General features: G+C 31.5%; 2 protein-coding genes across 6 annotated transcripts; both read left to right on the forward strand.

Annotated features, from left to right (window-relative positions):
* The first annotated feature begins 23,770 nt into the window (after window positions 1-23,770).
* LOC143058915 (uncharacterized) lies at window positions 23,771-45,208 on the forward strand. 5 transcript variants are annotated; one of them, XR_012973289.1, is made up of 9 exons: window positions 23,771-23,893; window positions 30,357-30,435; window positions 31,815-32,123; window positions 33,432-33,743; window positions 34,021-34,142; window positions 35,710-35,887; window positions 39,470-39,543; window positions 41,712-41,837; window positions 42,750-42,821. XR_012973289.1 is itself a non-coding variant. In XM_076232388.1 (9 exons), exons 2-9 carry the CDS (start codon window positions 30,366-30,368, stop codon window positions 45,006-45,008), a joined length of 1,245 nt encoding a protein of 414 aa, XP_076088503.1. In that variant the 5' UTR covers window positions 23,771-23,893; window positions 30,357-30,365; the 3' UTR covers window positions 45,009-45,208. The 5 variants fall into 5 exon arrangements, 3 of the variants coding, with proteins under 3 accessions (XP_076088503.1, XP_076088505.1, XP_076088504.1); XR_012973290.1 differs by having other exon boundaries at window positions 41,712-41,843; window positions 42,750-42,815; XM_076232388.1 differs by lacking the exon at window positions 39,470-39,543 and adding an exon at window positions 44,959-45,208 and having other exon boundaries at window positions 41,712-41,843.
* A 3,392-nt stretch (window positions 45,209-48,600) lies between these two features.
* Window positions 48,601-64,033, forward strand: LOC143059134 (uncharacterized). Its single transcript, XM_076232621.1, has 7 exons — window positions 48,601-48,777; window positions 51,255-51,321; window positions 54,351-54,662; window positions 55,311-55,745; window positions 60,833-60,940; window positions 63,066-63,131; window positions 63,619-64,033. Exons 2-7 carry the CDS (start codon window positions 51,264-51,266, stop codon window positions 63,660-63,662), a joined length of 1,023 nt encoding a protein of 340 aa, XP_076088736.1. The 5' UTR covers window positions 48,601-48,777; window positions 51,255-51,263; the 3' UTR covers window positions 63,663-64,033.
* Window positions 64,034-72,089: the final 8,056 nt, after the last annotated feature.

The following is a 72,089-nucleotide window of genomic DNA, read 5'->3' on the forward strand; positions in this document are numbered from 1 at the left end:
TTCCATTCTCAATTTTATTACATCTAGAAACTGACAATGAGGGTCGGTTGAAAACAAAACTTTACGACAAAAGAGATGATTTCAGCTTTCCAATTGTGAACTTTCCATTTCTAAGTAGCAACATTCCAGCAGCACCTGCATACGGGGTATATATCTCCCAATTGACACGATATTCCCGTGCTTGCATTTCCTATCATGATTTTCTTGATAGAGGTTTGCTGCTCACAAGGAAGCTATTAAACCAAGAGTTCCAAATGGTGAAGTTGAAATCATCCCTTCGTAAATTTTACGGACGCCATCACGAGTTGGTTGACCGTTATGGAATAACCGTTTTACAAATGATATCGGATATGTTCCTTACGTCGTAACTACAATCCCCTTCCCTTTCATGAATATGACCTACCGAATTAGACTATTTACCGGATTTGTAATCACTTAAGCAACACGACGGGTGCCACATGTGGAGCAGGATCTGCTTACCCTTCCGGAGCACCTGAGATCACCCCTAGTTTTTGGTGGGGTTCGTGTTGTTTATTCTTTAGTTTTCTATGTTGTGTCGTGTGTACTATTGTTTTTCTGTTTGTCTTTTTATTTTTAGCCATGGCGTTGTCAGTTTGTTTTAGATTTATGAGTTTGACTGTCCCTTTGGTATCTTTCGTCCCTCTCTTGTTAACTGATCTTAACAATTTTCATGTACATGTTATTAAAACCGATGTATAAATGAGAACAAATTGAATGTGAAACCAGTGTTCATTACATGAAACTAATTGTAAACTATGGTCGGGTTGTTGTCGCTTTTACACATTCCCCATTTCCTTTCTCAATTTTATTACAGTATGCAACGTTTGGTGTGAACACGGCCTTATAAGAGCTAACAAATGACATATAATGCGAAAGATGACAACATTTTTGCATAAACTGAAAAAACGTTTAAATCTGATATATGTTCTTTTAGAAAACGAAACCTCAGGAATCGAACATAAAGTTACAGTTAGCTTTCTGAGCACTTCAAATATTCCAGAAATTAACAAAAAGACAACTAATTTTCAGGGTAAGCATAATTAAAAACATTTACTTTTGATCAAATAAACGACATGCAAAATATAAGGATTAAAGTCATAAGAAACGAGTGAGTGGTGAACATAATGTTTATCCAATTTTTGAACCATTGCATGTATATATCATAAACTTAGTCCTCTGTGCACGATTTTATCCTTTTTTTACGCAAGTGCATCGTATAATCGTCAATTGTTTTTCTCTCTGTCTGTTATGATTTAACAAATATGGCAGCTCATTAAATGCCGTGTTTTGAAGCGAAAGTTTACCGATTGTCACCATATAGTAAACAAATAACAAAAAGAATTGGTATTGAGCACGTGTTTAACATGTATAATTAGGTTATTGTTTATTTTAATGACAGATCCATGCATATTGCGATCACCGGATTTTTACGAGGAGGGTCACGCTCAGGTCACTATGCATACGGAAAATATGTCTGCGAATTGCTTCCTGGAAGCAAGCAATTAAAAATAAGCAAACGTCTTCCAACTTAAAGAATTTTCCTCAGACAAAAGTATATGAACATAAGTTTATAATGAAAACTATCCATTTAGTTATAAAAAAACATATGCATATTTTTTTTTAATTTGAGGTTTCATATGACTTTAACATTATGTGATGCTATATTCAGAACGTAAGGCGCCCACTTTTAGTTTTCGTCAACAGTTCGAACGAAGATCCCTATAAATGCTATGTACAATGACTTGAAGAAAATTTCATGTCTGAAACAAGTCTTGAATATTTATTTCATGAATTCTTATGTTGTAGATCCCAAAAACCAGGAGTCTAATCTAGGTATAATGCTAGTACTAATTGTGATTTTTCTGCTTGGATGTTCACTTACAATTCTCGGATGTGTTGCAAGAACAAAATGGAAATCATTAGGTAAGAAAAATCAAAACCTGCTAGAAATAACATGGTTATAAGAAAGTGTAATGTTCATTATCCAATAATATCTTAGAACTTTTATGAAAGAAGCATTTAGATATCCCTTGATAGATTACTGGTGAAGTTTCTTGTGAATTAATAAGCTTTGGCAAGCATGTAACATACCCCTTATCCTTTCTGGTCTTGGTTCTAGAAAGAGTTCATTGGAAGACACACATGAGTGACTGTTATATGCCAGAATAGTAGGCATTTTTTTTCCAAACTGAAGAAAATGAAGACGAGACCGTTGTAATGTCATGTGAGCCCTCCGCGTGATTATTTGTCACAATCGATAGAAAGCCATTATGTTATAAATTGCACTAGTTTTGAATTATCGAATGTAGTACTGTAACCTAAATACATACCTGTGCAACATACGTCTCTTTCAAAATTCAATTATATAATCAAAAGAACATTGAACGTCTTTACCTCAATCCCGTTATATTATTTTCCATGATCTCATTTATGAAAAATAATGCAATCACAAAACGAGCAACACGGGGAAAAAGTCCAGTGGATTAGGAATCACGGATTTTTTCCAGAGCACACAATAGTGCTGCATTTGTGTCAAGATATAAATATAAAAAGTGGAGATAGGGGTTGACTGCCAATGGAAAGACCAAATGATTCTAAGGTTCCAAACTGTAGGCCACAGTACTACATTCGATAATTCAAAACTAATGCAATTTACATGTAGCCATAACATTACTCGCCTAGTCAGCATGTTATGTTTTTTAGATAAAAACATTCTTAAAAATGATATATATGATACTTTTGTGAAAGCAATTCAACTTTTAGTGGAAGTTATATGGAAAAGAATAAACCTTGTTTATCCTACTCAATTATAAATCAAATATATTGTGACACTGCCAACGCAGTTTGCTATTTTTATTTTCACTTCCGCGAACGAAATAATTTCATATGTTTTGAAAGGAAATATGTTGAGTAAATGTATTAAATATACAATACAATCATTTTTAGGTGACAGGATGAGTTCATTTTTTGTGTCTTTCAGAGGAGATGTAGAAAGGTAACTTTTTATTTTCAATCTTATTGATCATTAAGAAAACAATATTTTCCTAATGGAGACTTTTCTCTTTCAATGAATGATAGTATTTGGATAAGTTCGTCAGTTTCTCTATCTGATGACCAAAACAACATACTTGCATTTATTTGAGAGTTTTGTAGCACTGACATATGCGATTTCGGTGTGTTTCAATTTTGATGTGCGATAATATTTTCCACATATTGTTAAACATATCTATAATTGTGAGGATGACATTTTTCGATTTTGAATTCAGTAACGGAATGAAAAGGTATTTGTGAATAAACATATATTCACAATTACTGTTTGGTATATACATTAATATGCTATAGACGTTCACTTAACATTGCTGAAATATTCCAGTCTCAAACTCTGACTCCAGTGTTGTTAACTCTTTTACTTTCAGCATTTTCCTCAATTAATACTTTGAATGTTTCGTATATAATGTTAGGCAACTCAGATCAGTCACATAAAATTGTGTTGTACAGTAAATAACACATACAGAAGTACAAATAAGACGACTTGCCCAAGAAAAATGTATCTACTTGCGTTAAGGGAAACGTTACATTAATAATATTGCGTCCGATGAATTATCGTTATTGGAGAAAGGAGTAGGTCCGGTAAGACCCCTTTGTGGCCCAAAATATAGCAGTTTTACAAAATTGTTAAAATGTAAACTTTTAAATATATATTGGACAGTAGAATGCTTCTGCTACATAAATATTGGTTGTTTTTGGCAATACAATGCACATATATCGAGTACTAGCACCATTAAGTCACGCTAAATTACTGAAATCTTCACAATTCTATCATTTTAGCTAAATTTTAGACGGTTTTCGTGTAAAACGAAAGTGGCCGCATTCGTGTTCATCCTTAATATTGAAATGTAAGTTGTATTTTATGATAATACATAACATATATAAAGATTTTGGATGAACACGGATGCGGCCACTTTCATTTTTGACAAAAAAACTATCTAAAAAGCGACATTTCTCGACATATTTTGTAGATTTTTCATATTTGAGCTTGAATCGGATCGTTTTCAATGACTTAATCAGTTCAAATCTTTCACATAAACTAATTGATTCAAATGAAATAGACACTTAAGTGTTTAAAAAGAGGTAAAATCCATTCGTCAGATGAACTTGAAATTTGAGGCCAAAATTGATCCTTACCGGACCTACTCCTTTACCGAATAAAAGTAAGATTTATTTAAATCGTATACGTATACAAAAAAGGTCGCTTTGTTGTTCGATAGGGTTAACATCTCATCGCTATGCCTGCATATGCCGCCATACATTCATAGAATCTGAAGTGATGTTATATGTGTTAGGAATATTGTAAATCCTGGTAACATGCTAATTCAACTTTTAAATACACATACCAGCAAATATCAAACAGATATAGATATTAAGATAGGAATTTCTTAAATATGGTAGTCAGGGTTTGCTTTTAATGGACAAATTTGAATCTAAAAACGTCGACAAAAACCGATATCATTATGTGAAAATAAGTTAAGTCATGTAGACCAACAGTAGTCAAGAGAATATAAACAAAAAGTAATACATGTGTAATTTACCAATGTTCAAATTTCGTAAATCAATTAAGATAAAATCTGAGTACATTGTAAGCCCTCAACAAAGAGCACCAACAGATGCTTCGAAGAAGAGTCTCCTGGTATATTTTCATCCCTAGAAATGTAATTCTCGAACCGAGAGTTCTGGGATAATGAGGGATCATGATATATTAAATGTTCAAGGATAGTCAATATCACAATAAACAGTACTCTGATATCAAACAAGATACTCTATTAACTATTTAATTGACATGTATTCCAGGCATGCAACAACTGAGGACACAAATGGTAAATATTTTGATGGCATATTTTTTATATCGTATGTTCCAATTTATAATGACATCTATTTAATGGTTCAATCACAAACTGAAGCTATAAATTTGTATTTATTGGTAAAAAAATAAATGATTGTAATTCGTTCAGTTGTTTAAACTGCAAAACAACGACCAGGTATTCATTTTTAATCAAACTTTTAACATCATTATCACACTCCAGTTTTAAAACACTCGTACAATGATACTGCTTTGCTCGCTAACAAAGGTCTTTACATCATACGATACAAGGGAGTAATAAAGTCGCATAAGTAAAATGTTATTTTTAGTGACGTCAAACTGAGGCATATCGATAAACGAACCATTTTTGACCAAGTTTTATTAATCAGACTGATTAAAAGTGTACCCCATGGACCCCTCTTTCTGAAATTGCCTTTTGACTTGATTAAGCATGAAAAGTTGATTTGAAAAAGTTTTAAAAAAAATTAAAGTGTACTTTTTTTTGACCGAATTGCAAATCCTAGCTTCTTCTATCTAGATTAATTTAATTCTTAAATTTAACAGCAATAAAACAAAAAACAAAATGACATGGGATTCAGTAAGCCTAATATATATCTAAGATAGCTGCATAGTTGATTTCAAAGAGTTAAAAATTAAAGATGTCTATCTGAATTTAAATATTAATTTTTATTATTACCTACTGTAAAATTAAATTCTTTCATTTCACAGCAATACATCAAACTACCAAATAAGCTTGAATTTTGTTAGATCAATGTTTAATTTAGTTAGATGGGCTGAGTTACACCAGTCAAAACTAAATTTGAATGTCAAGACTAGTCGAGACAAGTCGAGAGAGATCTAGCCTTGGTCAAGACCATTTCAGACTACACCAAGATCATCAAGTACTAATCAGACTAATTATTAAAGTCGATACCTAGTCGACTACACTTTAGTACAGTTAAGTACAGTCGACACAATGTCGAAACTGTTGCTCGATTTTACTGGTCGAGCACAAAAACTGGTCAATTCAGACTCTCAGCAGTTTGTAGTGTTACAAATCCGGTAAATAGTTAAATTCGGTAGGTCACATTCGTGCAAATGGACCGGGGTTTTATTTACAACATTGAGAACATATCCAATATCATCAGTGCAATAGATATTCCAGTCAATCAACTCGTGATTGCGTCCGTAAACTTTATGGTTGTTTGAAAAAATTATAGTCCCAATACTCTATTGTAGACAAAATCCTCAATGTTTAAACGGCAGCGCGCCTTTTTTGTCAAATTTGAACCAAATTTTGTGTTCTGTTTATCCTGTAGAGATATAATGATCATTTTGATGTCATGTGATTGGTAGTTTTAAGAGACGCGACTCGACGCAACATGATATGATATATTTTTACCTGAAGAAACATAAATACATAACTAACAAGGAAAATAACATAAAACAACTCGACTTTAAACTATTAGAATTCTTTCATAAAAAGGTTGACATTTACATTTTCTTTTTTACTTCAGAACATAACATTGTAGAAAATCAGATGTACCAGCAGTCAAATATTCCACCGCGTAGAAATCCAACCCAACCAGCAGCAGCAAACCACGACAGAACTGTTCAACAATTGATCGAACCGACAATTCATATTGGTGATGCAGGTTGTTCATAAATTATATTAGCAATATTCTTAAAAATAAAAAGCAAATTTTGTTTTATTTGGGCTATCATTCAAATCTGTCCTTTGACATTATAATTTTCCAATGCAATTTGTTGATTACGAAGCAGTTTATTATATATGATTTGGTGAAAAATCAAACACTGATGCATTTAACCATCGTAGATCAACTAACAGTTTGCAACTTGTAAATGTGTTACATGTACATAATGGCGTTTCGTAAATGTACTCAATTTATTTTACACAATTTTATTCACAAGGTTATACATAATTTGTCCTTTTATTAACTTAAAATGATATAAAACTTGAAGCATATGCTTTTTTCATATAACTATATGCCTATTTTTTAATATAAGCTTATGTCATTGAATGTACGTTTCCCTTTTTTGAAAAAAATACTTTTTTTTAGTTGGAGTCCAGCAACAATTCGCCAACATGTTTTCCGTTTGCAGTTACCTAACCGTGACTTTGCTCGAAAAAAATGGTGATCGCAATACGCAAGTACGAAGGAGAAAACAAAATGTAAACATTACTCCGTCATCAAAATAAACAATATTACTATAATGGTTATACACGTGCTTACCCGAATATCCATGCTTCCTTGTGGATTGTTCACAAAGGTGTCAATCGGCTTTTAAACGTGATCATTAAATAGCTGCCATGTTTTTACAACAACACTAACCGATTTAAATATTTGTTTGACAATTATACGAAATGTATGCGTAATAATTGGTAAAATGGATTGTGAACAAAGACTTAGTGTATGATATATGCATACATTGGTTCAAGAATAAGATGAACATTATTTTCACCGCTCACTCGTTTCATATGACTTTAAATATAATCTATTAACGACCGGTGTTCGTGTTATTCTTTAATTTAATTTTTTTAAACTGCGTATTTTACAAACGCATATAGTTTTAACATTAGTATGTTAATTTACTAGTAAGCAAAAAAAATATCACTGATTGATAGCATTATCAAAAATGGACTGTGCAGGGCACACGATGATACAGTTTTGAAAAGGTGCATACAAGCTATTTTGTACTTAGTCATTTCAAATATGCAATCAACCTTCTTGTGCTATTCTATTTTTTTGAGATAAATTTGTCGGAATTTCAGACATTCATTCAACATTTCCGATTTCTTGGACGCTTCTATCATTTGGATAGACATAACTTATTTGTTTGTTTCATAGGATTAATTTTGTTAAAACATTTGGAAAATCTTCTTTCCATAGTATGCTTCAAATTTTGCATTAATATCTTTGTTAATAATTATTTTTTATTTCAGGTTTAGGATTTTATAAAAACAAGAATTGCATTTGTTCTTAATATTTATCTAAGTGGGAGAAAATGAAAAAAAAAATATTCCAATGAAAATCGCAACAAACTTCATTTTCAAGAAGGGGGTCAATGTACTCGTTTTTAAGCTAATGAAATCAGTAAACAAAAAGCATATTTAAGTGATACGTCACGACAGTTTAAAGTTATGAAAAATAACATTAAACGTTAGCAACGTCATTTTCTCTTCCCCTTCCCCTGTATCGTTTGTCCTTTATAGAGCTTTCTTACAAATTGACGAAAGGTACATGTACCTATGCTTGACGAATCATACATAAGACTCGTTTTAGGGATCCTTTATTTTTTACATATTTAAATAATAGTCGTGGAACTTCAGACAATTATCGTGCATGCAACTACACTTATTAAATTGGATTTTTCTTGAGATATATTTAGGATTTCGGGACGTACGATAGGTTAGAATATGGTTTTATTGATACCACCAGGTCGGCGAAGATAACACTACAAAATATTCTAAATATAGAGTAGTCAGACGAAAAAAATGCCCCTAGAGGACTAAAAACCGGCCCCACCCCCACTCTTCAATATTACAATGTTGCACTGTTTAACCTAAGAATATGTCAAAGCAAATACATTGTCTTCTTCCCTAACAGAAACACAAATACTTCCTTGATTCAAATTTGCAACGCTCAAAATAATCAAATGAAAATGAAGAAAAAAAGATGATCTTCATACTATGCAATATGCTGGTGCTCGTTTCATAACTTTTGAATCATCGCCTCTCCCCTGGTAATCCTAAATGTGTATATATGATACACCGGAGCAATGTAACGGTTTTTTAAGCGTATAACTGCGTTTTGCCTATAGTCCTGAACATTCATGAAATATTAGCCACTGGACGATAAGTGACAACTTCGCGTCTATCTTCCAAACATATGTACTGTTAACTCGTCATTATAAAATTCACACTATATATGGTGCAAAATTGTAGATTTATTTTCTTGATATACAAAGTCTTTTTTTCTAGATTTATTCAACATTACTTTTTGAAAACATTGTAGCATCATTTTTTAGCAAATCTCGATATTCCACTTTGACAATTTGCTGAAACTGTACTGTAACAATTAGAATCTTGTCGTTAAATTGAGACTAACGTACTTCAATAATGTCATTGAAATGTTAATCGTGAAACTCGTGCTGAAGGACGCCTCCGGGTGCGGAAATTTCTCGCTACTTTGAAGACCTGTTGGTGACCCTCTTCTGTTGTTTTTTTATTTGGTCGGGTTGTTGTCTCTTTGACACATTCCCCATTTCCATTCTCAATTTTATTTAAAAATTCCCGCGGAAATGTGTGTACTAGTGGTCAACGTAAGTAACGTATCGGACGTAAGTGAATTTGACACTATTTTTCTCTGTTTGATTATATTAAAATCGTGTATTATTTGCAATATTATTTTTCTTTTTTAAATAAACTTGATTTAGAAAAGAATGTCGTTTTACTGGATAAAACAAAGACTCTTTTAACTGTTATTGTAGAAATAAGTAAGTGCTCCCTTTACGTTCGTTCGTACCTTTCGTCAATTTGTAAGAAAGCTCTGTAAAGACTTCTACATAATTCAGAGAAGAGGACATTCGTCTTTTCTTCTTTTTCTTTGTTTTATATTGTGATAGAGTCGCATTGTTATACTTCTAGATATATTTTAAATTAAATAACTATTTATTCTGAAATAGATAAAAAGAAAAAACAACACAGGAAATTAAATACAACATGTACAAGAAGTTAAATGTTAACTAACAGGCTTGATTTTAATTCAAGAAAATCTTGGGGTTAAGGTTCTTAGTCCAGATACTATCTTTATGTTCCCAGCAATATGAAAAATCGGATCATGTTAAAACGATTTTTGCATTCCAGATTTTCAAGTAATTGAGGAATCAGGTGCCACGAGCAATCACAGAAATATTATTAATTCGACTACAGTGGACACATTACATGTAATTATTTAGGCTTGTCTATTGCGGTTACAATTATAGTGATTGCTATATATGGATGAGACACCCGTGTATTCATTTAGGATGGTGGATAATTCAATGTTTATTTTTTATACACGGTAGGAATAGTATCGGGCTAAGGTTATGGTTTTTCGAGTGATTTAATAAGTTTTTTTTTCAAGTATGACCACTTTTTTTTCGAGTGAATATAATTTAAAATGTAAACAAACAAATTTCCAGTCTCACAAGACGTCATATAGACACTTGAGTTTAACAAACAAGGTTAAACAAGGTGTGTTAGTATTTGAGATGAAAAGTTATTATCAATCCGACATTATTTTCGTAAAAAAAGTTAAAGTTAACCTCACGATGCCTTCATTCGTAAATACAGAATAAATCCATTTTTATACACATAACAATGCAAATGTCGAAGGAGTATACGGAATCTAAATATCCTAAGATATACATACATTTTACACAAACTAAGTGTTTCATCGAGTGATTATACATTTATTTCTATAGCGTAAACGTTATATGTCTGTGTATTTATGTTTAAAAACAACACAAAAGGTTAAATTGAAATATTTTTCCAGGCACAAAACCGACCCATGCATCAGTATGATTATGGTGTACTAATGCTTGCATTTTATAAACAAGTATCGATATCTTGAATATATTGGTGTTTGTCACACGTTATAAATTACATGTACAGTATATATTCGTGATGTCATTAATTTTAATGTAAGTATTGGCAATTTGGGTTAAGATGTACAGACATTAAGTGTGTTTAGCTGATGAACGATTCATTTCGTTGTTAGTTATATAGAAGATTTTATTTTCAAATATCATTGTTAATGGGAATAAACATGGGGCGGATTTAGAGTGTATGTGTGTGTTTTTTTTTTTAATTGGTGTATTTTTATTTGTGGGGGTGGGGGTAGGCTTTATTAATTAGAATATTGATTATTACATAACACTTTTTTTATTCATTACTGCTGTTCCTTAGGTTTGGTACTGGTTTTTTTTGTTAAATAATATTAACCGTAAAAACAAAAACAGCATGAATTGAAGTTGAAAAGATTATGAGTCCCCTGCACTATATATGTTATAAAGGATCCAGTAATTTATAATTTAAACATGTTTAAGTCATTGCAGAACGTTTTTTGAACAAATAGTTTGCATCACTATATGGGGTGTTTTTTTTTGGGGGGGGGGGGGATATATGATATTGTCCTTCACTTAATTACAGTTATAAATTAAAATCATTTCTTTAACTGAACAATTTGTTAAAAAAAACGTATGGTTTCATATTTGCACTCGAAAAACCCGGACAATATCAAACACTTAATTTTTTGGTTAAATTGTATGGGAATTGTGCTTTTTTGTTCCTTAAAACATGTATATTCAATACACGATGGGTGGTCATGTGAAAAAACTATTATAATTCCAATATAACTATTGATTGACCTTATCACATGTTTTATCACTTGTAAAAAAGGGACCTATTCACTCGAAAAATCACGATCCTAGCCGGACAATATACCTACCGTGATTTACATAGATTTGTATCTGGATTGATATTCCATGTTTTTCATTGCACTAAATACTTTAATGCGCAATTTTATTTTTGTTATTTCGCCAGCATACTAATATTTCTCCTGGGGTTATATTGATTTTCTGTTTTTTTCCCAAAACAAACTTTAAAAAAATGCTATTAATCAAGGAGCATTTCAGTAACGCTTTTAATTTTTGATTTCATACTTTTTATAGACATGAAAGCATAAGTATGGAAAGCCACAGTGAACCCCAAATTATTAATATTTTTCCTTTAAAAATATATGGATATAAATAAATCTTTGGCTTTTAGAATCCCGCCGATAATTATTATTCTAAAATCTTCGGCTTTTAACCTTTCGTTTTTTGGGGGGGTTTACTGTTGCTTATCATTTATACGTTATTAAAGTTAAGGACAATTTTAAATTCCAATTAATTTTTGTAACATCGCATGTTTACCACTATGTTAATACGGTCTATGATTAAAGGTTAGGTAATTCCTATGTTTAGTTTTTAAAACATGGTTACTGTTTTATTATAGGTACGCAGGTCACGTTTACACTATGCCGATGTTTTATTCACGCCAGGTTCGTCACAGCAAAATAGAATTCATGGGATGGAAAACAGGACAATTTATACCGAAATATATCCTTCACAAATATGAGTAGCAGGACGACCAAGCTGATTTATTTATATTCACAATCTAGTTAGATGTCATCAAGACTTATCATATACATACTGGAATAACAATATAATAACTGTCAATTTGACTATATACGTGTGTCTACAAAGAAATACAAAAAATACAAAAATGCAAACTGCTTTAAATTTTCACCAAATTATCATTGTTATGACTAATTTAAATAAAAGAAAATACAGCATTGTACAAAGGGAAAGTCCTTTTCGATTAAATTTAATCAGTTATATCTAATACCAAAAGTTAATGACGTGTAAAAAACTTATTACAAAGCTTGCAGCTTATCTTTTGGTCAATAATGTATTTGTATTTTTTATATTTCTTACAGTGAAAAGATATACTTGTCTTCTTCGTAAATATAATATTGTGCATATTCTGTTCTCAAACTTAAAATAAATTGACTACTAAGAAAAATTTCAAAATCAATTGCTTGTGTTTGATTCGGTTGAGAAATATTTATGGGCTGAACAAATACAAGAATATGTTTTTCTCAGAACGCAAAAAAGTATAAGAAGATTAGTGTACTTTAGGTTGCATTTCTGTAAATATTGACACTGCAATTTCCCATAGGAACTCCTTTTACGGCCAAGTTTTGAAAAAAATCTTATCCTAGAATTGAAAGTTCATATGCACCACAATTTTTTTTTTCAAAGGTCAAAATATAAGGCTGTGCGGCATATTTTCAACGTTTATATGCCCTGAACTTCTCAGAGTTTAAACTAACACTAATTTTCTTAACTACTCCTACCTCGAATGAAAGGTTACCACAGATTTCAGTATAAACAATATGCAAGTTATGTCTCTGTGGGATGGAACACAGAGAGCATACTTGGGAACCATTATGTAAACAAAATTAATTTTCTATGAATATTCAAGATCTCCCCAAAAGAGGCGTGTTTTGAAAAACAACTGTATTTACAAAGTGCAACCTATACAGACATTTATTAAAATAGAAAACTATCTAAAATCATTTTTTTTTATTTTTCGAAAATATAAGGATTTTCTTATCCCAGGCATAGATTACCTCAGCCGTATTTGGCACAACTTTTTGGAATTTTGGATCCTCAATGCTCTTCAACTTTGTACTTGTTTGGCTTTATAAATACCTTGATATGAGCGTCACTGATGAGTCTTATGTAGACGAAACGCGCGTCTGGCGTACAAAATTAAAATCCTTGTACCTTTGATAGCTATTTCTCACATTAATACTCATTTATTAGAATTATAGTCTGAAAGAAATCACTGCGTATATTCTAAGTTTTTCTTTACTATACATGTCATACCCCCTCCCCTGTTTCAATTTTTTAAAGAATTTGAAAACAAGACTTTAATTTTTGCCAGCTTACACTATTTGCATAATTTATGATAAAAAAATGCCTAGAACCTGTTTTGAACTGTTTTGATAACATATTAAAAGCATATCAGAATACTATAAATGTAATGTTTAGCAGTCAATCATTACAACATTCAAGATTATATAAAGTATCTAATCCAGTCTCTGTCTCCAGTCCACATCTTACTGTATGCCTATTTGTCAATTAAAGAACACATTTTCTCCCTCAAATGGTCAATTTATAATTCTTGTCAACAACAGTATCATCTGTAACTATATATCTGACACAATTTAGAAGTGTTAAAACAAAGCCATATTTGCAATAGTTGTATGTTTGCAGATACCAGTCTGAGATGTAAATTCACTGAAAATGTTGTAGAGATGACTGCTAACATATGATTTTTGCATAACTTCCAAGCATAGTTATTGTTTTCTATATCAAGAACTTTAAAATCATAAAATCATAGCATTTACAAGTTAAATTATTTGTTTTATGACCCAGGGGGTAGACAATTTTCTATGTTTTTTGCCCCTGGGGCCTCAAATTTCCTAAATCATTCTGCTGTTTCTAGCAATTTGGAATATTTAGTACATATTCAGGAGAGAACACACTATTGTAAGTTTTCTTGAGATATTTTTGTTTTTCTAGCTTGTATTTATCATGCCGTGGTGACAAAAAAAGCAGATTTAGGTGTTGCGTCTTACTTTTCGGACACATATACCCCATAAATAATATTCAGGAAGGATCGATGAGTTTCAATGACTGCGAGAAAAAAAATACAAGCACAATTTAACTTACAAATATGCAAATATTATGAATTAATTTTGTATACAGGACTTTAGGTAAAGTATGCGTACTGTAAACTGTGAATGTATGCTGAGTCATCATATTTAAGGCCCAGGATTCTATCAATCTTCATTAAATATTTTTAAAACTTCATATTTGAGTTATTTTCTTTAAAATCTGTGAAATAAAGCAAATTTTATTAAATTCTGAATGTTCCCCTTTTTCACCCTATATAGCATGTATAGGTTGCATTTCTGTAAATATTGACAATGCAATTTCCCATAGGAACTCCTTTAACGGCTTAAACTGTACCACTTTTACTATGAAGTTTTGAAAAAAATCCTAGAATTGAAAGTTCATATGCACCACAATTTTTTTCAAATGTCAAAATATTGGGCTCTGCGGCATATTTTCAACGTTTATATGCCCTGAACTTCTTGGAGTTTAAACTAACACTAATTTTCTTAACTACCCCTACCTCGAATGAACGGTTGCCACATATGTCAATGTCTCTGTGAGATGGAACACAGAGAGCATACCTGGGAACCAGTTTGTAAACAAAATTAATTTTCTATGAATATTCAAGATCTCACCAAAAGAGGCGTGTTTTGAGAAACAGCTGTATTTACAAAGTGCAACCTTTATGAATAAAGGTTTTCAATGGATAGAACATATTGAATTCCATTGAAATGTATCGAAACATTTTCGTCGTGATATATTCACTATCTATTTATTTTTACATGTTTGACAAGAGGTGGCAATATGATATATACAACTTGTCGGTAAAAATTGTGTTTATTATTTCAAATGTTGGTGAAAATACCAGGATTATAAATTAGTACGCCAGATGCGCGTTTCGTCTTCAGAAGACTCATCAGTGACGCTCAGATCAAAAAAGTTATAAGGCCAAATAAGTACAAAGTTGAAAAGCATTGAGGACCCAAAATTCCAAATAGTTGTGCCATATACGGCTAAGGTTATCTATTCCTGGGACAGGAAAATCCTTAGTTTTTCGAAAAATTCAAGGTTTTGTAACAAAAATATTATACATATGACCATGTAATTGATATTCATGTCAACACCGAAATGCTGACTACTAAGCTGGTGATACCCTCGGGTACGAAACATCCACCAGCAGTGGCATCAACCCAGTGGTGTAAATTGTTATCAAAGGTACCAGGATTATAATTTAGTACGCCAGACGCGTTTATAATAAAAGTTTATAATGAACAAGATATTATTTTTTTCACAATTAACTTTCCATCTTCTAGTTTTGTCATTCCTTTGATTCTGACACTGCTTATCAAATGTAGAAAGTTAACCAATTGAGACTATTACAAAATTAATCTAAATCTTAATTTGAACATTTACCCACTTTCTTTCTTTTGAAGCACAGTTAATAATTCTATTTTGCTGAACTAATTAGGTGTTCGTTGTCATTTTGTGGTTAACGTGTTGAAATGTACCATTGTATCATTAAATCATGTAATTCGATGTCCTTTGTAATATTGCATTTTTAAAGGTCTGTCCTCTCACTATAAGGAAAGACCTTACTGTATTTCTACTGATTATTATTAGATCTTTCCACTTTTCGTGAAGAGACCTACTATTTTAGTATAAGAGCATCAACTATTGTTCTGCGTAAAAAAACATTTGTTCATTTATCACCTGTAAAAATTAATACGATAATTAGACGAATTCGCCTTCGACATCAAGAAAACGAATATAGGTTGATGATACAACAAATAGTTTTTAGAGACACTGCAGCTGATATATTTTTTAAAATCCAATCAAATAATCATTCAGTCTGTAAAAGTTTCAAAGGAATTGGTTCTAGCGTCGACTAATGACAATCGTGTCAATAGCTGTATGAATTAATGATGTCGTAAGACGTGGTTCACTTTACAGAAAACCACGATTACTAGCATCATATTGATAGGAAATTCTAGACATATACCTCATGAGAGGTTTCCAGTTATACGAATACGATTCTGAAGTAGTTTCGATCTCGACTGATATTGTCATTTCCTATCAAACCGAATTGTCACACACCACATAACTTTATAGTGACGAAATGAATTTTAAATACATATACAATCTATTTTACAGTTAAATTTTCCTTATAATTTAGTGACACATATCTATTTAAGAATTTCGTCAGTTTCTTTTTTTTTTGTAGTTGAAAACACGTCATTTAAGACACGGTGTTTCTCTATAAATCATGGGCTATTTAAATACCTCACAACGGTATAAATACAAAATCATTTTCAATAGTTGAATCAGGATAACATGTTTATAAAATAAACAAAACGTATAGCTTAAACAAAGTAAGACCTTTAATCCTTAGTTTCAATTGTATAAACAAAGTGATTTTTGTTATTGTTTTTTTTAAATTCAACTGAAATATTGAATCACAACTTAATTTGGTTTAGAAACAACTACTTTTGCAAGCTTACGGTGATACTAATCAAACATCGAAAATTTATATTTTTGTCAAACTTTCAACGATTTATAAGACAGGACAATATGAAAATCATGTTTATAATGGAATACATTTTCGTAAATCAAAGAGACATAAAAGGTGAAATTGTATTTCTTAATCAACGAAATTCGTGTTCATAAATGTGTGTTGTTGAAATCCTGGTAATTTTAACACTGAAGAAAAATATTTAAGCCATAAACTATTACAATGAAGATTTACATCTAGAAACAAATAGAGACATTAAAACAGGAATAAGAAAACTTGCTTTAATCTTAAGTCATTTGAACTTTGATGGATAGGCATCCTACCATATCTCATTATTGTTATATAACCAATTTTATTTGCTAATTGAAAATTAAGCGGAATAAAATAATTAAAGACAGCAGAGAAGATAATTCTGTTTTAATTGGTTATTACCAACCGACATAAATAAAAGAGTGAGCTATCAATACTGTAAATGTATTATGTCTCTAGTCTGGTCAAAGGGTCAGAGTGTCCTACTTAATTAAACGATAAATTGTTGAAATTAGATAACATGTTTTCACGTGCAGAGAAATTTCACTTATGACCAATGCATGATTGGATATCATCTTTCTTATTGGTCAATGATCTTGCGGGTCAGTACGAGTTCACGTGTAAGTGTATTGTGGTCACTTCCTTTTATCATCAGCATTTGATGTGTTAACTTGTGATTCTTATCAAACAATTTGTTCAATATTCCTTTTATCATCAGCATTTGATATGTTAACTTGTGATTTTTATCAAACAGTTTGTTCAAAATTATATGTGATTTTGTTTTTTGTTTTATGGATAATTTTGGACTGGACTGGTAAAATCGAACTATACTTTTATTTTTAAGCTATTCTATGCTTACATTTTGAACAAACGTACAGTTAAATTTTTTTTAACCATTCTTCCATTCGGATAGAACTGACGATTTAGATTTATGCCAAACATGAGCAGTTGGTCAAATTCATTTCTTTGTCAAAGAGATAGTGGGTCAAATTGATTTTCATGTGGGTGGCGACACTGTGGGTTTGCGATCAAAATGTAATTATTTATCATTTATCTGATGATTAACCTGATGCTGTAATTTTACAAGTTACTGAATTCTTCACAGCATCATTATGTTTGCAGAACGTATATCCGCCTTATGTATTTGTAAGATACATGATTCGTTTAAATTTAACTACAATTAAAAATTGGATTATTGCATAACGATAATAATACCATACATGATAGCATGCAAAGTTATACACTTATAATTTATACGATGTTATAAACGGTTCCATACATTTTAAGTACTCTTATATGAAAGAGCAAGACAGTTTAAGTTTTAATGCTAAGCTATTGTGTTACAAACCCATTTGCCTTACTTGTTTGGGTAAGGTTGACGATATTTCAATTGGTGCAGTGAACTTGACTGCTTGTACGTATGACCTCTGTGTATGTGCTTTTTCAATTACGTTTTATACAGAGTTCATTTTGCTACTTTCGTAAATATCGTCACAGCAGTTTGGTTTGAGCTTATTATAATTTTGCAAGTTAGCCTAATCGCTATAATTGTTAGTATTTTAAGTTATGCAAGTGTACCTTGTTTGCTTTATGTAATCGGTATAAAAAGGATATGTCTCTTACCTATATCGCAACCCAATGCTTATTTATTACGAACCAATTTACCTGTCTTTGCCTGTTTGGGTAATGTGGACGATATTTAAATTTTCGCAGAGGGCGTGGTTGCTTGTACTTATGTCCTCTGTGTATTATTTTCTCAGAGGTTGTGGTAGCTTGGTCTATGACCTCTGTGTATTTACTTTTGCAAATATTGTAGTATGTAGTGGGTATTGTTTTATGCTTCGTCATGAAACTTATGCTGCTTTGGTTTTGCAGAGGTCGAAGTAGCTTGGTCTATGATCTCTGCATTGTTTTATGCTTCGTCATGAAACTCATGCTACTCTTTCAGAGGTCGTAGTAGCTTGGTCTATGACCTCTGTGTATTTGCTTTTGTAAAGTTAATATGTAGTGGGTTTTGTTCTATGCTTCGTCATGAAACGCATGTTATATTTTTGCAGAGGTCGTAGTAGCTTGGTCTATGACCTCTGTATTGTTTTATGCTTCGTCATGAAACTCATGCTAAACTACTTTTAATTATTATTACGTCATGGTGATTGGTTTGGAATAAATTAATTTTGTAATCAATTCTTTAGCTACATACAAAATTGCCAGTATTTTGAGACATGTAGCCAGATTTACATGTTTGTCAGTTTGTAATACATGTTTTTAATGTATTATTTTATTTATCTTTACTAGTATAATTCATGTACATGATATAGTTTGGGATGCGATGAACGTAATTGATAATTTTTATGCCGATACTTATGCACTGTAAGGTCGTTTGCTTTTTTCTATATACTAGATTTATTAATAAAAATAACATTGGACAAGACATATATATATATATGCTGATGATATTTTAAAGTTCATACTCTTCATTTAATACATGATAAAAACATCTTTTCTGTTTAATGGTTGATTATTAAAGAAGAAAAACTATGATAATTTAATTATCGCATATTATTCCTTAACATTCGTTATGTTTGTGGTCCTTGAGTAAGACCAAGTTTGTTTTTTAATGGGAATTTAATTTCATCCATTATTTTATATTCTTTTTTGTTTATTTCATGCCTTAACTATGGACGAAGAGCGCTAAGAATGGTATTCACCTACGAAAGAACTTTTCCCATTGAAGGACATGTGCAATAAAGCGTGATATCAACAACTTACATATACTTTCATTTGTCAGCGGTATGCCATAAGTCTGATAATACAAACATACGAATATTGATGGTTTGCTGTTTCACTGACATTAATGACACATACCTAATTTAGATTAGAATTTTGATCCAGAAGTGCGAGTCGTATCAACATTGACTAACCAAAGCCTAATTTTACTGTTTTATAAATACATATTTACAAAATACAACTTCGATCAGCATTTTGATACACAACTGGACCCTAGTTACAATGAAAGCTCAAAGCACCTATTGTTATTCCACCATCTCTTTAAAGTTGACTATGTCGTTAATTGTCCAGGACTATCGTTACTTAATTACAACACTTAGTTTTAGAGGAAGGAAAATAAAACAAACAAAGACTTTTGCCGCAGTTCATGGATGGAATGGTCCTATTAGTATCCGTGATTCAAGGATTGAAGTCAAATACTTTTATGGAATTTTACAGCTAAAAAGAATAAATTTTAGTATCAGAACTTTATACTTCAGCTGTTGCGGGTCAGTATTGCCTGACAAAACATTATGATCTTTATTTCATATAATTACAACTGCCTTGTTTTGGGTCAGCATTGCTTGCCAAAATATCTTATGATTTTTATTTCTTATAATTACAACTGTCTTGTTTCGGGCCAGCATTGCCTGCCAAAACGTTTTATTATCTTTATCTCTTATAATTACAACTGTCCTGTTTTGGGTCAGCATTGCCTGCCAAAACGTTTTATTATCTTTATTTCTTATAATTACAACTGTCTTGTTTTGGGTCAGCATTGCCTGCCAAAACGTTTTATGGTTTTATTTCATATAATTACAACTGTTTTGTTTTGGGTCAGCATTGCCTGCCAAAAAGTTTTATGATCTTTATTTCTTATAATTACAACTGTCTTGTTTTGGGTTAGCATTGCCTGCCAAAACATTTCATGATTTTTATTTCATATAATTACAACTGTCTTGTTTTGGGTCAGCATTGGCTGCCAAAACGTTTTTTATCTTTATTTCACATAATTTCAACCGTATCTCGTTTTGGGTCAGTATAGCCTGTTAAAACGTTTGTGATCTTTATTTCATACGATTTGTGTCTTTATTGCCGCCCTCCTGCCGATGCTGTCTTAACACATTGTTGGGGTGTCAATGGGATCATTCGATAGGCTACCTTAAAATTATTTTTTAATTTCATGGCTCGGTTTAACTTCCTGTATGTATACATGAATAGTTCGTAAATCATGTTATGGTTTTTAATGTTGCCTATCTAATTCATATTAAGTTTTCAAATTATATATATAAAAAGACTTGATGGTTTATTCCAATGTTGTCTAAATGCTATGGTCTTTAGAGGTAAATCCATCACAAACCAAAGTTTTTATATTTAACTAAACTGGTTATTAACTAAATTGGATTTTTCTTTTGGTTAAATGTTTATAATATGTGTCAAAAGCTATAAATATTTACTCGGTTAAAACTTACATCTTTTAACTTTTATCGCAATTAAGGTACAAAAAAAAAATAAAAAAATATATGAAACATCACTTAAAGCTGGAATATTATATTTTTCATTTAACAACTTTATTTACTACCATACAATATAAACCTTTTAAATGTATTGCATTGGAATAACAGTTTGTTAAAATAAGTTCTGTAGCATGCCAGGTAGAAATGAATTTATTTTATGTAAGTTTTAAGTAAGTTTGGTATATTCCCCCTTTTTTATATTGATATTATCGATATAAATTATTACTATTAATATTGAATGGTGATGTTCACCAGTCATTAAATTTCTAAAAAGCTGTATATTCAAAATTGTGACTAAAACTTTTCTTTTTATCGTATCATGAGTTACGAAAATTATCTCTATAGTCTCATATCAATTCGGATCACAACAAAATTAACTGAGAGTTAAAAAAGGTTTACACTAAATACTTATTTACTAATTTCAATTTAAAAACTTTTACCCTATGGAATTCACCCCGCCACATTATGTATGTATGTGCCTGTCCCAAGTTAGGAGCCTGTAGTTCAGTGGTTGTCGTTTGTTTAAGTGTTACATTAAAGTTTTTCGTTCATATTTTTTTTTATATAAATAAGGCCGTTAGTTTTCTCGTTTGAATTGTTTAACATGGTCATTTGGGGGCCTTTTATAGCTGACTATGCAATATGAGCTTTGCTCATTGTTGAAGGCCGTGCGATGACCTATAGTCGTTAACTTCCGTGTCATTTTGGTCTCTTGTGGTGAACTGTCTCATTGGCAATCATACCATCTTCTTTTTTATATTTATACATTTTCGATTGAAAAATGTCCAGTGTAGTATGATAATCCTTTGCTCATGATCCCTTACAGAAATAGTCAGATATAAAACTTCGTATTTAGGAAGGATCCAGGGCTTCGTAAAAAATTTACTTTAGTTTTGTTTGAATTTTCACTGGCCGGAATAAAATTTACACCTTTAATCATTGTTACCAGTAATATCTTGGTATATGATAATACGAACTTTTAATATTTCTGCTAAATGTGGAAACGTTTTACATAATAAAGTGATATGTGTTTGGTGTACATGTATGTGAATGTATTTGTTTTTTCAAGTCATATATAATTGTATTCACGTCGCCAGAGTCCTCGGGTGGGGGATCCGCTCTTTCAGCCTTAGAGTTGATTTCAGATCCACTCTTTCCGCGAACGAGTGCATTTGTGGCAGATTTTTCTCCCCACCTTTGCTATTCTTTGTCATTTATTCAATTGACATGATATTAGTTGATGTAATTTCGTATTAATTATGTATTATTATTTCATATTAAATATGAACTTTTATGTCAAATGTTTTTTATGATTTTGAATAAATAACCTTTTTTCGTCAGTTTAGTTTTTATATCATATAGCAAATCAAGCTCAGACTCTGGCATGTGTATACATAGTATGTTTATGGTATCTAGCTGTCTGTCTTAAAATCAATTTTATTTGCTAATTGAAAATTAAGCGGAATAAAATAATTTAAGACAGCAGAGAAGATAATTCTGTTTTAATTGGTATTACCAACCGACATAAATAAAAGAGTGAGCTATCAATACTGTAAATGTATTATGTCTCTAGTCTGGTCAAAGGGTCAGAGTGTCCTACTTAATTAAACGATAAATTGTTGAAATTAGATAACATGTTTTCACGTGCAGAGAAATTTCACTTATGACCAATGCATGATTGGATATCATCTTTCTTATTGGTCAATGATCTTGAGGGTCAGTACGAGTTCACGTGTAAGTGTATTGTGGTCACTTCCTTTTATCATCAGCATTTGATGTGTTAACTTGTGATTCTTATCAAACAATTTGTTCAAAATTCCCACCCACATACCGCCCTTAATGTTATTTTTTGAAGTAAATATGTATATATGTTTATTTATGGGGCAGATTTTCTCCCCACCTTTGCTATTCTTTGTCATTTATTCAATTGACATGATATTAGTTGATGTAATTTCGTATTAATTATGTATTATTATTTCATATTAAATATGAACTTTTATGTCAAATGTTTTATTTGCAAAATGTATTTTTTGCATTTTATGATTTTGAATAAATGACCTTTTTTCGTCAGTTTAGTTTTTATATCATATAGCAAATCAAGCTCAGACTCTGGCATGTGTATACATAGTATGTTTATGGTATCTAGCTGTCTGTCTTAAAAGACATTAACTTTTGTTTTAATTGAACGAAACAAAATTCCAATTTTGATTACCCATTAACGTTACCCAAATTGTTTATATACATTTAATGGAATACACAGTGTGTTAAAATAGTTTCCCATATCAGGATTGATGAAAAATAATATATTGTAATTTAATTCAATTATGATTTGGATAAGTTCTTGTAATGAATTAATTGAAATTATTATGAAAATAAGATGTGGTCTCCATTGTTATGGATTGCGTTTTACAATTCATTTTCTGTTTTTCAAACGGAAGTAATCGATTCTTATTATCCATTTGAAATCGAAGGTCAATTGAGTATATTTTATTTGTGGAGGAAAGCTTGTCCTAATAAAAAAAAGCACTTACACACACCCTTATTTACAGTGAAACGTTTTCAATCAATACCAAAACAATGGGAATAATATTTGAAAGATAGTTCTAGAACATGTAGAACTTTGCGTTACCACAAACAAAGACTTCTTTGTGTACATCGTTATCAACCAAGTGCATAACGATTTAAATAATCGAAAATGACACACGTTCGGTTCACTAGATCAACTGATTAACAAAGCTTTATTTCGCAAGTTACTATGAGTCTTTCAACATTTAAAATCAAGTTAACTTTAAAGATTTCATAAGATATTCTTTCAACGAGCATTAAGGAGTGAATTTGAAGACAGAAAAATAACGTGTATATTACAGTGTAGTTAACATTTATACATTGTGGAAGAAGGTAATATATTTTAGTCACCTTCAAATATTAAAACATCGGCAAATAATTATATATTTGTTTACGTTGGGAGACCTGGATTTTGGATAATGATAGTTTTGGCAAATTTTATCTTAAAGGGTTATATCTTTTATTTTTTCACTTGCATGATAAACCTTATTGAATGTGACAGAGGGTGTTAGATCAAAAGCTTATTAATCAAGACATTTTGAAAGTATGTAATATGTACATTTTTAGTCGATGATTTTGGATGGTTTATTCTTTATTAGCAATGGTTAGAGATTTGTTAACGTATTTAGATTGTTTAATGCGATTAAATTTTAAAATTGAATGTTTCATCGATAAAAAATACTATACATCTAAATAAATTTTCTAACTCGTACACGTATAAATCCGTTAGCATGTGATAAGCCTACACTACAAACTGCTCAAAGTCTGAAAAGACCAGATTTTGTGCTCGACCAATAAAGTCGAGCACACATTTTACTCGGCTAGTCTCACTTAATTTGTCTGATTCAGTTCTTGATGATCTAAGTGTAGTCTGAAAAGGTCTCGAACAAGGCTCGACCAATCTCCACCTGTCTCGCCTAGTTTCGACTCAGTCTCAACCAGTCTCGACCTGTATCGACTAGTCTGGACCTTCAAATATAGTCTTGACTGGTGTAAATCAGCCCATATAACTATATTAAATATAAATCTTACAAAATTATAGATTATTAGACCGTTGGTTTTCCTGTTTGAATGGTTATATAATAGTCATTTTGGTGGTTCTTTATAGCTTTGTTGTTCGGTGTTAGCCAAGGCTCCGCTGTTCGCAGAAAAATACTTTTGGTCGGATTTAAAAGATATAAGAAATATTTCGAATCATTTATTCTAAGCTATTCAAAAGTTTTTCGCCTTTTTTGCGTAAACGATAGCATTAACAGTGTATGTTGTGAGCCAAAATTTGTTCCTGTGAAAAAAGTTCCAGTTGAACTAATCCATCAGAAAATATATTCTGGCAGAACGTATTCGCAGATAATTTCACCTAATTTGTTCCATCTCTATAAAATAAGTTCCACACTTTTCCTTGTGAAATAAGTCCTTGGTTGGTGAAATTTGTTCCTCACCTAGTAAAATAAGTTCCGGTTTTGTGAGTTATTTCTTTACCTGGTGAAATAAGTTCTGGGTTTTTGTGATTTTTGACATTTCTCACAGATAATAGTTGCATTAATAAAGTTAAAATTATATGTTCTCTTGTAGTAATAACTATTTAAATATATACATCTGATGTCGTTGTATTTATCCCATTCTAAAATAAAATGATACTCATCTTCAATAGCATTTTTATTACACATACTACACAAACGTACTATTGTATCTACCTGTTTCTATATATATTGCATGATCATTTATTCTATATCTAGTAATATAAGATCTATACAAACTGTTTAATGGACGACTAAGATAAAATTGCATAGTGTGTCCATCGTGTAAATACTGATACAAAGAACATTTCGGCAAATTTTCAAAATATGATAAACCTTCAGATATATAATTATCTAATACTCTTTGTTTCAATTCACCCAAAATAATTAACTGTTTCTTACTCTCTGTGAAAACCAAACACCGCTTAAACCATATTTATATGATATATGCTCTTCAACTTTGTATTTATTTGGCTTTTTTTAACTATTTTGATATGGGCGTCACTGATGAGTCTTGTGTAGACGAAACGCGCGTCTGGCGTATAAAATAATAATCCTGGTACTTTTGATAACTATCTAATCGTACTTTACAAGACCAATTTAGCTAGTCATTAGGCTTCACACAACTAGAGTCGTACACAGGTTACAACTGCACCCATCTGTATCTTTAGATACAATGTCCATGTTTTTAAATACAGTTCTCTGTGTCTAACAGTCTCAACCAGTAGTTTACCATTTTCATATATCTATTTACATACAAGACCACTCTGCCCAACTCAAAATACACCATGTGATAACTAGTTCCTTTTCTAACATTTAAAATTCTTTTCATGTAATATAAATCCAATTTCTCTATGTCTGCGGCTTAATGAAAGCCCCAGACTTCACTGGCATAATCCATAATAATTGTAACATAGGTATCAAATAAAGATATTAAAAATTTCTGTATTTAAAGATTCATCATAAATTTCGCTAAGTAAGCTGAAAGTAGCTTTTCTACATTGTTCAGTTAGTGTCTTTTGTGTTACAGTAAATATACCGTTATGATAGAACAATAAACCCAGGTAAACAAATTCATTACATACTTCTACTACTACTTTACCATTTTAACCATTTAAATGCCATTTTTCGTAATATTCTATTTTACCACTATTACGAAAAATTTCAACTGCTGTCTTACTTAGATTTATATGTAGCCAATACTGTGTTGAACACTCGTTCACAGTATCTATCCTTTTTTGTACCTCAATAAAACTTTCACTTAAAAGAACTGTATCGTATGCGTACATGAACAAATATGAATTGAACATTCTGACTTCATATGGCTCAATACCTTGTTTGATTAATTCTATTACTATATCATTTACGCAGAGAGAATCTTAAAAAAGGTGACAATGACTCCCCTTGCATCAATCCTGCGTTACAATTAAAGAAAAACTCAGAAAACTGACCATTTAACTTAACACATGTTTTCAATTTAGAATACATAGATTTAATTAAACACAATAGCTTACCAGCTATTTCACACTTCAGCTTTTTTTGCCATAAAATAAGATGTGAAACGCTATCAAAAGCTTTAACATAATCAACAAAGCAACAATATAACCATTTTCCTTTACGTAAAGATTTAGCTATAACAGAATGAAGAGCAAAGATTGCATCCCTTGTACCATATCCCGGAATGAAACCGAAAAATGTTTTCTTTACACCATTTCATCAATCAAGTATGTATTACGGATGTGAAGAACTTTCCAACATGATCAGAAACCAGTGATATTCCTCTATAGTTACCTGGATCATTCATCAAACCTTTCTTGAATAGTGGTACTAATACGCTAGCAACCCATACTTCTGGGAACCATCCTGTACATAATTTAACATTAAAAAGCTTGCATAGTAACGGCAAAAAGACAATTTGACATTCCTCAATAAATTCGTTTAAAATATTGTCATATCCTGGTGCTTTTTTACGTTTGAGTTTTTTCACACATATGTCGATTTCTTGTTCTGTAAATGAGCGATCTACTTCTGAATAAACCACATTATAGTTTTTACCATTTACTTGACCATCTCTAATATTGTCTTTCGATATCAAATTCTTGAAATGTGTTACAAAGTCATCAAATGTTTAATTACTATTAAGAGTTTTACTTTTTCTTCTTAATTTTCTATAAAGGTATATTTGGTTGGTTCTATCGAGTATACCTCCCTGTTTTAAAGATCAGTCTGTACCAATATTGGCGTGTACCTATACCAAACCAATTGCAACTAACATTTTCAATTACAAACACGATTTGCAGGATCTAAATATTAACTACTTCAAGTCTAAACCTCCTGATTGCACCTGTGCTAGTTCCCTATTCACATATAATCCGGCTGGCCACGTTACTACCGGTGACCTCAACATTGTCAATAACACTTCCCTACGAAATGTGTTATCCAAAGATCCGAAATATCATGAGCCTAAATCCCTTAATTAGAAATACAACTTCAAAATACTGATGGATTCAGTCGAAGACTTTGCAATGCAATAGATAAACGCGAGAAAGAAGACGTAAATACTCTTTCTGAATAGATTAAGTCTGTTAGGTCGTTTATACAATCAGAATTAAGACACCGAATGAATCTAATAATACCCATGCTATGTCAATCTTTAAAGATCAAAGTGTTGCAAAACACTTGTCCTACCTCCATGACAAATATGTTTGTTTTTTGTGTAAATCTCATTACATAAACTGCTTCATAAATGAATTAGGTATTGACAATTCACTTTTAAACTAAACATATGCATTACGACTCTTACCAAAGAAGAAATCCTGGATACTTATAGGTATGTTCTATGTTCTCAACTATAGATGAAGAGCTAGATCTTCCATCACTGTATTGGATACCTAAAATACATGGGTGTCCTTAGAAACAACGGTATGTTGCTGGGTCTTCCAAATGCTCCACGAAACATCTTTCTAAATTATCAACATGTTTTTTTTATCAGCAATCAAAGCCGGGCTTCAAAGTTATTGTGACACTGCCTGTTCTAGGGATGGCGAAAATCAGATGTGGATACTAAAAAAATCTAAAATCTTTTAGAGTACATACAATTTAAGACTTTTTCATCTTGCAATAGTATTAAAACATTTGACTTTTTTTACACTTAACACTGGCATTCCCATGCCAATTCCAAACTAAAAGTCAAATTGAAAGATTAATTATTGCTATGTTTCATAAAAAAAAAAGAATAGCCAACGTAGATACAAGTATCTTGTCTAAGGGACGGATAAATCGTTCTTTCTAGAGAATCCTTCTGAATCAGACAAAAATTTCTATGAAACTGACATTATCAAGATGCTTCATTTCTTTATTGACATCATATTTGTTACCTTTGATGAACGTGTTTTTCGACAGTCTGTCAGCATTCCAATGGGAACCAATTGTAACCCTCTTATTGCTGACTTGTTCCTTTATTTCGTTTAGACTGACTTCATATGGGAACTTTTTAGGAAGAGAGATAAGAAGTTAGCAATATCCTTTAACTTTACTTTCCGCTATATAGATGATGTTCTCTCACTAAATAATTCAAAATTTTGTGACTATGTTAAACGCATTTATCCCAACCAACTAGAGATAAAGGATACAACATGTACAGTTTAGTGGGCCTCATATCTTGACGTACATCCAGAAATTGACAATGAGGGTCGGCTGAAAACAAAACTTAACGACAAAAGAGATGATTTCAGCATCCCAATTGTGAACTTTCCATTTCTAAGTAGCAACATTCCAACAGCGCCTTCATACGGAATATATATCTCCCAATTGGTACGATATTCCCGGGCTTGTATTTCCAACTATGCTGCTTACAAGCAAGCTATTTAACCTAGAGTTCCAAATATGAAGTTGAAATCATCCCTTCGTAAATTTTACGGACGCCATCACGAGTTGGGTAACCGTTTTGAAATAACCGTTTCACAGATGATATCGGATATGTTCCTTATATCGTTACTGTAATCCCCTTCCTTTCTCACGAATGTGACCGACCGAATCAGACTATTTTCCGGGTTAATAATAACATGAGCAACACGTCGGTGCCACATGTGGAGCTGGATCTGCTTACCCTTCCGGAGCACCTGAGATCATCCCCAGTGTTTGGTGGGGTTCATGTTGCTTAGTCATTAGTTTTCAATGTTATGTTTTGTGTAATTCTATTTGTCTGTTTGTCTTTTTCTTTTTTTTTTCAAAACATGGTGTTGTCAGTTTTTTTTCGATATATGAGTTTGACTGTCCCTCTGGTATCTTTCGCCCCTATTTTATATACAGATAAGTGACTTTTACTCGTAGTTAATTCTGCGACGTACATGCACAGCATATGATCTCAAGTGTGCATTTTTTACCAATCTCATATGAAAATCAATTTCTCAATAAAATGAGATCGATATATAGGTTAAATTTTCCTGCAAGTACATGTATGTAAATAAGGTCGTTAGTTTTCTCGTTTGAATTGTTTTATTTTGTCATTTCGGGGTCTTTTATAGCTGACTATGCGGTATGGGCTTTGCTCATTGTTGAAGGCTGTCCGGTGACCTATAGTTGTTAATTTCTGTGTCATTTTGGTCTCTTGTGGATAGTTGTGTTATTGGCAATCATACCACATCTTCTGTTTTGTTATACAGATTATTTTGTCGTATTGCTCACCTTTTAGTCGTCACACGATCCCACGCTATCAATAAAAAATTTACGACAATTTAGAAACAAGAAAAAAAGTAAACATAAATGTTCTATGACATTTACAATTCGTTTTTGAGAGAGTTGAGAAACTAATCAACTGTCAACAACTTCATGACAGTTAGCTTTTGAGTTTTGTTGGGACTATTCTATCTCCATGTTCATATGAAATATGAACAAATACACAGAGAAAAAAGAGACTAGTTAATGAACAAAACTAAAGATAAAAAGTATACCCTATTCTCCTTAATAAAAGATGTTTATTTTTTTCAAAAAAAGCTTGCATACTATTGTTTTATACATGACTCCTCTAGGTACATGTATGTGGATAAACATACATACATATCAGGCCTTTTGAACTGTTATTACCCATTGCGAATGTAACAATCGTCTATACAATGTCATGTGTAAATCAACATTCAGCAGGCACCGACTTCTTGGCTCGAGATCTACCAATCCACCAGCGGTGCTATAGACCAAGTGATAATTAATTATATAAATACTATATAATCTTAGTGCGTCCAAAACCCTTTTCGTTATATTTTATTAATCTTTTTTTGTAGTTTGAGAAGATGATTTTTCAACAGCATTTTAGTGATTTTCTACATTTTTCCATATTAACAGCTAAAGTAATTGCTGATGGTAAGTCACTAAATATAAAGATATATATCAAAAACTCAATAACATATAGCTGAGAAAATGTAAAAAAATGTTTAGTTTTAGATCTACATGTAAGTTTACTAGCACAGTTATTCAAATAAAGTAATAAAAAAAAATCAAATTTATTTTGAAGTGTCGCTTTTAGGAATAATTACTAGTATATTACGTGTCTTTTATATATAGATGTTATCATGGTATATTTTCCTTGGTAGTTTTTCATCTGAAGTGTTCAGGTTAGTTACAAAAGCTTTTGGGTTTCCACTTATGATATCAATAAAACCTGAAGATAAACTAGATAAACATGATAAAAGTGAATTGAAAAGTATCCAAAACAAATAAAGTATCAAATAAATTTAAACAATTACGAAAATAGTCTGATACAATTTGTGTGATTGCTACATCTACTGTAATCAACTTGAACTTCATTTTGTTTTTGTAAGGCTATCTCGTTTGTATAAACAGATTAAATGATTACATTAAATCAACAAATGTTCAAAATGTAACATCACTAAAATACTAAACTTTGAGGAAAATTCGAAAGAAACAGTCAAATCGCAAAATCATAAACCGAAACACATGAAACGAATGGATAACAACTGTCATATTCCTGACTTGGTACAGGCTTTTTCTCGTGTAGTAAATGGTGGATTAAACCTGGTTTTATAGCTAGTTAATTTTCTTACTTGTATGACAAAAAGATAAGAAAACCTGGGAAAACTAATGTCATTTACTCACAAAAGGATTAAGATAAAGGAGTTTGAAATTTATTGACAGCCTTTGCGTAGTAGTATGATTAGTATTGCTATGTTATTATCACTGAGTTGTTTTCTGACTTTTGGTCTGGTTGTCAATGTTGGCTTTTTAACACATTTTCAACTTTATTTTATTTATTACCAAAAAGGTATGATTTCGTTGTATTGTGATCAATCGGTATCATACTTTTACAATGAATAAGTATGTCAAAGTAACCGAATAAGAATTATCTAAGAAAAAAATCCTTCGTGTTATGCTTTATGCTCATTCAACATGGTAAGGCATTATATTTGTCGATATTTTACACTGAGCGTTAGCGGGGATGTAAAATATGGTCAAATATAATGCCTAACGATTTTTTTTAGATGAGCAAAGAGCAGGACGTGAAGGAATTATTTCGTTTCTAATAGGACAAGTACAGTATTTGTATAGGTCGATGAGTACAAAAATACATTAGAAATGTTTGGCTTTATCATTTCCTCCCAGTGGAGTCTGTTCATTACATTTTCAAATTTGATAGGTTAAGATTAATAGAAAAATGAAAATGACAAGAATATAAACAGTACACGTTAATATAATACTTAAATTCATAGCTTCACATTTTTCAGTATCATTACAGTTGGAACCGGAAGCGTTTTCAATCGGGGGATATATCGTTTTGACTTGTACAGTGAACGGGATGAAAACAATAGATAAAGAAGAAACTAGACAATGGTCAAAAGGTTATGATGATGAACTGTTAAGCTATAATGGCCGAATAAATAATCCTAGCAAGTATGGAGAAAAAGTACACGGCAACAGATTTAGTTTAAAAATATTCAATGTGACAGAGAAAGACTTGAACGCAGTTTACCAATGTAGATACGGATTTGATGCAGCTTATGAATTTATTAAAAAATATAAGGACGACAGTGTTCGTAAGTGAAATTTTACATTGACTTAAAAAAAAGAGAATACATAAAAACGTATTTACAATTAACTTTATAACATCTCACTAGAAAGTTATCGTGTATCCTCATCATCAAGTAAATCAACAAATATACCGACCCTTAATGTAATTCAAATACGAAACTCCCTTACATATAAGGGAAAGCTCAAACATATCAAACGATGGGAAATCAACTGTCATATACTGACTTGGTACATGCATTTCTTTTTGTAGATAATGGTTGATTAAATCTGACATAAAACAGACAAAACAGTTAAATATTTCAAAAATAGTTGTACAGCAGTCAATATTGGCTGATAATATAAATCAATATAATCCGTAGAAACATTTATTAGTAAAATTTAAAAAAAAAAACAGTATACAACGAGTTCTCAAGGAATGGTATTCTCTGTCAGTTTTGTAAGCGTGTTTTTTTCCAATTCAAAAAATCATCTCTCTTTTTAGTGATTTTCTGTTGTGTTGTTACACCACTGTCACTGTCACTGGCTCTTATTATAAGAGTTGAGTGATCAATACGTTGTTTCTCTCGATCACTGTCTTCTAATAATTTTCAATCTTTTTTTATATATTTACTCATTCTGAAATTTCAAGTAAAATGATTCCCATTCATTAAAAAAATTTATTTTGTCATCCCTGGACGTCTTAAGATTACAATATTTGATGGGCTTTTTACTCGCTGTTTATGTCTTATATATGGGTTTATGGAGTCGTCATCATCCATGATTTTTTTTTTATCTTGCATGGATAGATGATTTTTTTTATAATGACACTGCACATCTGAAGGACACAGTTTCATCTTTAAACGTCAGATATTCATATCATGACATCAAACCGTTCGCCTGCCAACTTGTCTGTCAGTTCCGTCGTGATAGCAATACAAGTAACATAATAAGATAATGTAAGACATTGTCAATTTTGATGAAATAATATACAACTACAATAACTGAACAGATTAAATAACATTGTTGTTAAAAAAAAATTAGAGTGGATAATTTGGAAAATTTTTAAATGAGCAAGAATGAAATCCAATCCCTTTGCTATAAATACGATTCATCTGTTTACAACTGGACTGCCAATCAAAAAAGTAAAAGGTGTCTGCTTTAATATTTTTCTATCATGAATCATATCTTCATATCTTAATGAATAACTAAAATTGTTTTTTTTTTTCATGTTCAGAATAGAGATATGATGATATATTTGCGAATTTAATGCATTCAGTAAATTTACAATAATTGTAGGATTAATTTTGAATTTTTGAATTTCGTTTTATTTTTAGTGTCATTAACGTTGGTTACTAATGTCATTGTTTTTGGTGAATCTTTAATTTTGACATGCACAGTAAATGGGACCAGCACAATAGATCGTGAAGTAACTAGACAATGGTCTTTAGGAAATGATGACCAACTTTTAAGCTACAATGGTCGAATTAAAAATCTTGAAAAGTATGAAGAAACGGTGTCTTCAAATAATGAATTCAGTCTCAAAATATTCAACCTTACAGAAGAAGATGTAGAAGAATTTTACCTTTGTCGATATGGTTTCGATACAGCCACCAAATTTATAGAAATAACTGAAGACAACTATATATGTAAGTGCAAAATGTGTTTCTTCTTTTAATTTTGTATACATCTTCACCCTTAAATACGTACAACCTATGATATTAAATACAGAATTAAACATTTCGTTTAAAGGAATTTAAACAGTGATTACACAATTTTAAAAGCAATAGTGAAATCTTATTTAAAACCCGTTTAATTGAGAGAAAAAAAATATTTGTTTCTTTCTTCTTTTTTTATTTTGTTGGACATTGGCGTAATCGTATATTCAAAACACTTATTATATCAAACATGTATTTTATTCTTCAGATCCCCCAACACCTACTTCTACAACTGTTGGTTATTTCTTTGAAACACAGATGGAAACAATCAACATTTCGGTTCATTTTCAGAAAGTATTTCCAGTTCCTAATTGTTCAACAAATGTTGATGTAAGTTAATCAAATATATGGTATGAGCATTATTTCGTACCTTTTTATCACATACTAATATACCTACCTATAAATAAAGTTTACAATTAGACACGGTCAAAATTGATGATTAAAGTGGACAAGTGCTTCGCAATACAAAATGACTTTTAACTTAGATAAACAAATGTTTTAAAAGAAATGATGAAGTGTAGATGTACTTAATATGTTGCTTTTCTTCATGTTTACGGTTATAATTATAATGAGGCTTTTTAAAACGTGTCATTACACTGAAAGAGCATATTGAGTGTCATAGATAATATGGGGTTATATTGCCTTAACTTGTCAATTCGTCTTACAAATGTCCCCATCACATTTCTCTTGTATTGGAGCACAGAATTATTTCAAATTTGACCAATAGCTAGACAGTGATACGCTGTAACGTGTTTGCACTTGTCGCATCTTTCAAACATAGTTTTCCTGTTTGTGAATACTTTATCTTTTTGCAATATTGTTAATGACAGTTAACTCTTTTGTCCCAGTTTTCGAAAGGACTGAATTCAGTGATGACTTGTAGTGTGACTGACGATCATAGAGGACAATACGGACATTAATGTTGCTATGACCATTCAATTAGCGGGAGTAGTTAATGTTAAATCCTGTATACTTCATACCGGTTACATGATGTCGGTATTCAGTATTTCATTGCACACATGAATTATGTTGTAAATTGTTGATTGAACATATCATAAACATTTACTTTTGGTCAATTATGCTGAATTGGAAACGACTTATGCTTTCCTGTTCTAGTACAATATAATTTATACTCGAGAGAGTTTGAAGTATTGTTTTAACAACACAATGAAGCAAAAAATCAATGATTATTTAGACATTTTTTAAGGAGAACATTTTTTTAACATTCGAAGATTAGTAGTTAAATTTGTATGGTTTCAAATATTATTTATTCGTTGAACAAAACTTACCCTGAATGTTGCTCTCATAAATCGTATCAAATATTATTTAGCATTCAAATTTTCGATAATACTACAAAAGTATAACAAAAATACTGAACTCTAAGGCAAAATCCAACAGAATAAGTCAATGCAAACTAACAATATGATTTCTGTCGTTGATAGTTTATACTGTATATAGTATACACTATCTCGCTAAAGTAAAACAAATAAGTGAATAGAAAGACAGGGTAAGAAGAGAGATACAGCACTGTAAAAAACATTTGTTTCTGTGTAAAACTCGCCTACGGTGAAAATAATTTCAGTGTTGAATTTAGATTAAAACATAATACGTGAATGTTCGAACAGTGATAGTATCTATTTGTGTTATGTGAGAATTTCTGTCGATGTTAATATGAAAGCACTCAGACCTATTTAAAGGATGCATGTGGTATTTGCGAATTAAGTGATTATTTATTATTTATTTATTTATTTTATTATTATTTTTTTTAATTTTTTTTTTATGTATTTATTTATTCATTTATGATATGTATTTATTAATGTATTTAAGTATTTATAATATGTATTTATTAATTTGTAATATGTATTTATCTTTTTATTTATTCATTTATGAACAAAAGGCTGCTACCTTTGATGTAACAGATTTTTATGGGGATGAGAGAACGATGGAAGTTAACCTCAGTCTAAGTCTGCAGAAAAAAGTAACATGTAACCGTATAATCACCATGTCATGTGATATTGCAGGAATAAAATATGATGTGGGAACTTTAGCAATAAAAGATAAATGTTCCTTTAAAGGTAAGTTGGATATCAAAGTAACAAATACTTTTTAATGCAAAAGTGCTGGTGTACCTTTAATGAACCTGCTATACCCCGCTCAGGACGTGTGGTATTCCTTTTAACAGCTGTTTGTCCTTCCGTTCAACAACATTTTTCCTTCGTATGTTTTACTGATAAAATAGTCAAAAGTTCCTGACATTTCGTGACAAGCTTTCAAGTGAGCATGTCGATGAATGTGTTCTCATATCCATCCCTCATTAACTTCATATTGAATCCCTGTGTAATTTTATACATATACAATGCATCAGTTTGGTATTTTGTTAAGTTGTTTTCTTGGAAACCCCGATTAACAGCTTCTAAAATTGGGGTATCAAGCTTTTTGTGATTATTTTATCCCGTGTTTGGAAGTTCATTTTTCTTCATCTTACGGTATAACGAATATCGAATATCTTAAACAGTTGTGTCATTACCGAGAAATAACTCACAATTCATATTTTTCTTTAAAAAGTTTTTCGATTGATTATTATACCATGATCTTTGAACAATTCTTTATCAATACGAACAAAACTTTGTATATGCATGAGTATACATATATTACGATCCAGTTATAACACCAACAATCCTGCGCGTGTGTTGGTTTATACTTTGGCATTGCGCAATGTCATCTTATCTGACTGCTAAATAACGTCGTCACAGGTCTACAAATACATTAAGTCAAGTAAAGAAATTAGTTCAAGTTTGATTTTTCAAAGCATTAAGTAACAGCGAATACAGAAAAAAGTATCTGTTGTCACTTTCGCATGTGTGTTTTGTTTGAAAATAAGGATATGCGTGATGATTAGCAATAAGACAACTGACGTGGATGAAAGCAGGTATAGATCATCGTAGGTCCTTCAATAAGTAGCAAACCTTATATCGTATAGTCCTTTAAATAATAAACGAAAAACAGATATGACAACTAGCAACCAGCGACAACAGCTAAATTTCTGGCCCCTGCTTTTGACCAAGCACATACAAACATTTTGTGGGGTTAAATATGTTTGTTAGAGCCCTTCTATTAGTTGTTACAGCGATATTACAGCACAACACGAGACAGAACTCTAAGAAACTGTACCGAACTAAGATTATTCACAATTACTAATAGATATTTCAAATACATAAACAACTAATAAAATAAGTCATGTTTCTAAGTATATAAATTAAATATAATTTAGTACACATAAGACCGATTAAGAGTATAGATGTCATCAACAATCTCAGAAGAGAATAATCTAGTTAAATTCCAAAATCTGAGTATGGACAGGATAGAGGACCAAAAATCTGTAATTCAGTACACATTTGATTATATTTTAATACCTATAACAAAAAATCAAAGTTAGTACTGATAAAAATCAATGTTCACGGTTCTTACTAGTGAAATTAGTTCCGTGTGAAGGTTCATCTGGGAACGTGATCTGAAATACAACAAATGTATTATTGTTATTTCTATCTAAATCTGTTGGTACAGCCTCACTGCAAAACACAATCTTTGTAATTTAAAGAACTGAGTAAAATGTTTATGTATTGGTCGGAATATAAAATGTCACTTCCTAAACATGAACGAGTAAGGAAATATACGCACCGTTAGTATTGACCAAAGGAACATTACCATCCTTGAAAGGAAATACGTAGTCATAAGCTGTTTATAGAATTTCCCGTAAAAATATCCAAATCTAGAAAAGGATAAAACATGCTGTTTTATTTGATTTATGTTACTTGGTTTCTGTTGAATTTACTTTCACAGAAAGATTATGAGTATACAATACTAATATTGACATATACACGGTTACTAATATAGAATTTATCAATTAAAAAGCATTTAAAAACTGGTTTAGGCTATGAACTGTGATTTGCAACAATACAGAAACAGACCCGCGACGCAATTGGTGCCAATAGGGATAGACCAAAATTGTCGATAAATTTTATTACTGATTAAAAATCTTACAAGTCGAGCAACTTTAAACTGAATTTTACATTTTTATTATTTCTTATGTTTTATACTTAACCACACACTTTGAATATGTCAGAAGTCAGGACCTGTATTTCTATTGTTGTCATTATCTTCGCTATCCAAGGGTTAAGATCCACTCCCTCCTCTCCACCTTGGAAGATTAAGCCAACATTTGTGATAACAATGTTGCGCCATCTATCGGTAGATAAAAGTCACGCCCATTCCTAATACAATATTCCTGACCATTGGTAGCACTTGAATTTCAATTTGGAGGTAAAAACACGATAGCGTCTAGATTTAACACACTTGATGAAGCAGGAAACGAAAATATACTTTGACATTCATGCATTTGTGCAAGAAACATACACAGGAATTTCTATTAGTTTATTAAAAATATAGTCGTATGTTTAGGGATGTAAAGACTTGTTGCACAATAAGCACGTATCAGTTGGTTACATACACTTTCTACATTTATACGTGATCATTTTATAGGCGCTTTTTGATTGGATGCAGCGAGTTTCGACTGCAACCAATGCCGTCATACGACAAAATTATTTTTATGTCTACCTGTGCGAATTTCAAACGCGCAATTTTACACCAGTAATGAAAACCTTCTTTCATTTATGGGTAGACTTTACATAGATAAATTCAGCCGTATAAGAAAAGCAAAATGAGAATGTTAAATTTGATGTATGCCTTTTTGTGCTACTTTGTTACATTTGTTGTTTATGTAGTGATATTAAGATGATAACACAATATTGACTGTTGTACCCCTATTTTTGACATTTTTACTTTTTGAGTATGTTTGTTTTGTTCATGCATCGTTGACAATGTAATGGAATTTGATGCGACTGTCATACAAGTGAGAGGTTTAGCTAGCTATAAAACCAGGTTCAATCCACCATTTTCTACATTAGAAAATGCCTGTACCAAGTCAGGAATATGACAGTTGTTATCCATTCGTTTGATGTGTTTGGACTTTTGATTTTGCCTTTTGATTTTTGATTTTCCTTTTTGAATTTTCCTCGGAGTTCAGTATTTTTGTGTTTTTACTTTTCATTAACTTGTGTCTCCGAATTTTTTTCTCAATCTGCCAAAGGTGGAGAGGAGGGGAGTGAATTGTTGGTTATTGTCTTTCATAGTTGTTGGTTTTATTCTCGCTAAAAAAATCATCAGCTTAAATCAGGGCGTTAGTTTTCTCTTTTTAGTTTTTCTTGCATATTGTTATCCTCAGATTATAAAGGGTACTCTGTGGTATACGTGTTGCTTATTGTAATAGACTGTACTGTACTGTTATCTAAAGTTGTTAACATCCTTGCCCTATTGTCTTCGGTGGATACTTGTTTCAGAGACAATCAAACATCATCTTCCTAGTTATATAACATAAGTAAATATATGTATATATTAATAGGACTACAGGGAATTTTGATTTATAAAGATCTGCCATCACTTATTGAAGAAAGCTATATACAAGTACATTTAAACTTAGTGTTCAAATTGTTTTCTTAGTGTTGATGATATAAAAGTATATATGTAGAAAGAAGTGGATATTAAACAGCATTGCTTTGTAAAACCCAAATATCTAATGAAAAAATAATGTATAATTCCAGAATTATCATACATTATCGGCGACCTTGAAATGACAAACCTTTATTTAAAGTTCTTTAAGAAGAACGTAAAGAAGGTAAGCTTACAAATAAAGTGAAAGGCCATGAAATTAAAACTTTTCACTATGTTTACTTTATATAGATATAAAAAAAAAAACGTGATCAATATAATTTATTAAAATACCGACAAAAAATCGGAGTATGAATTTACACTTTGGGCGTCTGACTGTCAACCGGACGAAAAAAAATGATTCCATAACGAATACTTAAGTTTGTTTTCAAATATGTAAATATTGATGTACAGCATCAATCATGAATTGCAGGTCAAGCTCGATTCACAATGGTACCACCATTACGAAAACCGTGCTATTTGAACTAACTGGTAAAGAAATCCGTTAAGTACAATAACCCTTTGGACAGTTAAAGTGTCAGTTTTGACAATTAGTACTTCACTTTAAAAGGGTAAACCCTAAAATTGTATAAAATGTTAAAAAAATAAATTGTGAAATTAATCATTTCGAATTTGCATATCCATTTAGACAGTTGTATTTAATAGTGGCCCTTGTGCTGCACAACATTCATTATATTGGCAATCGAGAATGTGCTTCACTATTTGTTAACCTCATGCTTTAACTACGTTATAACTCTGATCTAAGTATTATAAGGTTCGGAAGATTTCCTGGAATCCATACAATCAAACTCTTCTTCAACATTTATGTTCAAATATAAATCACTGTTAGATCTACTTAAAATACCCATATTTTCAAATCCAAACGAGATAATGATATCCGCCATACTGTTACATGATTGTTCAACATAGATACTTATATCTTTGTCGGAAGAGATTAATTATATTTTGTAACATATATATCATCTTGATTCTAACAAAATAAACTTTTGTTATTACATCATCCTTCTATATATGGAGTACATCGGGGAGTATATGTACAATTTTTTTATCAGCTTTCTTATAGAAAGCATTTGTGTTCCTCATGTTGAAGAGTTGTTCCTGCATTCGTATATGGAAGACTACATGCAAAAGACGACTTATGAAGCTGATGTTATCCTTTGATATCATGTTCCTTGATACAATATGCTCTGATTAAATGATTCAATGTTAAGTGACGATTTCTAAAAACAATTGGATGTGGAATGATTGTCAATGAGATTATGTTGATTATACTTATTCCATTTAAGTTTAAGGAAAGACGGCGCATATAGAGCTGTGTCTGCTCACACTTTAACGTACGCTATGAATCTATTTTGAGGGTAGGATGATAGCGAAACATTACAACAAACTTTCCTATTGTTTTAATTGTTTTAATGTTGTGTTTCTGTTGTGTCGTAGTTCTCCTCTTATATGTGATGTGTTTCCCTCAGTTTTAGTTTGTAACCCGGATTTGTGTTTTTCTCAATCGATTTATGAATTTCGAACAGCGGTATACTACTGTTGCCTTTTTTTACGATTTCATTGTTCAGAGCAAAATTTTGTGCAGCACCTATTTATGAATATAATGAGTTAAAACGATGCACAGGAGCTTGCATAATTGCATTTAGTTTCCTTGATGGATATCAATTACCTTTAAGGGAACTGCTCAGCAAAAGAATAATAACTGAAATTTTGAAATACAATATCTGCACTCAATTAAAATTTAATCGACTGTCATGACATATATGTTTCACAGACGACTCCGTTAAATTTCTTTTAGCGTACCGACGCTAACGATTTTCCATCGTTTATGATTATCATTGAAAGTGACTTATTAAACACATTATACTGTTAATGAGGTACAGGAGTGATACAAACAGTTATCAAGAATTTTGTAATAGTCAGGAACGACTGAGTCAACAACTGTGTAAATTTTGTATTACTTAATGTTATTTTTTTCTGTGTACATGTAGTGTTTGAGTACGGCAGGGTGTTTTTGAACTCATTTGTTTGTTCGTAGTACAGTCAGACAGTCTTCGACTTTGGATTTTTACTGTCTCATTGATCTCTTAAAAGCTTGTTGACATGTTCGATTTTTTATCTTTCAGAAATTTCTTTTTTATAGTTCATCAAGTTGATAGTTTCTATATGATAGCGTTACATTGTCTTTAGCTAAAACCTAACGTTATCATTAGTCTATAAAACAATGATTTCAAAATTCTTTTTTTTTTTTTTGGTCTGTGCACTGTTCATGAAGCGTCTGTTGTCCGTACTTTTAACTTTCTTATGTCAATGTATTTTTATTTTTCTTATCAGGTAACTTTGGAACAAAAGTCATCTTATCAATTACACTGATTCCATCGGTTATATTGGTTTTGATAACAGTTCTTGCACTTGCGAAACACAGCTTGGTATCAGAAGAACGAACAAACCCACGGAAAGGTAAAGGTAACAATTGAAAAATAAGAATATGTGTCGTTATTTGCAAAGAGTTAACTCTTTATCAAGACCAAAATGCCGTAGAAGTTAACAAATATAGTTCAACGTACGGCCTTCAACAATAAACACAACCTTTATCGTATAGCATGCTATAAAAAGCCCCAAAATGACGAATGTAAAACAATTTAGATACATGATAGCCTGATTCGTGTACAACGGAATTTACAAAACACACATATGATATACAACAATAAACGAAAACAACGGATTAATAGGTTTCTGCTGTGGAACATGCACATTCCGAATTTAGTGGGGTTAAACATTTTTACAGGCACATAACTCTTTAATAACCTTGGACAGTGCTGTGAATTGATCGTAAATTATAGTATAATAACAGAATATAAACTGACTTGAAACTTTGAAAATATTAAACAGTAATAAGCCAAAATGAACTGTAAACCCTTCTTAACTTGATCTACATTCTGAATATATTCTTATATGATCAAATATGAGAAAATGTGTAAAATGTCCATCCGTTCAAAATGTTTTTGACATTATGATATGTTTTTCTTTGCAGTGCAAAATTTGACATTTGATAATAAGATAACATCATTATAACATATCAAGTGAAAATTATTTATTCTTTTTATAAACCTAGTCTAGTAATTTTAATCGGTTATTTATAGACGCGGATAGAATTTAGGAAAATTCGCTTTATATATACATTTATATTGTAAAGAATATACTACAAGATATTGGCAAAAAAAAATAATGATTTTTATTTTAAAGGGAGGCATGATGATTTACAAAGACAAAGAAGTTCTAGCTCAATTTTTGCCGATATTTATTTGATACTTTATTTGCAATTGAATCCCCTAATTAACTTAATATATATCGATATAATTTGTATTTTAGAAACAACGAACAAGAATCAATCCTTGAGCAACGACATGCCAGAATATGAACCTCTTTGCAGATTTTCTGAAGGTAAAAAATATAACATCAAGCTTATGAAGAAAGAAAAAAACTTATGCACTGCTAAATATATAGCATTGCATATTTTAGGGTTACGCGTGTTATAATTAAGAATTAAAAAAATATGAATACTTGGTGTAAGAAGACTTATCTAAAACTTAAAATGTCGTGTACCAAGCCAAAAATATGGCAGTGTTATCAAATTGTCCGTTTCTATGTATGTTGGCGTTTGTTTTTGTAACAGTTCTGTGTTTATGTTATGTCGTTGTTTCCTCATTTTTGGTTTGTTTCAGTTAAATCGATGACTGAATATTGAACAATTTATACTACTATTGCCTTTATCTATGTACCTTAATTTGGGCCGGATTAAGAAACCTACTGTGAGTTAAATAAAGGCAACAGTAGTATACTGCTGTTCGAAATTCATAAATCGATTGAGCAAAAACAAATCCGTGTTACAAACTAAAACTTGGGGAAACACATCAAATATAAGAGGAGAACTACGGCACAACAGAACCACAACATTAAAATGTAACACACACAGAAACGAACTATAATATAGCAATGTATTACTGTAACTGCATGAAGTAAGACACAAATAATTGTTACCATCCGATAACGGTATTTGAAAAACACATGACGCTTTGTAAGTAATTTATTGAACCAACTAAGTTTATGGAAAGGGAGGGGTGCTATATTTTTTCTCTATTTGTAATGACATTTCTCTTTGGGAAAAGTAATTATTGATTCAACAAGTATGTGGATGTTCTTCAATAGAATATAAGAATATTTTATTAGTTGATCATTTGATAGAGTAAATGGTAGGAATAAATGTAAAAACGTTGTGAACTGACACAAAGGAATCACGACATTTCATTTCATTTCATGGTATCGTCCGGGTTGATTCGTCGTAAAATGTAAGAAAATAACTGCATATAGGTATATAAGAATTTAGGAAATACTGCATAAATCCATAAATACCGGACAAGATTTTATGTGCTTGTCCTTTCGTGGTACAGTCTGTAAATTGTAATCAAACTTTCTTAAATTGTCAAACAATTTAAGATAATGTAAACGTAGATTATAAATAGTTATCAAAGGTACCAGGATTATAATTTAGTACGCCAGACGCGCGTTTCGTCTACATAAGACTCATCAGTGACGCTCATATCAAAATATTTATAAAGCCAAACAATTACAAAGTTGAAGAGCATTGTGGATCCAAAATTCCAAAAAGTTGTGCCAAATACGGCTAAGAAAATCTATGCCTGGAATAAGAAAATCCTTAGTTTTTCGAAAAATTTATAAAATTTATAAATTATAAATTTAAAGCAGTTTATAATGTCTCGAATAATCTACTTAAACTACACTAGAACACAACCGTGATATCGCGGGTCCGTGACTGAATTAAAGTATATAACTATGCGTAAGCCTTATTTTGATATTGGTATTGTTATCTGATAAAGTCATGCCGATTATAAGATACACCGTTTTCTCTGCTTTCAAATCTTTCTGTTTGAACCCGTCGACCTGGAACTTATCAATTATTGGTAATATTAATTATTTGAAAAACAAAAGGTCCTGGAATGGAGTATTTAATCAACAGCATTGTCCTATTTAAGTTATAAATAAAGTCTCATTCTGTGATTCACCGTTTAACGTCATGTCCGCTTACAAATACAATGATTGAATTTAGTAGTGTCAGCCCTGTGATTATGACCCGTGTATATATAGCAAAATCCTAAATACACCGTTTGGTGGTGCGCCTGTCAGATGCGGTACGTACAGATAAGGTAATAAGTAACAGGTGAATATACTAACGGATTCGACCCGGAACTTGTTAATTATTGGCAATATTAAATATGTGGAAAACAAAAGAGTCTGGAGTGGTGTAATTTTTAATCTACACCATTGTCCTATATAAGCTATATATAAAGTTAAATTCTTTGATTTGTCGTTTTTACCCGTTGACGGCTGACAAATTGGACCTCGTTATTTTAGTATTATAGATAGCACTTTAAGAGTTAAAAAATATTTAAACTTTTCGATTTGGTATTTCTTATTGAACAGTAGCGGATTTAATAGACCTGCGTGAAGTTTACATCGTCCTCTATCATCTTAATAATAAGTAGCTAATGTCTCTTTTCAGGTGAATACATTTCCACTATAGTAAATGGGGTAGTAGAAGCTGCTGTCTAGTTTTTGATTTTTACAACGATTGAATGATGAAAAGAATATCTCGATGTCACTTACTTCTTGATTTTCAGATGAAGAATACCTTTGTTTAAAAAAACAAATATCAAACCCTTGTAACCAGTCAAGGACAATTGAATTATGAACTTCTTATCACTTTTAATCATATGCAACATCTTCAAATATAAAAGAAATAAAATAATAGACAAATAGTTTTTTATATGATTGAACGACCCTGTCTATATTACACATTATATCAATGAAATACTACATATTTTTCTAAGCTTCGTTGCATATCAAACCTATCGAGTACAACGTATATCACAATATTAATTTAGAAAGTTGATACTTTTTAAATCTTTTGTCATTCATCAAAAAAAATATCAAATTTTTGTAACAACAAATACCCCCGACACTTAGCAGGCAGGAAATCCAGGATAAACATAGATCTATTCATTTGTAGGTTTAGCCACAGTTGAATAACTATATCTTCTTTCACTGTATTTGATACTTAGATATAGGAAGATGTGGTGTGAGTGCCAATGAGACAACTCTCCATACAAATAACAATTTAAAAAGTAAACCATTATAGGTTAAAGTACGGCCTTCAACACGGAGCCTTGGCTCACACCGAACAACAAGCTATAAAGGGCCCCAAAATTACTAGTGTTACATAAGTGTTCTTACAAACAACGTTATCTTGCTCGTTCTTCCAAGTGTTCCACGATATAATTTATTAACATCAAATTTATCAGCAATCAACGCCAGACTTCAAAGTTATTGTAAAACTACATATATCAGAGGTGGCGTTACCCGATACTTCAACATTCAAAAGGTCTTTTATATTGCGTCAAATCTAAGACTCTTTCACACTGCAATTGTATTGAAACATTTTACTTTTCTACACTTTACACCAGTATTCTCCATTCCAAAGTAAAACACACATTGAAAGAGTTGGTCCTGTTTTATTTCATAAAAAAAGGCCAACGCAGATAAAAGTGTCTTGTTTTAAGATAAATCGTACTTTGTAACAGATCATTCTGATTCATACAAAAACAATCCCTGAAACTGTCATTATCAAAATGCTTGATTTCTTTATTGACAACATAGTTGTTACGTTTGGAGGACGTTTTTTTCAAGAAACGATCGGCATGCCCATGGGAACTAACAAAGCACTTCTACTTGGCGACTTGTTTCCTTATCTAAATAAGGCTGACTTCAGACAAGTACTTCTTATGAAAAAGAAAAGAAGTCAGCAGTATCCTTCAGCTTCACTTTCCTCTATATAGATGATGTTCTCTCACTAAACAATTAAAACTTTGATGACTATGTTGAACGCATGAATCCTAGATGCAGTTAAGTCTGCCTTAAACCTTGACATCCATTTAGAAATTGACAATGGTGGTCGGTTCAAATCTAAACTGTATGACAAAAGATATGATTTCAGTTTCCCTATTATAAACTTCTCATTTCTTTAGACATCCAAGCAGCGGAGAAAATATATATCTACCCAGATGATACGGATTTAGAGGTCTTGTATTTTCAGTAATTTTTTTCTTGGTAGTGGGTTTTTTGCTTACAATGAAGCTATTAAACCAAAAGTTTCAAGTGGTGTAAGTTGAAAACTTCATATCGTAATTTTTGCGGACGCCATCACCAGTTGGTCGGTCGCTAAAGAATATCCGTTTCACAGATGACAATAGATAAGTTTCAATTGCCGTAACTACAATCCCGTCGACACAGATCAGCTAACAATTTCGAAGCACCTGAGATCACCCAAGTTTTTGGTGTGATTCCTGTTGCTCAGTCTTTAGTTGTCTTTGGTGTGTTTTTATGTATTATTGTTTATCTTGTGGGTTTTTGTTTTTGTTTTTGCCAATGCGTTGTCAGTAAATTTTCGACTTATGATTATGACTGTCGCTTTTTGTTACTTAAGGTTGTCGTGTATGCGTGGATTATTTACAAGTTAGCTATAATGCTTTATGTGATTAAAATAAACCTGCTATTTATCTATGAGTATTGACATGTTCATGAATAATGTTAAAGATTTTATCTCAATGAAGTTCAAATATATTTCTATCCTTTAGTAAAAGAACTGTTTGTACAAATTGATGTGTTGAGTGTAGTTTTGGTTACCACTGACATCAAACGAACTATGATTTATCAAAGTATATCTACATTTTATCTTTTAAAAATGTCCTTGTGCTTACTGGTTGAATTGGTGGTGTAATACCTTTAAAGTTATGTTCTTCTTATACCTGGACCATTTAGGAAATCTACTTATGACTAAAAATATTTCAAACTTCTAAAAAAATAAATGTAAGCCAATGATGTATAAGTACAAATGTACTTGAATACGTGAAAATCTTTATGACCTTAAAGGGACACAACAGTAAAGACGGAAATTGCACAGTACTAATATTCTATGACAAAAAATGGCAGTCCAGATGAAATGTTTTCTAGTGGTATATTTTTTAGTCTCATGTTAGGTTTGTGCATTAAAAATTAAATCGATGATGAATGTTACATGCGTTACTCCACTGATTCTGTTACATAAAAAAAAAAGAATTAATACACAAGAGCATGGAAAAAATACAATTCTGCGAAATTCTAACAATTATTTTCGTACATGTACGTCATATCAAAACATTAATACGACCTGCCAATAGACAATTTCAAACTGAAGGTTATTCCGTTATCTGTACATTCTAAATTCGGATAATGATAAAATTAAATTTTGAGCTATGTGGCAACATTGGCGACTCACTCCTTTAATACAACATGTCAACTGTGGGTTTGAGTAGTAGCCACAATGTAGAAAAGCGCCTCGAACGCTTACCGAATGTTATGCCGAATACACAACAATTAATAGTATCTTGACAATGACCTAATATTGTTTTATACTGCAGATAAAGATGTTACCCGTATATTATTTAAAATGTTAACACTTATTTTTCCATCCCTAAACGAGTCAAAGAGTGTGAAGTAAATTGACATAACATGAAATTGACATTTAAACGAAATATCAGTTTGTTACTAAACTTTTGGTAACGAAACAGGAAGTATACAAGGTGCAGTATAAATAAAAATATAAAAACTAGCATAAATGATATACATATACTGTGGATTCATTATATTTCGTTGTATAAAAATTTTGTTGGAGTTTATGGGTACAGGCCGGGGAAGCATGAATTTGAAAGGTCAACCAATCACAATTTTCCTATATGAATATGTGAAGACTTTGACAGATACACAAAGGCAAATATTGTCGAAAAACGAATGTTTTCCTCATTCCGCAAAACAATGAATACACGAAAATAATTGAATCCGCAGTAAGCTGTCTAGTTTTATGTAATTGAAAGTTATGTCCGTTATTATTGTCAAAATTGAATATCAAAATATGGCACGTTCAAAATATATACGATAAGTCGATATCATGTGTCTTCATTGGTATTACAACTTATCAATTAAATAAAGGTTTCCGAAATTTAAATCTATTTAAACTTGATCAATATCACATATCTTATTTAGTATTCTTCTAGTCAATATGGTCCCGGATTCTCTTAATACAATCAGGATATATCAAATCTTTTTAGAATGATGTGAACTAATTGTTGGTTGAACAATTCTTTATTCAGTGTTTACACGGATTAATAATTTAAAGTATTTTGTTACAAACACTATCTAGTAGTTTCGACATGTTTACAATTATATAGATAGCACCATTAGCACCGCTTGTGCCAAGACATTCTGATTTTCAAGGCAATTAACGCAGGTAGGCACTTGTTTGCAATCACTTCGTTTTAGCTACAAGTATATTATGTTACATTTTACTTGTATTGTACGTTCGTTAATCTATGTTTAGGTTCCTGAGATACACACAAACGCGACTTGATCATGATTCGTACCAAATGAAAAAATATATTAACAATGTTTTAATTCGCAAATTAACAGCACGATTATAATCTACTTTTAGTGTAAAACGTAAAAATGACAATAACGCTTTATGAATAATATGTGTATCTGTATGAAGAGATTTTCTAGATAAAACTTCATCAGAAACGCTCAAAGCCAGATAGATGAAAGTCAAGAATGTATATAATCTGTAAAAGATGTTAAAGGAACTAGACACATTTGAGGTCCTTCGGCGATTTCCCTTTTAAACATTTTTGACGTTGCCAATGTAAAACAAGAAAATTCCTTTATATTCAAATATTTTAAACGGAATATAGTTAATTTTGTAACGTTTAGACATGAAAATTTTTACAGGTAAAATGTTCCTCTAATTGATTACATTTACAATGAGAAACGCTCAAAACCAGATAGATGAAAGTCAAGAATGTATATAATCTGTAAAAGATGTTAAAGGAACTAGACCCATTTGAGGTCCTTCGTCGATTTCCCTTTTAAACATTTTTGACGTTGCCAATGTAAAACAAGAAAATTCCTTTATATTCAAATATTTTAAACGGAATATAGTTAATTTTGTAACGTTTAGACATGGAAATTTTTACAGGTAAAATGTTCCTCTAATTGATTACATTTACAATGTATGTTGTATAACAGGTTGAAAATATTATATACTTGATTGAAAATATACAAATATACAGGTATAAGTGCTTTCAAATTAACTTTTGTCATCATTTGGCAATTGTTTTACATTTGTAATCCGTCGTAAAACTTCGTCGTTTCTAAGAAACCTGATTGAAAAACAACGTTAATTATATAATGCGTAGAAACAAGATGAGTAATTATATTTTGCTTTAACCATTTTGGTCGATGAGTTTACGTCATTTGTATTTCTTTTAAAAATACGGATAGGAATAAGTCATTATGATTTAAATAAACTCATCATAGAAACCAGGATTAAAATTTTATATTTATACCATACGCGCGTTTCGTCTACAAAAGACTCATCAGTGACGAATAAAAAATATATCAAAAAGGCCAAATAAAGTACGAAGCTGAAGACAACTGAGGACCAAACATTCCTAAAAGTTGTGCCAAATACAGCTAAGGTAACATATTCCTGAGGGAGAAAAGCCTAAGTATTTCAAAAATTCTAAATTTTGTTAACAGCTACTTTATAATTATGAACATATTAATGATAACTCAGGACAACACAGAAATGCTGACTACTGGGCTAAACACATCATTTTTATACTTAAAATAATTATAACACTGGACCTGTAAAAAGTAAAATAACAAAAATTCTGAGCTACTAGAAAAATCCAAAACGGAAAGTCCGTATTCAAATGCCAAAATCAAAAGCTGCTCAAACACATCAAACGAATGGATAACAACTGTCAAATTTCTGTTTTGGTACAGGAATTTGCTTATGTAGAAAAAGGTAGATAATAGCTGGTTTCACAGCTAGCTAAACCTCTTATAATTTCATTATATTTACAACGATGTGTGACCAAAACAAACAGACATTATAGGTAAAAATATCAAAATATGGGTACAACAGTCAATATTGTGTTATAATCTTAATCACTTTAAAACAAACAACTTTGTAACATGTGTAACAAACAAAGAAAGATATAAAGGCATATAGACAAAATTCATTAACAAAAACAAAATACTAAAATACCAAAAGTTACACAATAATACAATGACGGGATGTATAAGTACAGAAACACGTCAAATGGATACCGCCAAAAATATATGAGAAATATACCGTAGCACATAACAAAACGACGAGATGTACAAGTACAGAGTAACGTCTAATGGATAAAAAAAAAACAGACTTTACAGTACTTTTACAATTAAAAGAGTACTATAGCACGCTTTTTATAAATTCTGATTAAGTTTGTAATCTGTTATCCCTCTACACATGCTACATGAAATTCGTAATTGTCTTTGCCTTTAACTTTTACGATTAGCTCAAAAAAATATATAATTAGTACAATATTAAACAAAAAACTAAATAAAATTAACGTATGGTCTCGTGCGAGAATGTATATCTAGTGAGTGGTTACTAAAAAATTAATATAATGAACTCTGAGGTGTCAACCTGATGGAGCAATAAACCAGGAATAACACCAAAATGAGACGCACAAAGTCGGCTACGAATTTATTAAACCTTGAGTAGAAAAAAATGCATTCTTTTGTAAGCTTATAATTATCAATGTATGACAATGAAGATACATATATGCTTATGCAAGCAATAGCTCTTTTCTATTAAATCTTTGCACCTCAAACGGGCTTTTATTGTGTTCATTCAATGTACAGAATTTTTGTTGATTTCAGTTTACAAGAATGCATTTTCCACATAAGATCATCTTTCTTATGTATTTAATTGGGAGCAATGCCCAAGGTAGGTAAATGTATATTATAGTCTTATAAAGTAGATATATGCATATCATATAAGTCATGTGTTATGTTAAAGTAAAGTCGTGTTGGGTTCAAGTAAGCTGTATTGACATATACCATAGTCGAGAGCACATACTCCTTATCGATTTCTAATATGACTGAAAGAGGACATAATACAGGATCGATATGACAAAAGTAAAAACTGTTCATGATAGTTATAGTAACAGCTTGCAGTATACAACTGATCAATGACAAGTACAAATGACAGAAGACTCCTACATGATCAATATGAATTAATTGTTTTAATTTTCCTTTAAATGCAAGACATGTGGAATAATCTAAAACAATGATACTGGGCGATGAATTACCCTATCAATCACCAGAAATAACCCTTTCAGTCTTTCGATATTTGCAGGAGTTGTCTCTAACTAATATGACTACAATAAGGGTGTAAACGAAAAGACAACGTCCAGGTAAAAATTATATTGAGTGTTTAAGAAAACGGTATTTGAAAATAATTTGTCATCCTTCGTTGTACATAGGAGGTATTTTAAGACATACGAAAATTAGTTCACGTAGTTGATTTTACAATAAACGTTATTGCTGTTTAATCAAATCTGGGGGAAAAGTCCCCTAGAAAACTTCAAGTTTGTGTCAAGTGTCCCAAAAACAAAGGCCATTACAAAGGACTTGAGGGAAGACAGTTTTAGAACATTAAAATTTAAAATTTTTGATAGATCATGATTCATTTCCAAACTGCACCCTCAGTGTGACAATTCTGGATCAACCTTTCAACGGTCCATCATTGTATCAAACTTGATCAAATATAACGTTTCGCAAAATTAACACATCCATTTTCGATGATTTTTTTAAACGAAAAACGGGAACTATTGTTGGTAGACAAGTACATATTCTGTATTACCCAGTTTCTGTACTTGTCCTGCAAAAGTGATCTTTTTTAAAACATATCGACGTAAAATTTATAATGTATTTCCAGTCATCGGTCAATAAACAACTGAACAATGGTTGCTGTAGTTTAATAACGTGTTTCAAAATGATAGATTTACCGTTTTGCGTTTAGAATCAAAAATATTTGATGTTATAGTTTTTTGTAAAATTTTCATAGGTTTTAGACACATTGACTTTAAACAAAAAAAGACATTCAAGTACAAAGTTCTTTGGGTTCTCTACTTTTGCCTATATAATTTAAACATTGTGGCATTGTATTGACATCTGATTAGTATTTAGGACTGAATGTTGCCCTTCAAATGTCTTGTGGTAATTGTTGCCCTTTAAAAATGTTTTATTGCTATAACGATAAGTACTGTAAAATACAAGTACCTAAATATTACAATAATTTTAAAGTAAAGAAATAGTACTAAATATTAAAAGTAAATTTCCAGTACTACATATTTTTAGTACAGAAATAGTACCTATGCAAAAGTAGCTGTGTAATGTTTTTTGTATGGAAAAATAATATTTACTTTGAGTTCCTTTATATTCAAAATAAGAAAACAGAAAGATTGATAGGTATTCAAAGTAATGTTTTCATCTTTTCGAAATATAATTTAATATAATAATTAAAGTTAAATGTATTTTAAACCGTATATTTTGAGTATACATCAATTAGACTTTGTCTTTCCGTATGTTGAAACGGATAGAATTTACAAGTTACACTAAAATTATCTGCCAAAAAAAGTATAATTTACTAATTGTAGTGCAAATAGCCATACCTTAAGCAACACGACGGGTGCCGTGAGTGGAACAGGATCTGATTCCCGTTACAGAGCACCTGAGATCAATCCCGGTTTTCGTGTGTTGCTCAATCTTTCATTTCATTTGGTGTGTTTTGTATACTGTTGTTTGTCTTTTGGTCTTCTGCTCTTTTTGCCATGGAATTTTCAGTGTATTTTCGAATTATGAATTTAAATGCCCCTTTGATATTTTGCTCTCTGTTGTACCTTTCTAGCATTACCCATTTATAAACTTTATATTATAGGGACACTAATGAAGGTTTCAACTCCTTCATGTAAAGTTGACCTTAAATGGATTTGGATAATTTGTAAGTCCTGTTGGTCATACAGCCTTTTTACTGGTTCGGTTCTTGCACATTATTTTCTTACAAATATTTGACTTTAAGTGTTCCTGATGAATGTAAATCAGAAAAGCGCTTTGGACACATGCAATTTGTAACGTGTTGTTTTAATTTTTAACAGCAACGGGTCGTTACCTAACTTGATGGACTATCAATCCAGGTGGGTATTATCAGCTAAGTAGACATTACTTCTTCACTAACATGATTTATAACAGGCCATTCTTAAATTGCGCTTTTATAAAAGTTGAAAGTATACAGATCTATTTCAGGAAAATTCTACCATAGATTGATTTGGCTATCTATCAAGGTCATTAGTCCTCATATAACTCTCCAAGTGTTTTGATTCTTATGCATCCTTTGCTTTGAAATAATCAGCTTTAACCGTTCCCGATGATGGTAAATCCAGAAAAGCGTGTCGGGCGCATGAACTGTATGATGTGCTGTTTTCATATTGCACGGGGGGAGACAGACATTTTGCATTTACATAAGTTTATAATATTTCATTCATAATATGAATTTCCCCACAACGTATAACTTTATCATGCACTGTATATTCTTTTGAATTGAGAAGAAGCAAATATCATTCATAAAGGAATACATATAACATATACATATAAATGATAGCTGGTAGAGACTCATTGAAATGCTAAAAAACGAAACAAAATTATTTTTCCTTATTCAGATTAAAAAATGACTTGTACTTGTGAGACAAAACATAGTTTCTAAACGTATTGTGACGTAATACAAGAAGCATAGCAATGAAATTGATGTATGATTCAATTTTATATACTAGATAGATGCATATCAATAAAGGTCTAAAACTCAAGACCGAGTAACACGAATACAACCAACAATCGGTGGTGATCTCAGATGCTCAGGCATGGTTTACGAAGTTAAATTATCATATTTTTTAAAATCATTATCAATATTCATTTCAGTGTTTCTAAAAATGGTAACGGATAAGATTTCGATAGGAGGAGATATCACACTGACATGCACTTTACATGGAATACAAGCGATTGACCGAAAAATAACCAGACAATGGTCCATGGGAGATGATGACAAGCTTTTATGTTACAATGGGCGAATACATAATCGTAGAAAATATGAAGAAAAGATCCTTTCAGTGAAAGAATTTAGTCTAACAATATTCAATCTAACAGAATCGGATCTTAATGTAGTATATCTATGTCGTTATGGATTTGATGCAGCAAGTAAACTAATTGAAGCAGATGAACCAAAAGTGTTTTGTAAGTATGGGGTATTATATAATAGAAATTACGAAAATGGATAACCTTAATTATATGTTTCGTGAATTATCTTGTGGGAAAAATAAGGTTACTGAAGGGATATAATCTAACACAAGCCAAGTGCAAAACAAATTAGAATGGAAGATGAAATCATCAAATTATAAAATTTGCTGAACGATACGATGTTTCTGAATTAGATGTTAAACTTATCGTCTGATTAAAGAGATTGTAATGTGCAACAGAAGTATACTGGTGTTAAAAAGTTCATAAATTGATTGAGAGGAAACAAATCCGGGCTACAAGCAAAAAAGCATCAATTATAAGAGAAGAACAGACAAAAACCTGAAACACTTAACTGAGAAAAAAACACCAACAAAACCCACTAACATACATAGTAACGAACTAGATTATCATGTCTGGTATGGCATGTGCAGGCTTATATTATAAGTTTACTTTCTTCAGAACAAAACTAACAATGCACATTGAATTGTGGGCTATCGGTTAAAAAAAATTACATTATTTAATGAGCACATCTGACGTGTGTATGCGTAATTACTATATAAATATTTATGTATCATGTATATGACAGATTTTTCTATATGTTCATTTTCTAAAGTAAAACTATCAGCTATTGTTGTGCTTTTTCAGTGTCATTAAGATTGGTGCAAGATTCCATTATAATCGGAGGAGATATCATATTGACATGCGCAGTAAATGGATTAAGCACAGTTGATAGAGACGTTACAAGACAATGGTCAATGGGAAATCATGACGAACTATTAAGCTATAATGGCCGAATAAACAATCGACGAAAGTATGAAGAAACTATTCTTCATGGGAATGCATTCACTTTAAGAATATTCAATGTAACAGAAAAAGATGTAAATTTAACTTATCGATGTCGATATGGTTTCGATACCGCCTCATACTTCATCAAAATAAACGAAAGTGTAAGTCTACAGAAAAGAATTCATATTGATCATTCATTCAATATATCATCTCATCGTGCAGCAGGTCAAAAACAAAAAGTGAATTTTAAAGTTAATCATGTCAATGATACAATTTCCTCTGAACATAATAAAGGTAAGCTAACTATCATAATGAATACATTTCCAACTATATCAAGGATGTATCTATAGAACTATCTTTTGACAGATATTGGGAAGATATTGTGAAGCTATTGATTCATGTGTATGGTCGCGAGTTTTTGTTTGTGTGTATTTCAAAAGTTAATGAGACATAGACCAAACAAAATTGTTTTGTCGAATTGAAAACAGTAATTTTCTGGTTAAAAACAATATTTATACTTTTAAGGCAATAGATGAAATAGGGAATAATAAGGACTATGTCATTATAATAGAAGCTCCAATTGGCCGTATTTAATTTTATAGTTCTTGATAACTCTATCTATTTGTGTTGTCTTTTCTTTAACTGATGTATCGAATTTAATTTTTTCTAAACTTATCTAATTGTAAATTCGTTTAACTAATCGTCACAATCATAAACACGATGCAAAAATATGTGTTACCAGCAAAGGATAGATTAAATTGATTGGAAGGTCTGTTTTTCTTCTTGAATATTTAGGACTGGTATAATACTTATAACGTCCTCGTACATATGATATTTCAAACAGTTTTTCTGTTTGATATTTTCTGATTGACATTAATGAATCCATATTTAAGACCAATGTTTGTTTTTATACCATACAAATCGAACGAACAAACGAACGAACGAGAAAAACAAATACAATTTAAACGTTGTGCACACAATATCAACATTTTATCTAAAGATTATTCTTAAGCCTTAGCATTACATTTAAAATATGTCAATTTGAGTGTTCTAACAAAGAGAAGACTTTAATTTTCTCGTTTGAATTGTTTGACATTGTCATTTTGGGGCCTTTTATAGCTGACTATGCGGTATGGGCTTTGCTCATTGTAAAGGGAATTACGGTGACATATAGTTGTCAATTTCTGTGTCATTTTGGTCTCTTGTGGAGAGTCGTCTCATTTGCAATCATACCACATCTTCTTTTTTATGTTTAAATTTATTTGAAGGTCTAATAAGCGTCAATTATTTGTGAACAACTATTTTCCTATATTAAAGCACTTCCTATGTAAAATCCTAAGACGTGGTAAAAAGGCAAATTTTTCCTTAACATAATGACGTGGATGTAAGCAACTATAAGTAACTATTCGACATTTGACAATGCACAGAACCAGAACATTATAGTAATCTATGAAATGTTCCACCATGAAAACAATTCAAACAAAAATACCGGTCTAATATTTAGAAAAAAATCCTGAAATTCAATATATAATTGCCAATACATACCACGTAATGAAAGGTCCAGATATCTTTAAAAATGTAAACATACTTGTAACTGCTCAACTCTCCCCTAACCAGAGAAATTGTGTACGACATATCATAAGAACAGGCTGTAAAAAAGCTAAAAAGGGCTTGAATGATCAGGTCAGTGTTAAACTCACTTTGAACAACTAGCAAAAAGACTGAATAAAGTCCAAAAGTAAACCGATGGTCAATAGTCATAGATCGAATGAGCAAAAATAAATCGAAGTCAGTAGGGTAATAGAAAAAAGAAACATATCAAACATACCGAACTCCAAGGTTTTTTCAATTAGGAATGGTCCTTTTCAAATGGCAAAATCAAACGCTCAAAAACATCAAACGAATGTAAACAACTGGTATATCCCTGTCATTCTCATATCTGTTTACATGATATATAAAACAAAACTTTACTGTAAAATATGAGGATTTACTTTTTCGTTTGAAATAGAAAATTTAAAGGTACCGCCCAACTTCGAATCCACATATTTGTATCTGTGAAATAATTAAGTAAAGGTTTAAATTCAAGTTATCAACAAAATCATTGTCTTTATATTTTACAAGTTAATATATGACGAAATGCGTCACTACAGATAAAGGTTCAGTGAACATATTGTGATATACTTATATAAATCTCGTAAGATGTAACAAAGGGAACATACTCGTCCAAAAAAGGTTGACTAGTCTTTTTTGGCATCAATTTAGACATTCACATGTAAAACTTACATATATTAATATAAGGAATGATAGGTATAGATTATCGGGTTTTCTACACATTGATATCGTAAAATATCAGCCGCGAGCCACAATGTGAACCTTTTTGGTGAGTGAGCGTAGCGAACGAGCTAAAAAGTTTCACATTGTGTCGAGCGGCTGATATTTTACGATATCTATACGTAGAAAACCCGATTATCTGTTTATCGTTCTATTAATGGTCTTTTTTCCTCTCCCTAAGACAGTTTTACGCTTGACGAAAGCAAGCTTGATAACGTCTCCTCTCGCATTGTGACGTCGCTGATAACTTCTCCTCTCACATTGTGACGTCGCTGATAATGCCTGGTCTCGTTTTGAAGTCTTGATTATCGGAATTCCAATGGGGACTAACTGTGCACCACTCATTGCAGACCTGTTTTTGTATTGCTATGAGTTACAATTTATGACAAAAATAGCAAAGACCCACCGAAACAACATCTGATAAACAAATTTAATAATACTTTTAGATATTTGGATGATATTTTGGCTCTCAATAATGACGACTTCAGTATATATATTAAAGAAATTTATCCTGTTGAACTTACTTTAAATAAAGCTTATACTAACAATGACCACTGCCCTTTCCTCGATCTTGATATCTATATCACTAATGGAAAGCTGAATACTAAACTTTATGATAAAAGAGATGATTTTTCATTTCCTATCGGTAATTATCCATTTTTAGATGGTGAGGTTCCCTTGTCACCATCTTACGGTGTTTATATATCTCAACTTGTACGATTCGCTCGTGTATGTACCAATGTTTTAGATTTTAACGAGAGAAATTTATGTATTACTGAAAAATTACACCAGGGTTTTCGATATCACAAACTAGTCAAAACATTTACTAAATTTTATCATCGGTATAAGGACATCATTCATAAATATAGCTCAACATGCAGACTTCTTGTACGTTCAGGTATTTCACATCCAATGTTTTATGAAAATATTCTTTATCAAGCACAAAGGTGTCAGTATTCACCTCAAAAACTAACAAAACCTTTGAATAGACTTATTAAGAAGGGATATAGTTACGATACTGTTGTCAGGTCATTAAAGATTGCATATTTTGGCGTTAATATTGATTCACTTATAGGGTCTTTGCATCGGAACTAAACACATTTATTCAAAAACCAGTTGTTGGCATGACACGGGTTATGTTCTTCTCATATATGTTATGATGGTATGATTCTAAACCCCTAACGGGAAGGATTGTGCCTGATGTTCATATGATGAAATCATAATCTTTCAGTCAGTTTAATTGAAGTCTGGAGCTGGGATGTCAGTTAACTTCTAGTAGTCTGTTGTTATTTATGTATTATTGTCATTTTGTTTATTTTCTTTGGTTACATCTTCTGACATCAGACTCGGACTTCTTTTGAAATGAATTTTAATGTGCGTATTGTTATGCGTTTACTTTTCTACATTGGCTAGAGGTATAGGGGGAGGGTTGAGATCTCATAAACATGTTTAACCCCGCCGCATTTTTGCGCCCGTCCCAATTCAGGAGCCTCTGGCCTTTGTAAGTCTTGTATTATTTTAATTTTAGTTTCTTGTGTACAATTTGGAAATTAGTATGGCGTTCATTATCACTGAACCAGTATATATTTGTTTAGGGGCCAGCTGAAGGACGCCTCCGTGTGCAGGAATTTCTCGCTACATTGAAGACCTGTTGGTGACCTTCTGCTGTTGTTTTTTTCTATGGTCGGGTTGTTGTCTCTTTGGCACATTCCCCATTTCCATTCTCAATTTTACATGCAATATTTTGTCATTAGAAACGTTTCTAATTATCATATCTTATTTAACGTAAAAAGTCAACCGATTGAATAGAAAACAACTGTTATGTTTGATTTATGTATGGGCATTTTCTAAAGAAAATGATGGGTTAAACCTTGTACAATAGCTAGTTATATTTCCTACTTGTATGTTATATTTAACATTGCATTAAATGCAGGAGGTTTGGCTAGCCACAAAACCAGGTTCAAACCACAATTTTTTTCTTAAATGTCCTGTACCAAGTCAGGAAAATGGCTCTTGTTATATTATAGTTCGTTTCTCTGTGTGTTATATTTTAGTGTTGTGTTTCCGTTGTGTCGTAGTTCTCCTCGTAAATTGAAGTATTTCCCTCAGTTTTAGTTTGTAACCCGGATTTGTTTTTTATTCTCAATCAATTAATGAATTTCAAACAGCGGTATACGACTGTTGCCTTTACTCAATAAGATTTTTTAAGAGTTTTAATTACATATGAAAATTTATGTTTGATCGAATAATTATATCTAGGTTAGGACGCAACAATTTTCTATACTCTTATGTAAATAACTTGCTCTTCAGTATTTATTTCTAACCTTTTTGCAACAAAGGTTTTGGTTTTTAGTTTAAACGATTTCTTTTTCACAACTGTCATGACTGTTTGTTCATTCAAATTTTCATATTTATTACCTAAAACCTTACTATCAAAAACTGGTCAACGTCTCTTTCCTTTGTTACAAGAATGATAGAGTTCGGTTCGCGTTATGGAATATCTGTTTCATAGATGATGACGGGTATGTTCCAATTGTAATAACTAAAATCCATTACCTTTTACCCCCTGAATGTTACCTAGACAAATAGACTTATCACCGGGTTTGTACAAATATGAGCAAACGACGGATGCCACGTGCGGAGAAGAATATGTTTCTCATTTCGGGGCAGCTACGATCACTCCCAGTTTTTGGTTTGGTTCGTGTTGCACAGTCTTTTGTTTTGTCTTTTGTTTACCATGAAGTTGTCAGTTTATTTTCGACTTTGATTTTGACCCTTTTGGTCATACTGGTATCTTTCGTCTTTATTATGGTGAATAGATGAAGTAAATAATATATAAAATTGTCTGAAGGAAAATTTGTGGTTTTAAATGCTAGTTATAATTCATATATCTTTGATGAGTTCATAATTGTTAAATTTATAGTTTCTGCAGATTGAAGTATAGCTTTAACCTTATAATTTATATCAAATAATGTTTATCTGAATACTGATCAATAAACGTATGTTGGTAGTACTCTTACAATAAACTACATTTATTTTCTTCTTTTCAGGTTACTTTAAAACAAAGGTTATCTTGTTATCAACACTGACTCCACTAGCGATATTGGTTTTGGTAGCGGTTATTTTAATTGTGAAAAGAAAACATGCACGAACTGCAGGTAGATAGAACAAATCTCGAATAGAATAAGTATTCTTTAATGCCCGCGTCACACTGTCCCGCTTTTTATATACGATTGACACCCGAATGCGAAAATTGTAAGTTCGTACGAAGTTAGTCCCGATCTCGTTAAAATACCATAAAGTGACCGAAGCAAGTACGATGAATAACAAGGTCTATACGATGGTGCCGAAATGATATACGATAGCAAAAGATGGACATACGAAGGTTAACCGGGTATTTAAGCTTCATATCTCAGCCGAATCCTACACGATGGATCACGAAGGCTACACGATGGATTACGAAGGCTACACGATGGATTACGATGATGGTTCGATGGCCATACGATGTCTGAAATACTTCGTGTACAGCTTACGATGCATTTAAATTATATCCCGAAGGCATCATGCGTTTTAAATTGTTTGATCAATATTGAATATATATTATACTGTACATTTAATTTCTGGTTTAATCATAAGACTGAAGACCTTGGGCTTGAAGGGTAAAACTTGACTCTGAGTCTCTGCATGTAATGCCACCAAAGGACAAGGTCATGCAGATGAACTTGTTTTTTCTCCTTGAAATAGCATAATACACAGGAAATTGATGGCTCATTTTTAACCTGCTGGTTCTAAAGACAATATTAAAGGTATTTCCAGTTACTGAATGTTTTGGTTTTGGTCCCCAATATGTTACATACGAGGGGAGGACAACTGTAAAATGTGTGCACTAGTCTGAATAATTACCCATAATTATGCCCATGTTTACTGATCTATCTTAAAGGTAAGGTAATGGGTTCGTTGATCCCTTTTATTCGAAAAGAGCTCTTTCCAGGAGAATATCATAATAATATAGACAAAAGAAAGGATGTGGGGAAAGCAACAAATGCGGCAAAATATGACAGATAGAAAACAAAATGGTTATGGAGTAAACATTCGTGTGACAACAACTCAGACCATTCATAAAAAATCAGAATAATGAAGAAAAAGTTGGTTTCCCTATATACGTGTACCTGCAGTGTTGGTGTACGAGGCGCGTTTACGATTTTCATTATGTTACTTGATATGAAAAATTGACAAAAAATAATATTTTACTTGTAAAAGTAAATCTTGAGCCTGTAATAGCTGCTCTTCTTGTTCCATTTGAAATAATAGAAACAACGCTGTAGTCTTTCTTGTTCTCATGGAATCATATGATATGAGCTCAATGTTTTGTGAACGTCTTAACTGTCGTATTAGACTGACCAGTGCATATCGCGCATGGCACTTTAAATGTATTTTAGCTCGAAAATTAATTTACATTTAGCTGGATTTATTGCCGTCGTAGTTCCATCTTGTCGCCTTCGTACTTTTGGCAACACGACGGGATTACGAGGTCTTCACGAAGTCGTGTTGCCATCATAAGATCTTCGGGTAGCTTCGTGATTCATTTGTGTAGACATCGTAATGTCAAAGCTGCCCGATGGAAACGATGGAAACACGAATGCAATACGATGTTCAAGGATGCATTCCCGGTGACATTACGATGGTGAGGATGGTGATACGAACTCAATACGAACCCTCAACATCGGACGCACCTTTGGGGATTTTTTTACATGTTACAAAATTTAGAACCCTTCCCGAAATTGTCCCCGAAGGCTAGAAAAAGTTGCCGATGGTTCTACGATGGTTAAAGACGGCACTACGAATAGCCCGATCTGGATACGATCAGTCCTGAAATTGAAAATTTCCATAATCGTGTTGCCATCGACGTAAAAATCGGGACAGTGTGACGCGGGCAAGGAAATACAGTCGAACGCTATGTCAATATTCGATATTGGAACAAATATGTCGAAATATTATTTTAAAAAGGAGAACATTCTATGTACAAAATGTATATGATCGAAATTAGCATTTGACAAACATTCTGAAAATTTCCAGTATGTAACATCAATTATTTTCTTACTTCGAGCGTAGATCCAGAAATGTAGCAGTGGGGTATCCATCTACAAAATAAGTTTCAACCTAATTTTGGACGATTTTCTATTTAACTTAACCTAAATCACATAAGGGATACGCATGGATTTACATCACTGAAATCCCTCTGGAACCTCTAATTATCCTTATATAGAGTGATTTCTTTTTCAGAAAGAAAGGTCAAGAACCATATAAATAACATAATGGAACGTGAAAACCTTTGTACATCGTCTGAAGGTAAGTCATATAATACAAATAATGTAAAAAGCAAAAGGATTCATTGCTCTGCTCATTACATTTTTACACATACATCATGACTCTGACATTGTGCACCATGTTGGTACACTATATGTTGTCCTAGAGACCAGAGTATTGACCAACACAACAAAAAGTTCCATCCAAATATGGTCATTCTAGTTTTAAAAGATTATAAAAGCAAATCAAAGGGTCTTCCTCTTCTGAATAGGTAGGTATACTATCGATTTCTAAAATTCAATGCTTGCGAAATGATATTGGTGACTTTTAATAATGTTTTTTCTAAAAGAATTCTCAAAACAAATTAGGGCTGAAGTATTGATAATAACTATTCTTTCATTGTACGTAATAAATAGGTAGATTATATAATATTATAACTTGCTCAATTAAAAGTTATTGCAAAATTTTGTAAACAGCAAATTAAAATAAAACAATATCAATCTGAAACTTTGCATTTGTTTCTTTTTAGGAGAGGGTATTTCAAAGACAATTAATTCTCAAACTGAAGCTTAAGTCTAGTCTTAGACCCATGACTGGAAACAGGCACAAGAAGAATGCTGCGGAGCTAGACATGTTTAAGAGAGGGGCAAAAGATATCAGAGGGACGGTCAAACATCGAAAATAAACTGACAACGATATAGCTTTTAAAAAAACCAATAACAATTAAACATAGCTGGCTTGTTTTCTCGAATTGCTCACAAATGAATTTTTACAATTGAATTCAGCCACAAATTTGAACAATTACTTCCGACTATGGTGGAAGAACTGGTTTCTGTTTATTGGAAAAAGAACTATCTTTCTCGATATAGAGACGTTGCAGGAGATGTTTATAACAATGAGTGTAAAAGTAGTCTGTTATCAAATTAAAGTGTTTCTTCACCTTCCTTGTTTGCTTGTGCTCATTTGTGTTTTAAATACTCCCGCAACTAAAAGTTGAGAACGTTTTTTTTACTTTCTGTACGTTCGTTCTACATCAAAATAAAACAATGAAAGATAGTCTTTTGTTCCATATTTGTCAATATGCTATTGAGTCAACTTCTATTTTATATAGATATAAGAAGATGTTGGTTGACCGTTATTGAATAACCATTTCACAAATGATATCGGATATGTTCCTTACGTCGTAACTACAATCCTCTTCCCTTTCATGAATGTGACCTACCGAATTAGACTATTTACCGGATTTGTTATCACTTAAGCAACACGACGGGTACCACATGTGGAGCAGGATCTGCTTACCCTTCTGGAGCACCTGAGATCACCCCTAGTTTTTGTCTACAGGATATTTTTGTTCGAGGTTCCTAGTTCACGTGTTTCATTGCACATACTCACTTTTATACTAACACTGGTGATGTTAAAATAGGAAACATATTGATATTTCTGAAGAAATTTCATAGTTTTGTGGTCTCGACACTGTTCTCTCTTAGAGGAAAAATACTCCCATGTCATCATCATTCCAATACATCTTTAGAAAAATTTCAATTTTAAGCTGTTTTGCTGGGGCGGGATGTTCTCGCTCTATTGAAGACCCATTTATGTTTTATGCTTTGGTCTTTTTGACGAATTCCTCATTTCCATTCTCAGTATTAAGGAATGTTAATTGTGCTGTGTATTTCAAAAGAGATGTGTCCTTATCAATTATAGGAATGCACACCAGGTCTACACTATGCAGAGGTTTTGATAAAGCCAGTTGAGTCACTGAAAAATAAAATTCATGGGATAGAAGACAAGACAATTTACAGCGGAATAGATCATTCAATGAATAGAGGTGAAAGACGATCAGACCATAGCGATAATGAAAAGGAAGATGATTCTATCTATATACAAAGCCTTGATGTAAACATGCGTAATTACAAAAATACTTGTGTTCAATGAATGATATCAGAAAAACTGTCAATGCAACTTTATGCTAATGCATATAAAAAGTGCAATAATTCGCAATTCGTTGAAATTTGTAACAATTATTGACGTTTTATAATTTTTATAAATTAAGATAAAAAGATTTAATGGGAAAGTCCTTGTTTGACATTGTTTTGGTTTAAACTCGTACAAAAATGAAGGACGAATACATTAAGTACAAGCCTTCAACTGATTAAATGCAAGTGAAATGTTATTTTAAACAATCAAGGTTTTCTACAAAAATTCTTTAATGTTTCAATAAAATGTTAAGTTTAGATCTTCATGTGACTGGTTTATGTGTTTCATTGTGTCCACAAGTTTAAACCCATTGATAGGTATGGTTATTATGATTTTAACATTTATCTAATCTAGATAAAAAATATTATGCATTCTAAAACAAGACAGATCAAAGATTCCAGGCTTACAATTTAGTACGCCATACGCAATTTGTCTAACTATTTATGCAGTAGAATTTTATTCCAGTAACATACACAGAGTCATTGCATTTCACGTATCAATTAGATGAATACGATTCATAAATAAAGGTTACTTCACAGACAACCTAGTTTCATTCTCCATTACAATGTTTGTATTAAGTTTTTTTGATACGAATAAAAAAAACAAATTTTATAATAATTAAAATTCAAAGTCAAATATTCTGTCAAATGATCTTTTAGCTTGAAATGAGGAATAGTTTTGTAAGAAGGGAAGCACAATTTGTTTTATTCGTAAAATCATCGCCCGATTAACATATCAACTAGGGTATGTGGTTTGTATTTTGCAGGATAATGGCCAACACCTGTCTGATGACATGGGTGGTCATGTGAAAATGTCAATTTAGTCAGGTTTAAAAAAAGCTAAAAAATCTGAGCTTTGTCATCGTCAAAGAAAAAGGCTTAGTGTCCAAAATAACGACCATAACAAACTGCCAACAATTGTGTCATGGTACTTTCGAAAATCGTTGTCGCCATCAATGTGAGGATCGAACTTGCAGGCGTATGAATTTTTTTTCCAGATGGTTGAAATACCCCGCCTCCAATCTCTCTCTCTCTCTCTCTCTCTCTCTCTCTCTCTCTCTCTCTCTCTCTCTCTCTCTCTCTCTCTCTCTCTCTCTCTCTCTTTTCAAACACGACTACTTACGTGTATTGACTTCATCAAGAATCGACTATGATAATTTCGTTTAGGTACTGCATTCTTTGTCTTTGTCGTTAATATCTCATTATAAGTTGAGTTCGTTTTATTGGTCGTAAAGCTCAAAGGCGGACACAATTCTTTCCCTTTATGACTCCTATTGTAATCAATAAATAACACGAAAGTTGCCAGTCATCTGGTAACAATAAAATAAATCAAATATTGATTTACCTGTCGTTTACTTTTTTTAAAAGAATATCTATTTTTGGTGAATAATTCTGATCTGTTTAAATTCCATTTTAAAGAAGTATTTCAATTCACCTTTCAATTGTGGTATTTGAGGCTTATGATTGAATTGAGATATGCCCACGATTTTTACCTATAGATACGGTAATTAGGTATATTTTTTTATGTAAATCCAAATAAATATAAGATGACAAACCTATGTGTGGTATCACTCTTTTCAATTTTTTAAAATGTGTAATAAAATGTGATGTCTTATGGAACATAGGAGTGCAATTGGTTATAAAAAAAGTCATGTTTCAGAATGATAGTTTAAATTTACTAAAATATAGATTCAATAAGGTTACTTTTAAATCAGGTAAGAATTATCTATATTTTAACTTAAGTTATATTTAAACGAAGGGAATTGATAAAAGTGAGATTTTATTATGTGTACAATTTGTTTTGCAAAGACGAAAATTCTAAAAACCCTTTTGTTTGACATAGCCAAAATTTAGGGATTTTGTACAATTACGCCTTAAATATAATACGTGTCCGTTCTCCTATATGTCATTTTTTAATAATAAAAAAAAATGCAGAGAATGATCACACCCTTTTATCATTAAAATATTTTTTTCAATTATATATTTTTTGAACTATTTGAACCGTTGGCGGGACGAACGGTCGGACGAACGAACGAACGGACGAACGAACGAACGGACCCACAGACCAGAAAACATAATGCCCCTCTAATATCGTAGGTGGGGCATAAAAATGTCTATCATCATTAAACAGGCTGATTTGGTTTTGACTCTATTCAAGTTAAGTAAATAAGGCGCTTTGTTACAATTCAACAATCTATATAAAATTCAAGAGCATTTTGACCCAAAAAACATAACGTATGCTCAAAATACTTTTCGTAAGAAATTTGATGATAAACAAAAACACCTCCTCTAAGAAAATGTATATAGGAGAAGATGTGCTCCATAATATTTCACAGCGCTTTTTACAATTTTGCAATGTGACAGTAAAAGAGATAAAAGAATATAAAGGGACACTAATACTCATAAGACTACACCATGGTAGAAAAAAAGACAAAAGACAAGCAACAATATAGAAAACACAACATAGAAAACTTAAGACTCAGCAACATGAATCATACTAAACCCCAGCGGTGATTGGTGTATATGTTACAGTAAATAGGTGAAATTAGGAATTACATGTAATTACTAAAATTTAGGAATTACATGTAATTCCCGATGCACTTAGTAAATACAAGTAATTCCTAAAACTGCCCAGTAATTACCAGTAATTACTGATTTTAAAATGAATTTTTACACCTATTTACTAACTGTTAAAACAATGTTGTAATATGGTCAGCTAGTCAAAAGTTATGGTAATACTAATTAGAAAATCAGTGAGTATTCAGCTATCAAAATTTTAAGGGTTTTGCAGAACCCAGTGTCTCGCCTTCTTTTGCTGTGAGTCGCAGGCCCAACAAAAATAGGGAAAAAACATATTTATAATTTTCCTCTAGATACTATCGTTTGACAAGTTCTGCAAGAATCTTCTATCAAAATTTGTTAAAAATTCAGGATGGTTTATGAAATTTAAACTTTAACTGCAGAGTGTATGTTATGTTGACTGGAAAAAATAGTCCGTTTAAATAAGTAATATACGAAAAAGTAAAGTTGTTTTTACAAACGTTACTTCTAGATATTATCTTATGATCATAAACAATCTTCTGTCCAATTTTGGTAGAAATCCAGGATATTTTGAGAAAGTTATTAAAATTTTAAAAAATTTTACCACAGTGTGAATGTAACTGAGATAAAAACTAAGTTCCTTTATAAGTGTAATACGGAAAAACTTGATTTTATTTTTACAAAATACTTCTTGAAATTTATCTTTTGATCATAAGCAACTGAAGCTTCTGTTCAAGTTTGGTAGAAATCCAGGATAATTTGAGAAACTTATCATAATTTAAAAAATATAACCACAGAGCGAATATTTGCAGATTCCGCTGGCGACGGAATTATTAGGTTGGTTCGCTATGTCTCACTTTTGCGACAAAAAACGAAGGCTCGACGAAAAGGAAAAGAATGTCAACATTGTAAGTAAAACAAAAGGGATGGACCATTTAGTTGACTTTTTCAATCCACAAAAAGATCATTCTTATACAGGAAGAAACGATGATAAAATGTTGTTGGAGGTATATAAGCTTAAGTTTGGAGGTCTTGAAGAACTCATAAAAACACGGAAATATGAAAATGTGACTCTTAACGCCATCAATTTGTATAAATTTGTTTGTGAAGAATGTCAGCTTCATCGCAAATGTCTGAAAAAAGAAGTCGTAGCTAAACCTATTTTGTAAAAGGAATTTAACTCATGTTATTGGCCAAGTTGATATGCCTGATGGAGATTTTGATACAACAAAATTATGAGATTTTAAGAATTATCAAGATCATTTAACCAAGTTTGCCATAATCTAATGTCCATCTTAAAAAAATAGCTGGCTAAGTTGCCTATAAAATTCTCAAAAATGTTTTTCTCAATTTTGGATTGATATCATTGTCTTGCATGCTCAAAATGATTTTTATGGAGTTTCAAAACTAATAAAACAACCATTTTCCAGTTTCAATTCACAAACACTGAAGCGTATGCACTTTTAATGTGCCTTATAATCCTTGATCCTTAAGTAAGCCCTAAAAATCCCTACCCCTTACTTTCTTATTAGATATCTTGAATTATGTCTTTAATTTTTAAACAAAAATATCAAGTTAGTAAATAGCTGTAAAAATGACAAAAAAAATCAGTAAATACCTGTAATCACTGAAACAACTAATAAATACATGTAATTACTAAATTGACTAGTGATTACAGGTATTTACTGAAATGTTTAATTCCTAATTTCACCTATTTACTGTAACATATATACTCCGGAATGGGAGAATCAGATCATGCTCCACATTTGGCACATGTCGTGTTTTTCATGTAATTACAAACCTGATATTAAGCCTGTAGGCCATATTTGAACAGGATGGACTGTGGTTACGTCGACTGTATTTAGTTACTTATCAATGTACCAGGCTTATGTAAAATGCCAGACGCTGGAACATATGTGTCGTCATCTGTGAAACGGATATTCAATAACGGTCATCTAACTCGTGATGCATCAAATCTTCGAAGAATTGATTTAAACTTAACCTCTTGGAACTGTTGGCTAAAAAGCTTACTTGTGAACAGTAACCCTCTGTTATGGAAATCATGATAAGAAACGAAAAAAATCGGTTGATCTTGGAAATATTTACGAACAGCGGTATACTACTGTTGCCTCTATTGAAATGTTACTTCACAGAAAGATAAGTTCGTCTCCATTAATCTTCTTTATGAACGCCTAATTGTTTGTGAGTTTCAAATGTAAATGCCAATATTTTATTTTGAGAAACCTTAGTTTGAGTATTATATAATAGTTTTGAACGTTTCGCATTAAAGTATATCGTTTGTCTCATGTCAGTAATGTAGAAACAGGCCAATTATTCATATCATCTTGAATGAATTGAAAAAAGGTTGTGATAAAATGAACCAATTTCGATTTCCTTTTTCTAGACGTCAATGTCACTATTTATGTATAAACATCCTCTACATCAAATCTAACAAATTTATTAATAAAGAAATCGGAATTTCTGGTTTTTTTTTAGAATTTCCTTTGAGAAAATTAATTATTGATAGAGTGGTCAAGATTTATGTACAGAGAGACCCGACGTTGTTTGTTATTGTTTCAAATGAAATACTATACAGTTTGAAATGTATGTTTCTTTTTTTCAGTTTATGCAATTTTCTCATGTTTTATTTTTATCTTGAGGTGTATCTATCTCCTTAAGGATGAACTTAGGTGAAATTAAATAAATGAAGAATCTAAAATTGATACTATAAGCTTGTAGAGCATTGGTTAAGGATAAAAATAAGCTAAAGTTATTGATAGGTCATGGAGCTCCTTTTTGAGATATTTGAGAGTTAAAATATGGCGGGAAAAGGCTGACTCGGACTTTTACTTTATATTTGCATTGTTTTTTTGGGGGGTTTCAATTCAAAGGAAAGAAAATCAAGAATCTTCTAAAATTTTGGTAAATGACCTTTTATAAGCTATTAAGTCTTTCTTATATGGTGTTATAGGGCAAAATATTTACATTGTATTGTATGGAAAAACACCAAGGGGACCGAACATTTGACACGAATTCCAAAACCTCACCTAAGTACATCTTTAATGTAGTTATGAGATTTTAATTTTACTTATTCTTTTGTATCTTGAAATATTTTCATTGTCCGATTCTTAATAGTATAACACATATCAGAATATTTAACATAAAACGGAGAGACGCTGAATTATATAACCTTCTTTATTACTGGTTTAATGTGCATGGTCTTATAGGGTTATTAGCCACGAGATGTAAAAAAATATAATGAAAGTAATATTGTGAATTAGTAATTCGCTTTATGCACCCAATTAGTATTCATTTGTCAAAAAACATAGAAACATTGTTAATGAAATGTACATTTGTAAGTGAATAATTCGAGCTCATTTAATCCGAATTCATGTCACCTTCATTGTAAACTAAGATAGAGAATGGTTACGCATGTATAAGTCGTGTTCAGCTAACAACATTGACAGTGAAACAAGGTGAACCGCTACGTTTACTGATTCGATCCACATAAACAAATCATTCTTCTTCGAGTGAAAACATATTTGTGTTAACCTATAACATGAATTTGACAGTTGATGCCCTTTAATAAAAGGCTGTCAAGTCTGTCATCAATTATTTTCAAACACGAACTTAATAAATGATCAATGCAAAACGTGATTAAGTACAGATTAGATATGGCAGAGTTCGCCTATCCATACTTTTAACTAAAACTATTTGATGTTATCACGCAAATCTTACATAGATCACGAACCTTTAAAACCAATACATCTAAAGACAAACTACCAACTGTAATTACGACTCTATGTTAATAATATTATTCAGAATCGATAAATGAAACAAAACAATAATGTGAAAGTTGTCAATATTTTGTCAAACGAGATTATTCGCCTTAGAATAATAAAAAATACAACTACAGGAAACTTATACACACCATCGGTTGCTCATGTGAGTTAATGTTATATAAAGCATTTTAAACGGACACAAAGTATTTTTTAAACACAAATTGTTTATCTTAAGAACAGTTTTGATAATAAAGCATGGGGACGACTGACATACGTCGGACGACATTTGTTATCCTCAGATATCCATTTCCAAGATGCATACTATATTAACCTCAATACAAATACATAAAAAAAAACGCGTCAATGCAATGACTTACGCTGATGGTTTATCGTCATTATATTTTTCCATAGTTATAAACATTTGTAAATATCTATTTTTAAACTGATCTTTCGACCACATTATCTTCACATAAATCATGATGCCACAAAGAACTTGTGTCGCTCACCATGATCTATGTTATGGTAAATAATTGCTATTGTTGACTGTAACAGGTGTGATATGATTCAGGACAGAAATCTCTTTCTTTGTTATGATGGATTGTTTTTGTTTTTTTATTGTTTACATTTTCTCTCTTTATTTAATAAGTTTTGCCTAAAAGAAAATATGTGTTTATTGTTGAAGGCCGTACGTATATGGTGAC

This window comes from Mytilus galloprovincialis, chromosome 14, assembly GCF_965363235.1.
Source record: "Mytilus galloprovincialis chromosome 14, xbMytGall1.hap1.1, whole genome shotgun sequence".
Taxonomy (NCBI): Eukaryota; Metazoa; Mollusca; class Bivalvia; order Mytilida; family Mytilidae; genus Mytilus; species Mytilus galloprovincialis.

Bases quoted from the DNA above. Each gene is read 5' to 3' on its own strand.
- LOC143058915 (XM_076232388.1), top strand. From the start codon at position 30,366: ATGATTTTTCAACAGCATTTTAGTGATTTTCTACATTTTTCCATATTA. The intron at 32,124-33,431 runs GTAAGTGAAATT...TTTTATTTTTAG, and splicing joins ATATAAGGACGACAGTGTTC to TGTCATTAACGTTGGTTACT. The intron at 35,888-41,711 runs GTAAGTTGGATA...TTTTCTTATCAG, and splicing joins AGATAAATGTTCCTTTAAAG to GTAACTTTGGAACAAAAGTC.
- LOC143059134 (XM_076232621.1), top strand. From the start codon at position 51,264: ATGCATTTTCCACATAAGATCATCTTTCTTATGTATTTAATTGGGAGC. The intron at 54,663-55,310 runs GTAAGTATGGGG...GTGCTTTTTCAG, and splicing joins AGATGAACCAAAAGTGTTTT to TGTCATTAAGATTGGTGCAA. The intron at 63,132-63,618 runs GTAAGTCATATA...GTTTCTTTTTAG, and splicing joins CCTTTGTACATCGTCTGAAG to GAGAGGGTATTTCAAAGACA.